The 72,089-nt window shown below is 35.7% G+C and overlaps 1 protein-coding gene across 1 annotated transcript; it reads left to right on the forward strand.

Annotated features, from left to right (window-relative positions):
- The first annotated feature begins 23,349 nt into the window (after positions 1–23,349).
- Positions 23,350–37,607, forward strand: LOC131163029 (DNA-3-methyladenine glycosylase 1-like). Its single transcript, XM_058119728.1, has 2 exons — positions 23,350–24,826; positions 37,281–37,607. The coding sequence occupies exons 1-2, from the start codon at positions 23,751–23,753 to the stop codon at positions 37,300–37,302; spliced, it is 1,098 nt and encodes a 365-aa protein (XP_057975711.1). The 5' UTR covers positions 23,350–23,750; the 3' UTR covers positions 37,303–37,607.
- The last annotated feature ends 34,482 nt before the right edge of the window (positions 37,608–72,089 follow it).

The following is a 72,089-nucleotide window of genomic DNA, read 5'->3' on the forward strand; positions in this document are numbered from 1 at the left end:
GATGCCGTTGGGGAGGTATGCTCAGTAGAGAGATTGTGTGTATGAAGTTCCTACTGATGTCGTTGGGGAGGTATGCTTAGTATGGAAACTATGTTGTGAAGTTCCTACTGATGTCGTTGGAGAGGTATGCTCAGTATGAAAATTGTGTTGTGAAGTTCCTACTGTTGCCGTTAGGGGGGTATGCTTAGTATGGAAATTGTGTTGTGAGATTCATACTGTTACCGTTGGGGAGGTATGCTCAGTATGGAAATCGTGAATGTGTTGAGAATTGGAATTATGTGATCTAATGTATTATGTAAAGTATATAAATGTGAATTTATGTATACATAGATATGTAATGAGTTAAAATGAGAAATGATTATGAAAAATGAAAGAGTGTGTGTTTTATAAAATAAATAATTGAGGCGAAGTGAAACTCTCCGCTTGAGAGCTTACTGAGTAAGGTGAGTACTCTGATAGGTATCAAATGTGGCCATTCTTGGTAGCATAACGTGTTAGGGTAGAGGGAAGCTACCTGTATAGGTGAGCAATCTTTCCTATTCTTAGGAACTTCGCAGGAAATTATGTGTGTGTTGGAAATGCATAAACTTGAGTAATGGTTTTAAAGCTTATAAAAAATTGTGTTGTATATCTATATGATTATGAGAATGTGAATATTAGTGTATTTTCTTAGATGAAATGTTGTTTTGAAAAGTAAAGTATGTTATAACTGAACTCATTTGGTCATACACTGTAAATAATTTGTTCCTTCTTACTGAGATGTGTCTCACCCAAATTATCTAAATTTTTCAAGAAATAGAGACCAACCGGGGGATAGAGCTCCGTGATTGTAAGGAGCTGGAACCCTGATATACAGGGTGAGTTTGGACTAGGGAAGTGTAATTCCTTATAATTGTATTGTTTTTGAGTATGAGATAGTATTGTGTATATATGTATGTTGATACTCTGGGTATTGTATTCTAACTGATATATATATATATATATATATATATATATATATATTGTCTTCCGCTGTTAGATTTTATAAATAAAATGACTTTTTACCTGGTACCCAATACGGGTCGGGTTATACGAATGGTAGTAGGGTTGTTGACGTGGCCGATTTGTGAATGTGGATGACGAGTGATTATTTATTTATTATTGAGAAATTTGTACGAAAAATCGGGGTGTCACAGGAGGAGTGTCAGCGCGCAGGGAGGAGGAGGGAAGAGGAAAGGAAAAAATGGGGTAAATCCCTGCGGGCTAGGGTTTTAACATTTTAGAGTATTAGTTACGATTTTAAAATCGTCACTAATACTCTAAAAAACCGTCACTAATAGTTAAAAAATTATTTTTTTTTATCTTTTTTAATAAAGAAAAAACTATTAGTGACAGTTTAATAAACCGTCACTAATATTCTACCAAAATTTTTCATATTTATATTTGTCCCCTTTTGTGCATCACGAGTTTTTTTTTTCAATAATAAAAAAATGATAACAACAAGGATGAAAACAATTATACCCAACTTTTAAAAATGATAATAAATACATGTATATATCATGAACATTATATTTTTTCATAAATATACAATAAATTTTTATACACTTTTTGGATGTTGAGACTAATATAAACCCCTTCATTAAATTATCGTGAATCGTGTGGAAGCTGAATGTGCGTACATACATATATTAATTTCATAAAGTAATTTTACAAAATATTATTCTGTGATGTTTGTGCTGAGTTGATCTCCTAAATGCTATCAATAATTCCTTGGGAAAAAAAATTGAAGTTCAATTGAGGCAAAGAGGGGAAAGAACAATACTAAACAAACGAATTGAGATAAACTAGCAACATGCCAATAAACATGCAAATGCATTAGTGACGGTTTTGTGGTGTCAGTCAAATTGGCTACATTAGCGGCCACAACATTATTTTTATCCTGTTTTGCTTCTTGGACAATATCAACAATTGTTTTTATCTGTCCACTATTACAAAGCTAGTCTCTGACTGATTGACCCTTTTGAATTGTAATCATCTTCACGAGCAACCCACCCATATATAGATATTTTAACCAAGTTTTTGCTTTCGTACATCCCATTCCTTTTTACCATGATGAACAGCTTCAGAAGATATCTCAAACTCTATTGCATTTAAAAAATCAGTCTAATCATTGCAGAACTTCACCATAGCTCCCCTGGTCAGTACACGGGAATTTGAAAAGGTATGAACTTCAGGAGGTTTAAATTAATTTAGAGAATCTTTTCAACCAATAATATTCACTATCAATGACAGCTCTAATATCCATCTTTTTCGTCCATTATGTTAAGAACAATATCAGTCCATAGCCAAACATATATATCATTCCGCTCTGGAGTTTGAGATATGGTATGGGTATTTCTGGTTCAATAGGGCGACGTGTTTAGTCCGACTCATTATCTAGGTTAGTTTCCCTGCCCATCAACATGCAAATGCATTAATTATTAGTGGCAATTTTGTGTTGTCAGACAGACTGGCTACGTAAGCGACCACAACATTATCTATCCTGTTTTGTTTCCTGGACAATATCATCAATTGTTTTTATCTTTCCACTATTACGAAGCCAGTCTTCAACTTACCGATCCTTCTGAATTGTAATCATCTTCATAAACAGCCCACCCATGCATAGATATTTGAACCAAGTTGTTTCTTTCGTACATCCCATTCCTTTTTACCGTGATAAGCAGCTTCAGAAGATCTCTCAAACTCTATTGCATTTAAAAAACCAATCTAATCATTGCAAAACTTCACCGTAACTCCCCTAGTTTGTACACGATAATTCAAAATGGTATGAACTTCAAGAGGTTTAAATATAGAGAATTTTTTCAACCAATAATATTCACTATCAATGACAACTCTGATCCATCTTTTTTCCCACTATGTTAAGAACAATCTCAGTCTATGACCAAACATACATATCATTCTGCTTTGGAGTTTGAGATATGGCATGGGTATTGCTGGTTCAACAAGGCGACGTGTTTGGTCTGACTCATCAGCTAGGTCAATTTCCCGGCCCGTCAACATGCAAATGCATTAATTATTAATAACGATTTTGTTGTGTCAGTCAGACTGGCTATGTTAGCGGCCACAACATTATTTCTATCTTGTTTTGCTTCTTGGACAATATCAGCAACTATTTTTATCTGTCCATTGTTACAAAGCCAGTATCCAACTGACCGACCCTTTTGAATTGTAATCATCTTCACAAGCAACCCACCCGTGGAACCAAGCTAATTAAGCGCGCTATTTATTTTTTGGGCATCAAATTCCTTTTTACTATGATGAACAACTTTAAAAGATCTCACAAACTCTATTGCATTTAAAAAATTAGTTCAATCATTGCAGAACTTCACCACAGATATAAGACAAATACAACACTATTAGTGATGATTTAAAAAATTCGTCACTACTAATAGACTATTAGTGACGATTCAAGAAAATCATCGCTAATAATAAACTATTAGTGACGATTCAAAAAAATCATTGCTAATAATAAGCTATGAGTGACGATTTTCATAAATCGTCACTAATATTGTTGACTTTTCCCAGTCAAAATATGCATTATTAGTAATGGTTTCCTAAACCTTTCCTAATACAAGACTATTAGTGACGGTTTTTATAAATCGTAGCTAATAATAGGTTATTCGTAACGGTTCTCATAAATCGTCACTACTATTGTTGAATTTTCACCGATCAAGAAATGCATTATTAGTAACGGTTTATGGAATCGTTACTAATATAAGACATATTAGTGGCGGTTCAAAAGAACCATTAATGAACTATTAGTGACGATTTTTACGAACTGTCACTAATATTGTTGATTTTTCCCAATCAACATCCATTATTAGAGACGACTTATAGAACTGTTACTCATACACTACTATTAGTGACGGTTAAATAACCGTTACTAATAAGGTCCTTTTAGTGACACCTTGAAATCGCCACTAATATCCCAAGAAACGTCACTAATATTTTCCCGCGATAGTTTCAGCACGAAAAGTGATTTCCCACGATATTTTGAGCGGGAAAACTGGTTTTAGTGACGAAAGTATTAGTGACGGTTTGAAATTCGTCACTAAAAGTGTCGTATTAGTGATGGTTGTCAAAACTCACGAATACGCGCTTTTAGTGATGAATTTCAAACCATCACTAACTGTAGAGGCCCGAACCTGTAAAGAAGGAAAATAAATAAGAAAAGGGTAAAAAATTTCAGAAGGATTCGTCGACGAAGCTAGTATATTCGTTGACGAAGTCCCTTCAATTCTTCATTGTACAAATTCAGAGCGTCGTCGATGAAGAAATACTGAGTGAACTAAGAAAATATCCGAATGGGGTTCGTCGACGAAGGAAGAGCTTCGTCCACAAATAGTCTAGGTGGTTCGTCAACGAAGCGGCTCAAAGGCTCTATAAATATCATTTTTGGTTGCTTAAGGGGTAAGAAAACCCAAAAGCTCTCTCTCTCCTTCTCTCTCTCTCTCTCTCTCTACGATCATTTGCCGTTCGTCGTCCTTTTCTACGATTGAAGGTTTCTACATGGATTAGGGGGGGAAACTCTACAGTTATAGTGGATTAGATCGTCATTTTGAGGATTTTTGGGATTTTCCCTAAAATCAAGGTGAGGATCTGAATTTGTATTCGATTCGGGAGATCTGTAGTAAATAAGATTATATTGAAGTATTGTTCTTCGATTTTTAGGTTTTAAGGTTTCCGTGTTGTTGTTTTGGATCGATTCATTCGTGTTTTGGTTTTTACGTTAAAAGGTAAGGGGATTTGTTTACATCAGTGTTTTTAGAAAACGAAACCATAGGATATGTAGCTTATGTTTATATGTACTTGTTGATTGCTTATTTGCAAAATTTTACCAGATATAAATGTCGATTCTTACGATTTTATGATTTTACAGTTTTTGGCAAAAATGATGTTTTTGGCATATAATCTCCAAATTCCCTAAAATTACTTTATTTGTGTTAACAATAAAGTAGGAGATGCTTGAAACTCTTCAATTGCAGCAAAAATGATATTTTACGAACCCGTGTATATGAATTGTATATTTGATCAAATAAGTGTGACGTATGATATGAATTGAATCTATACTGATTTGAGATGTATGTATATGAACTAAGGTTCTAGGCGGTTATCAGAAAACGTAAAAAACAGGTGCCAGTTAGATACCATGCCAAGTATAAGAAAAGGGTAAAATCGAGAGGTTACGAGCCGATTTTTACTACAATATGAATGAAAGTACGCATGAGTGAGATTGTGAAAATACTGGAATTGCACAGGTTGTTATGTTTTCATTGTAAATTATATATATGATAAATTGGGACCATAGTTTGTTACTAAAGGAGTTGAAAGACACTCAGATTATATGAAACTTTAAATAGCTTGAGGTGCGGTTTCGTTGCTAACTGAGGTACAGTGCAACCACACATGTGAATCAGTGCGAGTATCGAGATAGTCAGCTTGAAGGAGTGTGGGGCCATTGGTGAAATAATGGACCAGGTGGGGTAGTCAGACTATATACGTGATGCTTGATAGTGCCTGCACGAACAAGGCCCTGTTAGAGTTTATCTGTGGACAACCCGTGCCACGGGGTAATTAGGCATATTTATGAAGTTCCAAAGCTGGTCATTGTCCTAAATTTTCATATACATGATTTAAAAGTTTTAATGGGCAGAGTCACATGTTTGAGTGCCGGGTGGAGAGATTGTACAGTGTATGTGTTTGTCCCCTACCCTAACCTCAGGAACTCTCACTTGTAATGATGTTGAGTTATCTATTATCAGGAATTTATATATATGTACTATATGTATTACAGTATTGAGAATGTGCAATCTATGTAACTGTTTTCAATTATGAGTATAACTGTACAGTCACACACTGATGTAATATCTTCCATTTACTGAGAAGTGTCTCACCCTAATCTTACAACCTTTGTTTCAGGTCCTACATGACATTGGCCCTAGTCTTCTAGAGGGAATTTGGCGTATAGAGTCTTCTTAGTAGATGTAAGTTTTTGTATTAGTACGAGATTGTTAGCCTGGTTGAATGTAAGGGGATGTAAAACAGTTTATGTTTTAAGCATGGATCTTATGTACTGAAGAATACAAATAGAACTCTAGTATATGTTTAATAGAATCCCGTAAGAATGTTTATGTTTTTCGCTGTGCATGAATACAAATATGTGTGAGATACACCCGTTTATCCCTGTTTAGGGCGGGTGGTTTATGTATGTTTATAAGATACAGGTATAACATATGTGTAGTAGCACTTTAGGTTTGTATAAAGGATCGGGGTGTTACACTATTACACCATTTTAACCTAAAAACTTTGATTGAAATCAAGAGGTAAAGGTTCCTCTGGTTTATGATTATTTGTCCATAAATGGTTTGGAAAATTATATTTTTTGTTAGTTATTAATAACATATTAGTTATGATATTATGGGCTTTAGATAGTCTAATTAGTGACAGCTAGATTAAAGTTTAAGAACTTTCATATTGGAGACTTCAAGTCCAAATAATTGGAGGGGTGAGAAGGGATAAGAGATGAATTACCTCTCCTTGTGAAGTTCAAATCCAATAAGTCTCGAATTGATAAAAAAAAAAGTTTAAATAAGCATCATCATTATTATTATTATTATAAAACTTTAATGATATACATTTAGACAAGTGGATGTTGATCTATCTAAATGCATGGTAAACTATTTTGTTTGTCTAAAAGTTTCAAAGTAAATTAAATTGAGAGTTGATTTAATGAGCAACCTGCAAATCCTACGAGAAATAGGGTCTTTTCAACCATATTTTAGAGGATCTAAGATCTAATTATTTGCTTGAAAAATGTTATCTTGACATAGGAATTATTTGGAAACACTAATGTAGAAGTAATTTTTAGAAAAAAGTGTTGAATTTCTCTTCTTATCTTAAATATTAAATTCAAATTGATTGTCCAATTTGTAGAACAACAGCAGTGGCACAAAGCTTTATAATGAAGGAAGCTTTTTGGTGTTGATGTAAGGGTTACTTGTTATAATTTTAAAGATAGGTTATTGAAAATTTTGATATTGCAACTAAGTTAGTAGGAAATTATATTTTTAGACCTTCATTTTATTTTTAGAGATCACATCATTAACAAAAGAAAAAAAATAAATGAAGAGAAATCTTATTAGAATTTATTTCTCCACGCATGATTTGAAACACAAAGAAGATGCTATATTAGTATTTGAGGGGTTCATATTATTGAGACTGACATATAGCAAACCTTTTATTTGTATGGGTTTAAGTGTTATATTGATATATCCAGTATCTTGTATGGAGGAACCGTTTCTTATAAGTCTTTTAATTTCAAAAGTTGATCTCAGCTTTTGAGAGTAAGGAGATGATCTACCTAAATTAAAGTTTGTTTCAATTTGATTTCTTCTTGAATATAAGATGATATTTAAAATTTCTTATTTAAAAAATAAAATACATGTGATCTAAAGATTGAGCGCATTAGTGCATTACCCTTTATACTAGTATTAAAATAGAATTTCGCAAAGAAGAAAGTGTAGAAGAACTGTTTTTAATAAGTGGATCTATAAATTTAAGAAATATTACTATAATTTTGGAAAATTGGAAAGTTATTGCGGTCTAAATAAATGAAACAATTTTTTTAGAAAGTTTTAAAAATTATAATGCCCGCTAGTCTTTTCTCAATTTGCTTTTATCTAATCAACTCGATGTCACCTATTCACAAAAAATAATTAAAATTTTCCTAAAAGTCTTCAACCAATCAGCACTTATCTACTAGATGATATAACATATTCACAAAAATAATTACATTTTTTAAAACAATTCTCCATCTATAAAAATTTAGATGTTATTTGTGGCTCTTATACTTGTGTTTTGATAAGCAAAGAAGGAATGAGGAAAAACATGAAGGGGCAGCATAGCAGGACTTGTCGACAAGAGCCTTATATTCGTCGACGAGGTAATAGCAGAGGTTTGTCGATGAAGGTTCTAAAACTTGTCGATGAATAATTACCGAGAGTAAGAAATTTCAGACTTCTAGCATCGTCGATGAGAGCCCTGTATTCATCGACGAAAGATGTTCTTGAGCTCGTCGATGAAGCCCTGTGTTCGTCGACGAGAGGTGCCTGGGCTGCAATAGTGTTTCTGAATTTTGAATTTTTGAACGTTGAGTGATTGGGCAAACGGGGGGAAACCTTTGAGGAACCTCTATATATGTCATCTGGGCATATTTTGGGAGCGTGGGTGATCATTAGAGAAGTGTATTGTGTACATTTTGATTTCCTTAGTGAAATTTGTGTGTCATTGCTTCCGTGGATATAGGCTTTGCCGAACTACGTAAATCTTTGTGTTGATTTGTTCTGGTTGTGTGTTATTTAAATTTCATTTGTTGTTGTTTATTCTGTTGTGCATCTTCATTATACGATCAATATCACAACAAATTGGTATTAGAGCGATTGTTGTTATGACATTAGGATCGTCTTCTGCAAGATTTGACATTGTCAAATTCGATGGAATCGGAAACTTCGGTTTATGGCAAGGAAGAGTGAAAGATATTCTTGTGTAACAAGGAATGGCTAAGGCTCTGCTTGATACTCAACCAGAAGAAATAGATGATGCAACATGGTTAGATTTGAAAGTAAAGGCAGCATCGACAATACGCTTTTGTTTGGCCGACAAAGTTCTCTATCTGGTGATGGAGGAGGATCTCCAGCGGCTATCTGGCGAAAGTTAGAAAGTCGGTACATGTTTAAATCCCTCAATAACAAACTTTTTCTTAAGCAACGTTTATATTGACTTATGATGGTAGAATGATCTAGTATAGATCAACACATCAACGTGTTCAATCAAATTATAAGTGATCTTATGAGAGTTGATGTGAAGTTTGATAAGGATAATAAGACTTTGATGTTGTTAAACTATTTACCCTCAACTCATACCTATGAAAATCTTGTGACCACTCTTACGTTAAAAAAAAAACACTTGATTTGGAAGAGGTAACAAGTGTTTTGTTAAATTTTCATCAAAGGTTGAAAATATGTGATGAAGGGGAAGGACTTATGGTAAAGGTTTGTAATGAGTAAGGCAAAGGAAAGTTTAAAAATGGGTCTAATCAGAAATCCCGGAATCAATCCAAGAAGAAGAAGGAAATTTGGTGTTATAAATACGGTAAAAAAGGGCATGTGAAATCGAAGTGTCCGAATTGGAAGAAGGGAAATGCTAATAAGCATGAGGGGATTTCTAAATTTGTGAATGTTGTTCAAGAAGAGGATTCAAAGGATAGTGATGTTCTATCAGTTTTAGCGGAGTCAGATAATCTAACAAACTCTTGGATACTTGACTCGGCATGTTCTTATCACATGACACCAAACAAGGAGTGGTTCAGCACTTATAGGTTAGTAAATTCTGGAACAATTCTTATGGGTAATGATGCTTCTTGCAAGATCATTGGCATAGGAAATGTAAAGATAAAAATGTTTGATGGTGCTATAAGAACATTGTGTAATGTAAGACATATACCTGAGTTGAGAAAGAGTTTGATATCTCTTGACACTTTGGATTGTAATGGCTACAATTACAAGTTCAAAGGTGGAATCTTGACGGTATGGAAAGGTAATCTGATTGCGATGAAAGGGTAGAAACTAGATGGGAATATTTACACGTTGCTGGGAACTATCGTTGTAGGTCGAGTTGCAACCATGGATGCTGAATTAGATGAGACCGTCTTGTGGCATATGCATCTTGGGCATATAGGAGAACATGTCATGAAAGAACTACACAAGAAAAAATGGTTGAAAGTTTTAAAAACGTGTCAGTTGGAATTTTGCAAATTTTGTGTTCCTGGGAAATAGAACAGGGCAAAATTCAGTTCAGCTACTCACATGATGAAATGAATTCTTGATTATGTACATTCAGATGTTTGCGGCCCAATTAGAGTTGCATCAAAGGGTAGACATGTGTATTATATGAGTTTCATTGATGATTACTCACGGAAGGTTTAGGTTTACTTCATGCGTCACAAATCTAGTACGTTTGCCAAGTTTAAGATTTGGAAGGCTGAATGGAAAACCTGACAGGGAAGAGAATCAAACACTTAAGGTTGGACAATGGGATTAAGTACACTGATTCTCGATTTATGGAGTTTTGTGCGGAGCAGGGTATCAAGAAATATTTTACAGTTCGCCGGACACCTCAGCAAAATGGTGTGGCAGAATGGAAGAACCAGACTCTTGCTGATAGGGCTCAGTGTCTCAAATTGAATGCAGGGCTACCGAAGAAGTTCTGGGCCGAGGCAGTTAGCATGACTTGTTTTCTGGTTAACCGATCACCAAGGGCATCACTAGCTGATAAAGTGGCAAAAGAGGTTTGGACAGAAAATGCAGTAGACTACTATGAATTAAAGGTATTTAGGTGTCCAGCCTATGTCTATGTGTCTAGTGAGGAGAGGTCTATTTTGACCCAAAGTCTTGTCATTGCATCTTCTTAGGATATCCAGAGGGTGTGAAGGGATATATGTTGTGGGACCCAGTGGCAAACAAGGTGGTGATTAGTAGAAATGTAGTCTTTGATGAGAAGACTATGATGAAGCGTGCTTAAGAGTTTGATGAATAGAAATAGGAACCAGAAAGCTGGGGCAGTGATGAACATATCGTGCAGGTGGAGTTGGAAGCTCAGGGCAACGGAAATGATCATGGTCCTGTGGTTGCAAGGAGCTCTAGTTTGGAAAGCCAGCAAGTCGACGATATTCCATTAAGAAGATCCAGACGCACTATTCGGCCTCCGCCAAGGTATGGGTTTGAAGAGTTAGTGTCTTATGCTTTTCTTACTAGTTGCAACAATCCAAGTGCATTTCAAGAGGCAGTACACAACCAGGAGGAAAATAGATGGATGGGAGCAATGATTAAGGAAATGGAGTCACTATATAAAAATCAAACTTGGGAGTTGGTGGAGCTTTCATATGGAAAGAGACCGATTGGGTGCAAATGGGTGTACAGGAAGAAGGAGGCAATATCAGAAAAGGAAGGTGAGAAGATCAATGCACGGTTGGTGGCAAAAGGATACTCACAGAAAAAGGGGATAGATTATGATGAGATTTTTTCTCTAGTGGTCTGACATACTTCTACCAGAGTTATGTTGAGGTTGGTAGCTTATTATGATCTTCATTTGGAACAAATGGATGTGAAGACGACTTTTCTTCACGGTGACTTGGAGGAACAAATCTACATGGTACATCTAGAGGGATTCATTGAACTAGGAAAAGAAAATTTTGTTAGCCAGTTGAAGAAATCTCTTTATGGGCTAAAACAGTCTCCAAGGCAATGGTATAAACGGTTTGATTCATACATGATGAAGATTGGCTACAAACGGTGTGAGTATAATTGTATGTGAATAAACTTGATGATGACTCACTTATTTTCTTGTTATTGTATGTCGATAATATGTTGATAGCTACAAGGGATTTAACTGAGGTGAATCAATTAAAGGACCTATTACATAAAGAATTTGACATGAAGGATCTTAGTTCAGACAAGAAAATACTTGGGATGGAGATTCGTCGAGATAGGACTGCAGGGAGATTATGGTTATCTCAGGGTGGTTATGTGCAAAAGGTGTTGGAGAGGTTTAGCATGGCTGATGCAAGACCGGTGTGTACACCTCTAGCGAATCATTTCAAGTTGTCTACTACAAATTTCCTAAGTTAATGATGAAATTTGGGACATGTCAAAGGTCCTCTATGCTAGTATTGTGGGGAGTTTAATGTATGTCATGGTATGTACGAGGCCAGATTTGGCTCATGCGGTAAGCGTGGTGAGCAAGTTCCTCTCTAATCTAGGAAGACAGCATTGGGAAGCCGTCAAATGGATAGTTAGATACTTGCGGGGTACATCGAGATATAACATAATGTTCGGCAAGCAATAGGTTTGTCCTTCAGTTATGGAGTTTGTTGATGCAGATTATGCTGGAGATATAGATGACAAAAGGTCTACAACTGGATATGTGTTTACCCTTGTAGGAGGACTGGTATGTTGGAGATCCATGGTACAGTCTCTGGTTGCATTGTTCGTGACTGAGGCGGAGTATATGGCAGTTGCTGAAGCTACAAAGGAGGCCTTATGACTTACTGGTTTAGTCAGAGAGCTGGAGTTACAGCAAGATGGTGTGGTGTTGCATTGTGATAGTCAAAGTGTCATTTACTTGGCAAAGAATCAGGTATACCATGCTAGGACCAAGCACATTGATGTGAGGTTCCACAGAGTACGTGAATTGATTACTTCAAGTGAACTTATGTTGGAGAAAGTTCATACATCTGATAATGTAGCAGATATTCTGACCAAATCAGTTACTTCAGAAAATTTCAATCCCTTCTATCACTTGGAGACATGGAGTAAGTTCAAGCATTTCTTGAACTTACTCCATGTCTCCAAGTGATAGAAGGGAGACATACCCAACCAAGCGTTTTTAAGTTCAAAGTGAAGTTGTTCATGTTTTTGAGGTTCTCCTAAGGGGCATATAATTGCCAAGGTGGAGATTATTATTTATGGATCTTATACTTCTGTTTTGATAAGTAAAGAAGGAAGGAGGAAAAACATTAAGGGGCAGCACAGTAGGACTCGTGGACGAATGCCTTGTATTCGTCGATGAGGTGATAGCAGAGGTTCGTCGACGAAGGCTTTGAAGCTCATTGACGAATAATTACAGAGAACAAGAAATTTCATACTTCTAACATCGTCGATGAGGGCCCTATATTCATCGATGAAAGTTGTTCTTGAGCTCGTTGACGAAGCCCTGTGTTCGTTGACGAGAGGTGCCTGGGTTGCGGCAGTTTTCTGAATTTTGAATTTTTGAACGTTGAGTGGTTGGGCAAACAAGGGGAAACCTCTGAGGAACCTCTATATATGTCATCTAGGCATATTTTGAGAGTTTGAGAGATCATTAGAGAAGTGTATTGTGTACATTTTGATTTGCTTAGTGAAATTTGTGTGCCATTACTTCCGTGGACGTAGGCTTTGCCGAACCACATAAATATTTGTGTTGATCTTATTCTGGTTGTGTGTGTTATTTACATTCACTTGTTGTTGTTTATTCCACTGTGCATCTTCATTATACGATCCATATCACAACATCAGACCACGCCCAAATGAAGCCATACTTCAGGGCCCAGAAGCTGGCAATGTGGACAGGGCCAAATCGATAACACTAGGGTGGGGCACTACTTACAGAGTCCATGATTGAATTTTGGTTTTGGGCTGGGCTTGGATATGCAATGTGCATGTCGGCCCAAGATGGGAGAGTTTTTTCCCGTTTTATCTTTAATTTTAAATAATATATTAAATAATATCCTATTTGGGAAAATATTTCCCAGAATGATGCTCACGTAATCTCGTTGCTTGTTCCAGCGAGATTTGCCTGGGAAATGAAATGGCCGATCGGTGTGTGACGTGTGGCAAATCTCGCTGCTTGGTCCAACGAGATTTTCCTTGACTCCTTTCAACTCCTCCTTTCTTGTTTGCTTCACTCGTGAACGCACGGTGCAGAGTGAGCATAGATTCTGGCATGGAGGAGGACGGCAGCAGTAGGAGGCTAGCAGGTGGTCGTTGGTCATGGCAAGTGACCGTTTTGCAGGTGACCATTCGAGCTCGAGTAAGCTATAAAACTCGAAGAAATGGGGTATGTTTTTTTACCCAAAATATTTTTTATTTTCATTGATTCTTCTTATTAACTTGCAGTACCTATTGAAGAGTTGTTATTATAGATTCACAATTTACTATTTTGCTTTCGATTTGTTGTTTGGAAGCTGCATCTGGAACTCCCATCTAAAGTAAGACTTTTATTTCATTATTTGTATTTTATTAAATTAAAATTGTTATATATTGATTTATTATATATTGTTGATAATAAGCAATATAAAAATTATTTTTAACTTGTGTACAAATTAAAAATTTTTTTTACTTATAATAAGCAATATAAGACTTTTCCAGAGTTTACCTTTTGTAATTTGCCCTTCTTTTTCCCGAAGCAAGCATTCTATGATGATGATTTCTGTAACTTGTGATGATGATTTCTGTAACTTATTCCTGTAGCAAGCATTCTGTGATGATTTTTGTATAACTTCTATGTTTGCTCATGTAAGTTGACTTTTCCCAAATTGATTGGATGTGAAGTTGAGATTGATTAATACTAAATAGTGGTGACATAGTGGAGGAATTATAATTATTAGCATGAAATAAGTAATATAAAAATTAAAAATATTTTGTATAGTTTAGCATAATTATTGCATAATTTGCATTCAATCAAGCAGAGTCATAAGCATAAATCTATAACAAATATATATATATATATATATATATATATATATATATATATATAAAACCTAGCTGCTCTTAATAAATTTAAATAAAAAAATAAATAACTATTTGAAAAACTAATTCTTAAATAAATTGATTAATAAATATCAGTTAATAATTTTAAACAAGTATACTTATAAATGTATACAAATATTATAGAATGTTGGTTCAACAACAAAGGAAAATTATAATTTAAGTTTTGTAACAACAAATGATAAATTTATAATTTAATTTTTTTACATTAATGATAAATTAATTATATTTTAAGAATTAATTAACCAGAACATGACCTTGTAAGTTGTAAGGTGGATATGTATATCAAATTTTGAGTTCCAATACTTACTTGATATTATTCATATTATAGAATAATAGTTTAACAATAAATAAACAACTCAAAGTGCATGGCTGAATATGGGCAATGGGAGTCACTAGTCAACAATATTATTCATACGTTATAAATATACACTAATAACAAGATTATTTTTAATTAAAATTGTTCAATAACCATTATTTCAGTAGCCACAATGGCCCGAATCTACTTACACATATGACAGAGAATGAACAAGATCCTGCAGGTCATCTGTAGAAAAACCAACCTCATCTAACAACACATGGTAATGTGTGGGCATTGTGGTCCCCTGCAAATTAAAGCAAACTGTAAAATAATTTCAATTGGCATATAAGGTTGAAAGACGTAAATAATTCTAATTATCCCACCTTAATAACATGTGAAAATGTAACTGGGATTCTGGATTGTTAAATAGTCAATTTAAAAATTTGTTTATATCTCCCAACCCACAGGACGCCAGAAGACGGAAGAAAAAAGAAATAACGGTGTTTTAGCTAGGCACTACTTCACATTTGAAAACATGGTATCTACAACTACAGCATTCCTTTTGGACTATAGCAGAGTCCTCCCGAGTACATCTCATGTGGAGACGACCTAGTTGATCTCACAGATAAAATATGGAAGGAATTGATTTTAGTATTAATTAGAACCAATCCAACCAGTAGGTTAATATGAGAGGGGAAAATAAATGAAAACTGACGAGATAGAACCAATCCATTCCAGCATGTGTGCTTATTAGGAGGAACATTATCTGGACAACCACCAGCTTGGAAGAACTTAGTGTGATGATTATTCTGAGTTACAATTACCACAAATTTGGGACACCACTTCTTATCAAGGAACTTACATGGCTACACATATGAAACTTTGTTAAAAAAATTTATGATCACAGATCTATTTAAAATTAATCTAAGAAAATAGTAGTGGTAACAAGTGTTAAAAATGACTTTGATAAGCACAAACACCTTTATAATTTGATCCAACTCAATGTTCAAAACCTGGTTGAATTAGGATTTGCTAATCCCATCCCTTAATCAAACAATTAATTAACTAATGAGTGAAGATTAATCTAAGATAAATGAAGAAAATTGTAAAGATTAGGAAAATTAAAATGATTAAAATAATTAGGAAAAATAATAAATAAAATAATTAAATAAACAAATAAAAGGAATAGTAAAAAAAATTTTAAATTAAATTAATTTAAAATTATTTATTAGTAATTAATTAATTCAACATTAATAAATTGAATTAATTAAGTTAAGTAAAATGGTGGTTATATATATATATATATATATATATATATATATATATATATATAAGTATATAATATAATATGATGTTATGTTAATGAATAAAGTAAATAAATAAATAAATAATTATTATGAATTAATTAATTAATTAAGTATTAATAAATCTGATTTATTAAATAAATAATATGATATATATATAATGTTTAAAGTATATATGTATGTATGTATATATATATATATATATAAGATTTAATAATAATATATTTTATTTATATAGGAAGTGGATCTTCAGGAAATTAGACTCCGCGTGCTCTCTTTCTCTCCATGTACTCTTCGTCTCTCCTCCGTCTTTCTCCTCTCTCTCCTTAATTTCTCAGCGGATATTCGGCCGATCGGGAAACAGAAGGTACCGTTGGGTTCCTAACTCCGCCGCCGACATTTCTATTGGAGCGGATTTGTCGTGGGAGCAACGTAGGCACCATTCCTAGGGTAAGATAAATTTTCCCTATTTCTTCAATTTCTCTTTAAATTATCTGTTAAATCGATGATCAGACACCACTACGTAATCCTAGTTGCGATTGTCGCCATTTTGGCGTGAGTAAATTTTCAATTAGGATTTTCTAGGCTCCACTCCAAAGCGCAAGTGGGATTTGAGAAATTAGATAAATTGGTTATATTTGAGGGTATAATTATTTGTTTGAAATTTATAAGCTTAGAAAATATTAAAATAATATTTTATTTAGGGTTGATTTAATAGAAATAAGATTTTTGATTTAGAATTCGGGTGAGTGCCGCAGGTATTTTTCAGGGTTCCATTGGCGTAGTTTAAGAAACCACGTAAGGGGAAAAATATATATTAAATCAGAATTTTTACGAATTTAATGGAAAATGAATTGTGTTATATATACGTGTATATGTTTTGGTATAAGTTTAAAATGCCAACCATTTAAATTATGTTTTCTGAGCTTAGGGCTATTTATTAGATACGTATATGCGAAAATGAACTGATGAAAGTGAAAAATATTTTCAGAATAATTATGTAAGAAATGAAAGGTATTTTCAGTATATAAACGTTAAATGTTGGTTAGCTTATTTTACAGGCAATGTATGAATTTTATTACTAAATTGTGTGGCATGAGTAAATGTAAGTTCTGTGCAAATATATGTTAAATGTATGAGATCAGGCTAGGTAAGTAATGCATTAAGAATGAAATATGATATGAACTATGCTGCCTGTGTATGTTAATGCAACCATGTAATGTCAGACAGCTGAAAAGAGCCGTGTTAGTATATTCTAGCGCATTTCTATGTGGACTAACTTATGACAACTAAAAGGAACTGTGTTAGCAGATTCTAGCGCATTTTATGTGGACTAACTGATAACGGCTAAAGAACAGCTATAGTACAAGTGAATGAAATGAAAATGGAATGAAATGACAATGGAATGAAATGTGAAATGTGAACGATGTAAATGAGAAAGAATCACTTAAAGTGACATGAAATGAAATGTTAAAACTATGAACATGAATGGATGTGAATGGTTGAATAATGACAGAAAGAATAATGTATTATGATATTATCAGTATTTATGTTAGTAGAACATGTTACGATTAGGCGGGGTAAACTCTTCACCCAAGGGCTTGCTGAGAAATACGAGTGCTCTAGTTGTATCAAATGTAGCAGTAGCTGCATAATGCGTTAGAGCAGAGGGAACCTATTTGTATAGGCTGATAGATTTCCCTATCTTTGGGGGCCTTCGCTAGTAAACCATTGTTTGAGCTGTGTGAGTACAAGATTAATCTATCACTTGAGGGCTTACTGAGTGAGGTGAGTGTCCTGATATGCTTCAGTTGTAACCTTTGGGTTGCCTAAAGTATCATAACAGAGGGGTACTACTTGTATGAGCGGGTAATCACCCATATCCTTAAATAATCTCATTGGTAAAATATCTTGCGTGTGATTGCTTAGGTTCAAGGAAATGACTTCGGAATAAATGTTAATGATTTGAAAATGTTATTAATATGTTATTTATAAATCTCATGTTGGACACATACCGTTTTAATATATTGTTTCTTCCCTTACTAAGATGTGTCTCACTCGAATATAAATTTATATTTTTTAGGACCTCTACGGGATCGAGCTTAGAGAGCTCGATCGCTTTTGTAGCATTTTTGGGATTAAGAAAAGGGTATATATTTTAATGATATTTTGGGATGTATAAGCTTATGTTTTTTAATGTTTTATGTATTGAAGTCTTCAGATGGATGAATAGTTGTGAATACTAGTGTTTGTGGATTATGTTTTGGAGACATGTATATATGTGAGTACAGGTGGTGAATAATGAATTTGGATTATGGATAGGAATAGTAAACTCTAGTATTATATAATTGAAGATCATAGTTATGTTTTTCGCTGTGTATTTGTTATGGTTTATCAGGTTTATATCAAGTTTAACGCACCGGACCGGGTTTAAGGGATCATGGCATTACAGATGGTATTAGAGTAATGTCGAACCGAAAGTGTGATTAATTTCACATCGCTTGGATATGGAAATATTAGAGTATTAGGTTAGGAATGATTTATACGAGAGTATAAGATTGAGTTGCGATAAGGATAGGGATGTGTAGATTAAGATACCGTTAGGAATTTTGAGCCGTGTTTCGTAAGCTTGGAGGCAGAAATCCCTTGATGATCTTCTGTGTTTTTTTGAAGAAGTAGTTAGTTTCAGAAAATCATGGTAAATCCATCAATGGTGATGTTTTTGAGTAGAGAAATTAGAACTTGGGATTTGAACTCGAAAGTTAGGTTGGTTGATTTAGGGGAAAATTTTTGTTTGAAAGAGAATAATTTAGGTGATGTGATTTAAGGTTCGTGGTCAATTTGGGTGTTTGATATTTAAATTGGAGTATATGAAAATGTGTGGTATGAGGTTATGGTATCGGGGAAACTAGCAAGTACCTCTAGGTAGAGGTGGACCAGCACGAGTATACTTGTTGATCCCGACTGAGGCAGATGTTGTCAAGGCCGAATGTATGAGTTTATTATTAAAGAAATAATGATTTAATTTGTCTATGGATGATTGAGAAGTTTATATGATGATTTCATTTCATTGTGGATAATGTAGCTATTCATTGGATAGATATTGAAATATGTGAGATGTGTTGAATTATGAATGAGGAAATGATTGATTAGTAAAGTGATTTTGAGGACGAAATTTTGTAAAGGAGGGGAGAATGTAAAGACTCAGAAATTTAAAATGATTAAAATAATTAGGAAAAATAATAAATAAACAAGTAAAAGGAATAGTAAAAAAAATAAAAATTAAATTAAATTAAAATTATTTATTAGTAATTAATTAATCAATTAAAAATTATTAAAATGAATTAATTAAGTTAAGTAAAATGGTGGTTATATATATATATATATAAGTATATAATATAATATGATGTTATGTTAATGAATAAAGTAAAAAATAAAAAAATAAAAAAAAAATTATTATGAATTAATTAATTAATTAAGTATTAATAAATCTAATTTATTAAATAAATAATATGATATATATATATATATATAAAAGATTTAATTTTAATATAATAATATATTTTATTTATGTAGGAAGTGGATCTTCTTGAGAAGATTTCTTCCTTAGGAAATCAGACATTCGTCTTTCTCCTCTCCCTCCTCAATTTCTCGGCGGATATTCGGCTGATCAGGAAATGGAAGGTTCCGTTGGGTTCCTAACTCCGCCACCGACATTTCTACTAGAGCAAATTTGTCATGGGAGCGACATAAGTACCATTCCTGGGGTAAGATAAATTTTTCTTCTTTCTTAAATTTCTCTTTAAATATGCCGTAAAATCGACGATCAGGCACCACTACGTGGTCCTAGTTGTGATTGTCGTCATTTTGATGTGAGTAAATTTTCAATTTGGGTTTTTTAAATCCCACTCCAAAGCGAGAGTGAGATTTGAGAAATTAGGTAAATTGGTTATATTTGAGAGTATAATTATTTGTTTGAAATTTATGGGCCTAGAAAATATTAAAATAATATTTTATTTAGGGTTGATTTAATGAAATTAGGATTTTTGATTCAGGGTCCAAGTGAGCGCCGTAGGTATTTTTCGAGGTCCTTGTTGGCATAATTTAAGAAATCAGGTAAGGGAAAAAATATATATTAAACCAGAATTTTTATGAATTTAATGAAAAATGAATTGTGTTATATATATGTGTATATGTTTCGGTATAGATTTAAAATGTCAACTGTTTAAATTATGTTTTTTGAGCTTAGGGTTGTTTATTAGATACGTATATGCGAAAATGAACTGATGAAAGTGAAATATATTTCAAGATAATTATGTAAGAAATGGAAGGTACTTTTAGTATATAAACGTTAAATGTTGGTTAGCTTATTTTACAGGTAATATATGAATTTTATTATTAAATTGTGTGGCATGAGTGAATGTAAGTTTTGTGCAAATATATGTTAAAAGTATAAGATGCAGGCTAGGTAAGTAATGCATTGAAAATGAAATATGATATGAACTATGCTGCTTGTGAATGTTAATGCAATCATGTAAATGTAAGATAGTTGAAAAGAGCCGTGTTAGCAGATTCTAGGGCATTTCTGTGTAGACTAACTGATGATAGTTAAAAGGAACAGTGTTAGCAGATTCTAGCGCATTTCTATATGGACTAACTGATGACGGATAAAGAGTAGCTGTAGTACGAGTGAATGAAATGAAAATAAAATGAAATGACAATGAAATGAAAATGAAATGAAATGTGAAATGTGAACGATGTAAATGGGAAAAAGTCACTTAAAGTGAAATAAAATGAAATGTTAAAGTTATGAACATGAACAGATATGAATGGTTGAATAATGACAAAAAAGAATAATATATTATGATATTATCAGTATTTATGTTAGTAGAACATGTTACGATTGGGCGGGGCAAACTGTTCGCCCAAGGCCTTACTGAGAAAGGCAAGTGCGCTAGTTGTATCAGATGTAGTAGTAACTGCATAACGCACTAGGGTACAGGGAACCTACTTGTATGAGCTGATGGATTTTCCTATCCTTGGGGCCTTCGCTAATAAACCTTTGTTTGAACTGTGTGAGTATGAGATTAATCTATCACTTGAGGGCTTACTGAGTAAGGTGAGTGCCCTGATATGCTTCTCTTGTGACCTTTGGGTTGCCTAAAGTATCAGAGCAGAGGGGTACTACTTGTATAAACGGGTAATCACCCCTATCCTTAGGTAATCTCATTGGTAAAATATCTTACGTGTGATTGCTTAGGTTCAAGGAAATGATTTCAGAATAAATGTTAATGATTTGCCAATGTTATTAATATGTTATTTATAAACCTCATGTTGGTCACACGTTGTTTTAATGTATTGTTTCTTTCCTTACTGAGATGTGTCTCATCTAAATATGAATTTATATTTTTCAGGACCTCCATGGGATCGAGCTTAGAGAGCTCGGTAGCTTTTGTAGCATTTTTTGGGATTAAGAAAAATGGTATATATTTTAATGATATTTTGGGATGTATAAGCTTATGTTTTATATTTTACGTTTTATATATTGAAGTTTTCAGATAGATAAATAGTTGTGAATATTGGTATTTGTGGATTATGTTTTGGAGACATGTATATATGTGATTACAGGTGGTGAATAGTTAATTTGAATTATGGATAAGAATAGTAAACTCTGATATTATATAATTGAGGATCATAGTTATGTTTTCCGCTGCGTATTTGTTATGGTTTATCAAGTTTTTATCAAGTTTAACGCACCAGACCGGATTTAAGGGTTTGGGGCGTTACAAAAATAATTGATAAGCAAATCATCCTTTTAATGCTTGATAACATTAATACTTTGGATCCAAATGATATGAATCTTGATATTATCAAGTATTAAAAGCCATATTTTTGTTTTTATTTAGGTGAATGATTCAAGCAACAAAAGAATCCATCCATTTATTGATCAAAGCTGATGATCTCCAATAGTACACTTTAATTATTAACTAATTATATCTTCAAAAGAAAGAAGAAGAAGAAGAAGAAGAAGGGAAATGATAGTTAGAAAAGAAGCATGTAATGACTGCTACGTGACTCATTCATATTGAAGGTTGGTCATTATACTTGAATAAGGATCAACCAATGCAAAATATATTAAAGCAAAAGAATCCATCCATCTATTGCCTCCTACTGTTACAAGCTCACATTTTAAAATTTTCATTAAGACATTATTTGACAAATAAATAATGCTTGCATGAAAGCAAATGTTGTTGATAACGAATATGAAACTACTAAATTTGTTATTTCCTTTACTAGTGATGCATACTTTAAAAATCATTAGGCGATGATTAGTATTCTCGTTTCATATGTTTCCTAATAGAGATTGATTTTCTCATATGAATCAAGCTTTAGTGGGATTGCATTGATAGACAATAATATAGTTTGTAAAATTGTTGGAATTGAAATAGTACGAATAAAAATGCATCATGATGTTGTGACAACTCTCATCGCAGTATGAAATATTCCATATTTGAAGTAGAATCTTGTTTTATCTTTGGAGTCTCTGAATCCAAAAGTACAAGTACTCTACTAAAAGTGGAGTTATGAAGGTCAACAAAGGTGCCCTTGTTACTCTAAAAGCAAAAAAATCACCTCCTATTTTATAAGTGACATTTGATTGTATTTAAATAAGTGTTATTATTAGTTTTAAATATAATTTAAATTAGAATTATTAAGATTTTTAATTAATAAATTCAATAATAATTATTTTTAATTAAAAATAATATTGTTATTAGTATACATTTATAATGTATGACTGTTATATTAATTTATGATAAAAATAATATTTTTAATTAAATTAAAAATTTTAATTTATTATATGTGAAAATTTAAATTAATAAATGATTCTTCACTCAAAAAATTTAATTTGTTATTATTATTATTATAAATATATAAAAAAGAAGAATGCAAAGAATTGAAACAATTCATGTTACAAATTGTAGTTAAAAAGATTTTTGAAAATGACATACTTTAAATTATTAATAAAATAAATAAATGCACAGTAAATCTCGCTGTTTCGTCTAGCGAGATTTAAATGATTCTTCGCTTCAAAAATTTAATTTATTATTATTATAATAAATAAATAAAAAAGGAAAATATAAAAAATTGAAACAATTAATGTTACAAATTATAGTTAAAAAGGATTTTTAAAAATGACATATTCTAAATTATTAATAAAAAAATAAATACATAATAAATTTCGCTATTTGGTTTAGTGAAAAAAATTTGTTAGAGCATCATTATGAAAAATATTTTTTTAAATAGGTATTATTCAATATATTGTTTAAAATTAAAGATAAAACGGAAAAAAGAGCAGCTATGTTCGCGGGAGTATAAAGGCGTGCGCACGCGCGATGGGAGGAGCGTGAGAAGAGCGGTTGTCATGGCTGGTGGGAGAAAAGCAGCGGACACCACTTGATGGAAGTGTGAAGAGCGAGTGAAGCGAGAAGAAGAACTAATTTAATAAAATAATAATAATAAAAATTAAACAGTCAATCCAAGCCTGCTTCAGAGTTTCCACAGAAGGGAAGAAAGTAGAAGATAACGACACGGATTGGAGTTCCAATTGCAGAGTGGAGTGTGCAGATCTCGTCTCCATATGGTTTCGATCCAATCCTTGTTATGATCATCCATCGCCGGTGCCGCCACCACAACCGCAACCGCAGCCGCCAGCACCGACGACATTAGCCCTGTCCGCCGCCGCACATGGGCGAGCAAACGCAAACTCAAACTCAAACTCAAACTCAAACGCAGGCTCAGCTCCACCATGACGCCACCGCCACTGCCACGGCCTCCGCCGCAGTAGCCTCGCAGCCCCTTACGACAGCCGCTGGATTAGGCAATGCTCCTCCTCAAAACCCCTCTCCCTCCGCCAAACTCCCCTTCCGTCCGCGGAAGATTCGGAAGGTCTCTCCCGACGCCTCCGACGGCAAATCCACGCAGAACGGCGCCGCTGGAAGCCATAGAACCGCCACCAAAAACAAAATCGTTCCGCATCGAGCTCCCCCGCCGACGAGAATCGTGGCGAGATCGTTGTCTTGCGAAGGCGAAATCGACATCGCCCTCCGCCATCTCCGGAACTCCGATCCACAACTTGCTCGCCTGATCAGCCTCCACCAGCCTCCTTCTTTCGACGCTTTCCACACCCCGTTCCTTGCCCTAACCAAAAGCATTCTCTACCAACAGCTTGCGTACAAGGCTGGCACGTCTATCTACACGCGCTTTGTCGCGCTCTGCGGCGGTGAGGCCGGTGTTCTTCCGGAGACAGTTCTTGCCCTAACTCCTCACCAGCTCCGTCAAATTGGCGTTTCCGGCCGTAAGGCCAGTTACCTCCACGACCTCGCAAGAAAGTACCAAAGTGGGATCCTATCAGATTCTTCGATTGTAGAAATGGATGATAAATCGCTTTTCACAATGCTCACAATGGTTAATGGCATTGGTTCTTGGTCTGTTCATATGTTCATGATTTTCTCATTGCACAGACCGGATGTCCTTCCTGTTGGCGATCTTGGCGTCCGCAAGGGTGTGCAGTTCCTTAATGGTCTGGAGGAGTTGCCTCGGCCTTCACAGATGGAGCAATTGTGTGAGAAATGGAGACCATACCGGTCTGTTGCGTCGTGGTACTTGTGGAGGTTTGTTGAAGCAAAGGGTGCGCCTTCAAGTGCCACAGCAGTAGCAGCTGTTGCAAGTTTGCAGCAGCAACACCAGGAGGAGCAGCATCAGCAACAGCAGCAGCAGCAGCCACAGCTTATTGATCCAATCAATAGTATTCTTAACCTTGGGTATTTTCCCTTATGCCTTAATTGCTGATCACATAATCAAATGGCTTTAACCTGTTATTGTTCTGTAAATTGTTTCATTTTCTTTTTTATCACCTTCGTGTTAATAGCTTTTGCAATTGTAAATTAAAAGATATGCAAACTAGAACGGAGGGGTTGATTATGGAATGTTTTAATTAATTTTAGATGCTGAAGCTCACATTTGATTTTTTTAATAGCTTTACAATCAATAGGTTTATGGAAATGTCCGAGTATTTGAGCCATTTATCAGGGTATTGCTATCTAGAATTTTATTTTCTATGCCTACTGCATAGCTTGTCTTTTAACATGCTGTAGTTCAATTGATGACATGATATTAATACATGGCTAGTACCTGGATTTTTTATTTTCTATTGCCACCTGCATAGCATGTCTTTTTAAATGTGAGAGCAATTGTAGTATCAATTGGTGAGACACAAATTGGACAAGCGTTGGCATATCTGTGTTTAAACTAGGGGCGGTGTGCCTAAATCTTTGAAAGTATGTTTCAAGAAGAAGGATGATGCGCGTTTAATACCCAGGATGTGTGATTTCATTCTTGTCTTTGACGCATGTGAAAAACGCTTACCAAACAAATGACAAGCATGGTTAAGAATTTCAAGCATTGAATCTGAACCTGTCTAGGCTTGGATTTCAATCACGTGTATTGAGTTTTGCTGAAGTCCAATAACTCCAAATACAGAGTTCCAGATCCTTGTTCCCAAACACGACACAAGTTTCTTAAATGCATACTTGATATGATTTTGAATTGCTGCGTAACCTACTCTAGGCGTGTGGTTCCTTGAAGTGACTTAAACGCCTTCCCTAGCCCATGATATGTTAAGTGTGAGGAAGACTAACTGTAATTGACCCACTTCAATGAGCTAGAAGTCCTTAGCCTAAATAGTTGTAGGTTGAAAATTGGAAAGTCAAATTAGATGGGTCCAAGAAAGTGCATAGAAAGGCTAATTAAAGAGTGCCATTTGTTATTAAAGGATCCCATTAATGAAATTTAATGAAAAATTTGAGGTCGCTATGCATCATAAGGTTAATCCAAATAGATACAAGAAAGGGCAAATAGAAACTCACCAAGCATCCTATACTTCATTAAATGTGATGCATTTAATCCAATAAAATAAGACCATGCATGACTTAAGCTCCACATGCATCAAGATTAGTATTCTATTTTAGTAATCTCTAATAAATAAAATTAGAAAAAAATGGATAGGTAGAGATTAGAATCCAATGAAGAATTCTTCAATGGGAGGTGACCACATGTCCACTCAAGAGGTTAAACTGAAGCACAATTCTTCCCTTCAAATTTTTATTGTTTGAGGTGCATTCAAGGCTTTTTATATACAATATTTTGAGTTTATGAAGCTTTGAGAGATTCAAGCATCAAAGCCCCAGAGAACTTAAACCTTCAAGTCCCCAAGTACTCAAGAAGAACATTAAGAACAATACATCTCAAGTGTTGAATTTTGAGTTTGTTCTTGTCTTCCAATTACGTCAATCCTTTTCTAACCAAAGTGGAGAAAATTTTCTTCTTTGTTTGAGATCAAGTTATTCGTGCATATGCTCCCCAAATAGACAAAGACCTAAAAGATGATATAGTAGATGTTGAAAGAATAGAGCATAGGATTACAAAATCAAGATAGCTCTAGGCGTAGAGATAGTAAATGTCATTAGTGCATATGTTCCCCAAGTAGACTTAGCAGAAAACCTTGAAAGACAATTTTGGGAAGATATAAATAGTATTATACTAGGGATACCAACATTTGAAATGACATTTATAGGAGCTAATTTGAATGGAGACATTGGAAAGGACAATATAGGTTGTGAGAGGATATATGGAGGCCATGGTGTGGTCAATGATACAATTTTAGTTTTTTCCATGTTCCATAATTTGATTATATTGAATACCTACTTCATAAAAAGAAAAGAAAATTTAATGAATTTCAAGAGTGGACAAACAAAAGCCAAATAGATTTCTTCTTAACTAGGAAGGGGAATCGTCTATCATGTAAAGATTATAAAGTTATCCTAGGTGTAAGTTTGACTACATAACTTATAGTCGTATTAATATATATATATATATATATATATTTATTTATTTATATACTAAAAAATGAAAGAGAAAGAGCAACATAAATCAACGCAAGAGGACTAGGTGGTGGAGCTTGAAGGGAGAAAATGCAGTAAAATTTAAAGATAAAATGATTAAAGAGAGTGATTGGACAATGAGGGACATAAAATAAATGTGAACGCTATATAGAATAAAATGGCTAACTCTATCATAAAGATAGCAAAAGAGGTTTTAGGTGAATCTAGGGGAAGATACTTGATTAATAAGGAAAGTTTGTGGTGGGATCAAGATGTTCAAAAAGCCGTAAAGACAAAAAGAAATGGGTATAAAACATGGCAAATTTGTAGAATAAAATATAAAAAGTATGAAGAGTCAAAAAATAAAGATAAAAATAAAAATAAAAAAGGGCTATTAATGAAGTTAAACATAGAACTTATGATACTTTATATACTAAACTAGATACAAAAGAAGGAGAAAAAAACATTTATAAACTTGCTAGAGTTAGAGAAAGAAAATATATAGATTTAGGTAATATAAAATGTATAAAGGCCAAGAAGGATCATGTCTTAATCAAAGAAGAAGACATAAAAAGAGGTGGTGGAGATACTTTAATAAGTTATTCAATGAAAACCAAACTGAAAGCTTGAGCTTGGGAGTGATAGATGAGGAAAAGACTGAAAATAAGATATTTATTGGCAAAATTGGAGTCCTAGAAGTTAAGGTGGCTTTAAAAAAGATGAAAAGTGGAAAATCTATAAGACCAGATAGCATAATAATTGAAGTCTGGAAATGCTTAGGGGATAAAGGGAGTATATGGTCAACTAATGTATTCTACACTATTATAAAAACCAAGAAAAGGCCAGAGGAATGGAGGAAAACCATGTTAATACCTTTATACTAAAACAAAAGGTGATATTCAAAATTGTAATAACCATTGCGGAATTAAGATTATGAGTTATATGATGAAATAATGGGAAAGGGTAGGTAATTGAGCAAAGAATAAGAATAGAAATGAGAGTTTGGTTTTATACTCGGGAGATCAACAACATAAGCTATTTATCTTTTAAGAAGATTAATGGAAAAATTTAGGGAAAAGAAGGGGAACTTGCATGTGATTTTATTGACCCTAGAGAAAGTCTATAAAGTATCTAGTGAAGTTCTTTGATGAATTTTAGAAAAGAAGAGTCTGCAATAGATATATTGAGATCATTAATGATATGTATGATAGGGTAATGACTAATGTTAGGATTGTAAGAGAGGAAACATAGAGAATTTCTAATCACAATAGATAACGTCAAAGTTCTACTTTGAGTCCTTATCTTTTTGCATTAGTGATTGATGAATTCAATAGGAGTATCCCAAACAAGATCCCTTGGTGTGTATTATTTGTACAAGATATTGTCTTGATTGATGAAAACAGGAGTGGTGTGGAATCTAAGTTAAAACTTTGGAGAGCCACTTTAGATTCTAAAGGTTTTAAGTTAAGTAGGAAAAAGATAGAATGTATGACATATAATTTCAGTAACGTAAGGGGGAGTATTGGAGAGAAGATTAGGCTTGATAATCAAGAAATTAATAGCATTAGTAGATATTGATATCTTGGATCTATTATGCAAGCAGAAGGGAAAATTGAAGAGGAGGTAATGCATAGAGTTAAAGCAGGTTGGTTAAAATGGACGAGTGCATCAGCCGTGTTGTATGATTGTAGAATACCCTTAAAATTAAAAGAAAAGCTCTAGGAAATAGCTATAAGGCCAACCATGCTTTACGGGTTAGAATGTTGGGCAACTAAGAAACAACACGTACAAAAAGTGAAAGTTGCCAAAATGCAAATATTAAGGTGGAACATTAAAAGATAAATTAAGGAATGAACATATAGCAATAAACTAGGCATAACATTGGTCAAAGGCAAGATAAGGGGGGGGGGGGGGGGGGGGGAAATAAATGGTTTGGGTATTTGAAACACATGCCTAGTAGCACATCTATGAGGGGGAGTGAGTTAGTTATTGTTTCTAGTACTAAAAGAGGTAGAGGTAGACCTAAAATAACTTGGAATGAGGTAGTGAGGAAGGATTTAATAGCTCTTAAAGTAAGAGAGGAAAATGCTCTCGATCACCTAAGTGGACTTAAGGCTTGCTGTTGTTGTTTGAGATCAAGTTATTTAGACCCTCAATACAAAATACTCAATAAGAAAATAAATTGGATGACGTTTTTTTAGTGAGAAAATTTTTAGAAATTGCAGTCCCATTCTCAGGTTCAATGTTGTAAAGAAATTTTCAGACAAATTTCTTGAAAGGAAAAAACTAGAGGATACTCTTGTCTACTTTTATGGCATGCCTGGTGGGACCATCTATGGTTATTGTCTCTTTTCTTCAACAAGCAATCATCAAGTTCAAGTTGAATGCCCTAAGCAAAAGTTTGGGTACATGGTTGATTAGCTTGTAAACTTTGCAAAGTGTGGCCTAGGCAAAAGTTAACATTGAAGAAGGAAAAAAACAAATGTTTTGACTTGATCCTCTATCTTTGAAGGGATTTAGGCAGCTGAGTCTCTTAAAGCAAGTTTAGTCAATCCTATGGGGAAAAAAAAAAAAAAAAGAACCGTTCCAAGCACAGAGGGCACTTAAAATTTGCATTTTTGAGGTTAGATTTTATGTCTTAGCCTTTATAAGGGTTTATGTACCACCGCAGGGCCTTCAATTCTTGACATAGTTTTTGAAGAATGGGCCGCCTTGATTTCTTATATATCTTCTAGATTTGGGTCACAGTTTCTTCCTTTTGAGAGAATTCAAACTTTTTTGGGTTGCCTCCTCTGTGTGGGAGTGGGAGCACAAATTTGCATGGCTAGCAAGATAAAACTGCTACTAAATTAACTTTGTCTAGGCACAGTAGTCAAAGTTGCAACTAGGGCATGCACTGGGGCAATGAGGTTTGCGCCTCATAGTGGTTGGGGCAGGATAACCTTCAAGAGTTGCACTGGCGCAAGGCACTTTGAGGTGCGCCGCATGTATGTTTACTTTATACTTGCTTTTCCCTCTTACAGTCTCAGCCATCTGATTTGTCAGTATGCTTGTGAATAAAGGTGAAAAGCACTGATAAATATCTTACTCTTTCTTGCATCTAATGTTTCTCAACTCTTTGCCTCCCGCCTTGTGCTCATATACCGTTTGGGCTGCAATTTCCTTGCGTCTTTGACTGCCATGCTTCTATGTTATTGTTAACTCCAAGCTCAATGAAAGGTGGAAGATCTTGCTAATTTTGTTGACTTGGTTAGTTGGTTTCTTGATAAGGTCAAACTGTCAAACTGGGTGAAAAGCTCTTTATGAGGCTTGTACCATTTACTGAAATTTGAACTTTCTGAACAGAGCTCTGAATCATCACAGGATGATTGTTTTAAAGTCCTCAACCTTGTGCCAAAGCTTTTAAAATGCAGCAAAAAGATGTTTCCAACTATTAGGAAGAAAATGTTGGCTCGATTTTAGTTCTCGAAGCAGAAGATATGACTCACTCATAGAACTTGCTACATGTGGGAAGATGGTAGTGCATGCATCTCAAGGTTTTGCAAGGACAAGGAAAGTGCATCAATGAGCTTGTGAAGCCTGTTATGTATGAAACTCATGCTCAATTCTTGATGACATGCATGTTGCAATCATATGCAAATATGGGAGTGAATTTTCCATCTTAAACTTTGATCTTCAAATTGATGCCTTTGCGTGAGCACATCTTTGTCATATCTAGTATGCGCTGACATAAGAAAATTTGCTAGAGATTGGGAAGAACTTGAGTGATGCTATCAATGTCTACATAGATGCTTGGCAAGGGAGAGATGGCTCTTCATTCTTAGTCAAATGGAGTAATGATCATATGACGGCGATTGTTGATGGTCCTTTGGGTATATTGGTTGGTTTACAATGAGTGTGGTAACCTCTTCTAATGGTTTCTTTTGATCCCTTTGTGATGACAAGGTGTGTCAAATTTTGGTGAAGCGTAACTCCTTGAAAATAACCATGATGTAGAAACGGAAATGGATCCAAGAATTTATTACAAGGCATAGAAGTCAAAGATGGAATTAGAACCGAAGATAGTAAAGGTGCCTTCCCCCCCCACCCCACCAAAACCAAACAAAAAGGCACACAGGCCTTTGATTTGTATATGGCTTGCATCCTAGTTTAGTGTGCTAATGCAGATTCAATTTCAAAGTTATATGTTGGTGCTATGTTGATTGCAATATGAATGAATGGAACATGTGCTGATGCAAATTTTTCTGAGAATTGGCAACTTAATTTGTTTATTTTCGATTAGACACTTTTGAGTCCTATACAACTTAACCTTGGCACTCCATCCTTGTGAAAGAATAGGATCTGGTAAGACCAAACTCAGTAAGAATAGCTTGAAGCTATGAAGCCAACAAAAAAAAACCTTCTGCGCCTTCGCGAGGAAGGCTACCATGCATCCAATTGCGTTAATGGTTTAATTTCTTCAAGTAAGAAATTCCTACTTCACAAGAATTTACTGTCAAGAATTTCTTTGTATGATGTTGGCCCTTGGGTACTTATTTCCATGTGTATAAATTTGAATTTTTTACCCTTTGTTTCCATACTTTAACTTTTTGTAACTTAGCCCTTAAATATGTATCCTCTCAAAAGGAATTGGCTGTAAACCATGCATGTTTTGAAGCTCCATTAGTTTAGTGTTGAACAAACCAAGTGGAATCTGGCTTTCCTAGGTAAAGTTATTCAATGTTTAGTACACAGTCTTGCAGTGCAACACAGCACTAACATGTAACTTTAAAATGGAATTTGTATTAGCACATGTAGAACCTGACTATGAGCCACATAACATGTTAAAACTCTGCATGTCTACTTTCTGACCCAAAGAAAAAAAGAATATTGATCTGATTACTATAGAAAAAGTTATTGAATTTTATCATCCATTAAGCACTATGTCCTCACATCTGTCAAAGCATCAACACATGACTTTGAAATCTTTATTTGTATGCATTAAATGAGGATGCAAGCCATTTACCACATTAAAAATTTATATGCCAGTTTCAAGGAGGAAAAGGGGAACACCAACCTGATTTTTAGGGAAGTTATTTAATTTTTCTTTTGAAAGTGAAGCCAAATTTGATACAAATTGGTTCTAGTTCTATCACTAACATCATGTTTAATACAGATTCTTGCACCAGTTTCCTTTTCTACATTATGAATTTTCAAGGATTTTTCTTCGTCACACAAGTTGACATGACATGCCACACCATTCTTTTTGGTGTTTGGAATCACCTCAAAGCTTATTTGATTAGAAGTTCAACATCTTAGATCCATCAACAATTGTTTTGGTAGCAGTAGCAGTGATTGTGGTGTTGGCAGCAGCATCGAAAGGGATAGCAATTGTAGTCATGGTTAGTTTGATTGGTAATTAGGGATGTGGTTGTAGTGATCAAGTTGGTTTAGTTATGGTTCTTGTTTAGGCGTATTTACCCTAATTAATACTGTAGTCTTAGAAGAATTCAATGCTATGCACAAAAATCATTTATAAAAAATATTGTTCATTTTTTTTATTGGTGTAGAAAATTTTGAAAATTATGGCTATTAAATTATAATAATAAAATTATTGTAGTTATGGAATATCAATGAGATATGTTATATATGGATATTAAAACTAAGAATAGCACATTATTATATGGAACTTTCTATTTTTCAATCTATGTGTGGAAGTTATTGTAGTTTGCAAGGTAGAGAAAATAGATGTTGTCAACTTAAGCGCGATGTTTGTAGTATAAGTGAGAGAGAGGGTTTTGCATACCTAAAACGTAATTATTACCTTGTGCCTTAGTGCATCGATATACTAGCTTTGTTTGGATTCTACTTGGTTGATAAATACTTTAACTGGTTAAGAACATTTAACAAGGATGATTCTGTTTTTCTAGAATGAATGGTTAAAAATAGTTAGCAAGACCACATGATCTGTGTGAAGAAGGGCAAGTGGGTGAGAGATGAGGTGTTTCCCAACTCAGAGCAGGGAAGATGCTTGACAAGCAGAGTAGTTCTTGCCTAGTACCTGGATCATGAGAGACGAGGGAAGATTCATGTTCATATGAATCAGAGAGATCTAGTCAAAGCTGCTAATGTGGAGCGAGCATAGCAGCAGAGTCGGAGCTGGGTTTCATCACCGTAGGGAGGAGATGGATTAGCATCGTGGAGGATCCACAGTGATGAGAACTCTATGCTAGCTCACCACCAGCCGTAGTGAAAACTGAAAAGTGATGGAGAGCTTGTGGGCAGCGAAGGGGCAAAGGTCAGCCGCAACTTGGAGAGGCATTGAAATGGGTTTAAAACTGACTTAAGGGATTTGGTAAGTTATAGCTTATGGGGTCTGCTTTGTTGACTATGAAAGGGAGGTTATGGACTTCTCGATGGTTGTTGAGAAAAGACTGAGGGTGAGCAGTGAGGGTAAGTGTAGAAGCAGGTAAAGCAGCTGCCCTAAATGCAAAAAGGAAAGTGATGAAAAAGCTGGAAGTGGTCTATGAACTATGAGGGGAGAAGTGGACCAAAAGTGTGGACTAGCAGTGGCAGGGGAGGAGCAAACAAAAAGGTCTATGAAATGCAGCATATCATGGAAGGTAAGGGGTTTGCAAGACCCTGATAATAAGAAAGTTATTGAAGGCTGTTTCTGAAGGTGGAAGCTGGAGGTGGTTGCTTCCAAGAAACCAAGACGGATGAAATATCAATCCATCTTATTCAGTGTATCTGGGGTGGAAAGAGGATGAAATGAGCTGTTTTCTTGATTGGGGTACTCCACCAGGCATTCTGTTGCTGTGGAATATAAGGATGATTAAGAAGCTGCATATAAAACTGGGTATAGCTCTATTTCCTGTTTGCTGGAGTTTGAGGAGACCAAGGTCCTGATGAGGATGGCATTAGCAGGAGGCTTTGGGAAGAACTAGCTGAGCTCAGACCTGACTGGTGTTTTCCTTGGTGTATCAGATGGGTTTTTAAACAGGTTTAGTTTTGAGAGAAGTGGGAGAAGTAGGACTTCTAGAGCAATTAGGGAGTTCAACAACCTTATTGATGAGATGTTTCTAGAATTGATAGGTTTCTTGTTTCCACTGAGTGGGAGGAGTTGTTCCCAGGCTCATTGCAGACCATTCTACCTATAACAACTTCTGACCATGACCCTTTGCTGCTGAACTCTGTAGGTATGACCAAGAGAAAGAGCTTCTTTAAATTTGAAAATATGTAGTTGAAGGAGGAAGGTTTTGTGGATCAGGTCAGAAGCTGGTGGATTTGATACAAGGTTGAGGACAGCCAAGAATAGGGAGGAGGTGGGAGCTTCCAGAATTGACTGATTTCTTGTTTCCATTGAGTGGGAGGATTTGTTCCCAGGCTCATTGCTTACCATTCTATCTATAACAACTTCTCACCATGACCCTTCGTTGCTGAACTCTGGAGGTCTGGTCAATAGCAAGAGCCTCTTTAAATTTGAAAATATTTAATGGAGGAGGAAGGTTTTGTGGGTCAGGTCAGAAGCTAGTGAATTTGATAAAAGGTTGAGGGTGGTCCTGATTTTTATCTGGTCAGGAAATTAAGAATTTTGAAGGAATGCTTAAAGAAATGGAAGCTGGCTGGTTGGAACAGAAACTTTTTGTCAAAATGGGGTGTAGACTCGTGCTCATTAAGAGCACCTTCTCCGATCTTCTGTTTTTTTAATGTCCCCTTTTCCCATCCCAAGTTCTGTAGCAAAAAGATTGGAAAGTATTCAAAGAAGGTTTGTTTGAGGACTTCAAATATCATCTGGTTAGATGGGGATTTGTCAAACAGCCCATGCATAAAAAGGAGGTTTAGGCCTCAGATCCCTTTTCACCTTTAATAAGGCTCTTCTGGGTAAATGGCTGTGGAGATTCTTGATCGAGAAGTAGCATTTTTGGGGAGAGGTCATTGCTTATAAAATGGCCTCCATCACAATGGCTGGATCTCAAAGGAGGTGAATGTTCCCTATGGCATATGTGTCTGGAGATTCATCATGAAAGGGAGGAGTACCTTCTTCCCTGTTATTCTCTTTCAGGTGGGAAATGGGGAGGACGTGTATTTTTGGCATGATATCTGGTGTGGAGATTCCCAGCTCAGCATTATGTCCCCCTCTTATCTCAGGCTTGCCTGCAACAAAGATGCCCTTATCAGCCAGCACATGGAGTTCTCTGGTCAGGGGTGTTGACTTGGAACATTCCTTTGATTAGGAATGCTTTTGACTGGGAGATGAATGTTCTGTCAGATTTCTTCAACCACCTTTATAAATTTTAGCTCCATGACATCACCAATAAGCCCTTGTGGATCTTGAACAAGGAGGGTGCTTTTACTGTCATTTCTTACTTCAATCACCTCAGCTCTCTAGCAGATCACAGCTCCAAATTCCCTTGGGTTTCCATTTGGAAATCTCCAGTCTCCTCAAAGGTTGCCTTCTTTGCATGTTAGGCAACTCTTGGCGAGATCCTTACCCTCAACAACATTCAGAAAAAGGGCATACTGCTCATGAATAGGTGCTTTCTTTGTCTTGAACAAGCTGAATTGGTTGACCACATACTCTTGCATTGTCCTTGGACCAGAAACCTTTGTAACTTGGTCATCTCCATGATCAAGCAGAAGCAGGTCATTGCAGCTTCGGTGGAGGCTGAGTTATGGGCTTGGGCTGGGATCCGAGCAAATAATGTTAGAAGGAAGTCCCTTTCCCTCATCCACCTTGCTGTTTTATAGACTGTTCCCTTATCAATAAATTGCTTCTTTTCTGATTAAAAAAAAAAAGGATATAGAAGATGAAAACAAGTTAAGAATTGTCCATCTTGAAACATATTTAACCCTCTTTGATTTTGTTAAGGCCTGCCATACATTATTGGCCCACAACCTAACATCTTAACCTTTTAGGTAAAGTGGTTATCTAACATGGTATCAAAAGCCAAATTCAATCTTGGGATCTATGGGTTAGCTCTGACACCATGTTAGATAACCACTTTATCTAAAAGTTTAAGAAGCTAGGTTGTGGGCCAACAATGTATATCAGGCTTTAACACTCTTCCGCATATGTAGCCCAACAGCATACGGAGAGATAAACAAACGATAAACAACACCCATTGTAGGGAGTAAGATAATTCTTAACAAATAAATAATAAATGCGGCCAACAAGACAAGAACCCAAGACTCCTTGGCAACTTGGCTCTGATATCATGCTAGATAACTACTTTACGTAAGAGCTTAAGCTCTTAGGTAAAGTGGTAATCTAACAGATTTAAAAGAACTCAAGAATTGAAGATACTGATGATAGTGTCTGCACACCTATTATTCTTCTTGCTATGATGTAATTTTGGCATTGTTTGAAGGTGTTTTTTTGTTAAAACGCCTTAACACTAAATTATAATGAGCATAATTAGACTATTCTGCATAATTTATTCTGTGCAGGTGTGCTTGTGTCAGTATTCTTTGGATACTGCAGATAGAAAGGACTAAAAAAAAGTATTGGGATGAATTCATTCCTCTCTTGCTTTGAAATTGGGCAGTGCTTCTAGCGTCTTGTCTTGGGCTTGTTATTTTGATGTTTTTTGGGTTTCATCTTCAGGTGTTCTGTAGAATGACTGGAGAGCTGCTCTGGCGTAATTTTTGTTTTTGTTCTTTGGAGGGTTTTCCACCCTCTTTTTGGTTTTGTTTCTTAACACTTGTTCATAACCTCTTGATATTCTTCACAACAAATCTTCTTTTCTATAATATACATGTGCATGTGTTGCATATTGCTTTCTTTGAATTGTAGCTTCTTTTGAAATGTGAAGTCAAAACAACCCAAGGGAGATCCATACAACCTGTGGATGAAAGGATGAGGTTCTTGGAAGTACGCGAATTATTTTGAGAAACTGTAAAACTGGCATTCTAACTTGCTTTTGGAGATTTGAATCCTTGGTTTACATTCAGAAGATTTGATGGGCTAAGTATAACAAGCTCATTTGATGTTAAATGAGTGATTCTTGGTGAGCATTTTACTACCGAGCCAATTAAATAAGGATGGTGATGCTTTTTGGTGATAAATACAACCGTTGTTACTCCACTAATCTCTTAGTAGATTCTAAGCAATGCATTGTGTAAGTCGAGGTTAATGCAGAAACTATAGTTGAATTAATTAGAAGGAAGCTTGACTTTCTGTTTGTCATCAACTGTAATTTTGGAATCAGGTTTTCTTTGGAAAATTTGATACGAACATTTTTCTTTTCTAGTTGTAAACCTTCATTACCATAGTCTGTTCTCACTCTCTCTAGCAATTAGTATCCAATTCTTGTGACGCTTATGTGTACCATTCTTTTGCTTATATGTGATTCAGGGCCTGTGCTTGGGGACAGTGAGTGTGTCATACTGAGAAGTGTGGTGTTTCATTCATTCATGTGTATCTGACATCATCCAGCATGAGTGGCATGATTCAAAGGAGTGCAGGACAGTAATTCATGTAGATGTGGAATCGACGGATGAGGCCTCTACCGATGAGCATTGGTCTGGTCAATCTGTTTTTTGGTTTGAATAAAGTATATTCCTTCCTTTTAAGGTCTAGTGTTGCCAGTTTTAAATTATTGCCCCTCTCTTCTAGGGCCATCCAAAACTGCACCGTTTCATTGTCTTGTCAATCCAATGCAGTATGTATGGTTTGTCTAAATTTAAAATATTTGCACGCTTTTATCTCTCTGTCACTTTCGCTGGGTTCATCTGTAACATTGCTTGTCTGGAAGAAAATCCTACCCTTGCCACCTGCGAAAATCAAGGGGTGAAAAGTGAAAACCATCCAATTTAATTGAAGATTAGGTGGGGACCTAGAGTCCATTCTTTATAACACGGAGCAGCGTTGATGCTATCAATAGAAAATGTAACCTTGGAAAATGACAGCACAGTTCACATCTTTTGATGATGTGGGCATCCTGTGATTATGATGCCTATATGGAGCAAGTGAGTTTTCTTTCTTGTCAGGGTGTGTAAATGTTATGGTGATATGGGATGTCTCCGCAATCAATTTTCTTCTTCTAATTTTGCAGAGCACCAAATGAGGTTTTATAACTTAAATGACGCGAGTCTGCAATATTTTTCGTTTCTTGAATATATGGAAATTTTGAAGCAGTGTGCAATTGGCATAACCTTGACCATAACCTTCATTTTGCATTTTGCATTTTGCATTATAAGCTCAGTAGGATGAGAATGTGTGATTCTTAGTGAGTTCCGATTAAGAAGAATCTCTCACTATTTTCACGAAAGCTCTCACTAATTTCAGATGATGTGCGAATTGAGATTGGGCATGCAGCTGAACTTTCTTTGGTTTAACTAACTTTACTGTTTATTTATTTATTCTTGTACTTTTGTTGATTCATATGCCACTGCGAGAACTATTCAACTTGTAGGAAAAGCAAACCTTGTACTGCAATGTAGTACCTTGGTGGTAGGGGTGGTAAAATGGGTTCATGGGCCGGGTTTGGATGGGATGTAAATGGGTCGTGATTAAACGGGTTCAAGTTGACCTGTTTATTAACGGGTCTGTAAATTTTAACCCGTCCGTTTAATAAACAAGTCACCCGTTTAAAATATATAATTTATTTATTTTAATTTTTTCTTAATATTTTAAAGGCATGCCTTATTTTATTTATTAAATCTTAAAAAAAAATGTAAAAAATAAAATAAAATTGCACATAGACTTTGAGAGTGAGAGCCGAGAGGGAGGCTGAGGGTGAGAGCAATGAGAGGGAGATTGAACTGAGAGTGAGAGGCAGATGAGAGATCGAGACTAGATTTGATACAAACGGCAACGGTGAGAGCAAGTGAGTCTACAAATGCGAGGCTGGGACTGCGAGAGCAAGAGCTCAGAGGCGAGACCGCGAGAGGACTTGCAAAGGAGAGAGTTGCGGTGAGCCGGCAAGAAACGGAGAGGAGGGCGGCGCTGGTGCTACACGGGCATAACTGCTAGGTTAGGTTTAATTTCAATTTTTCAAATGCTTTCAGCAAATAAGAATATAAAGTGTGTGTATATATATATATAGAGATAAATGGGTGACCTGACCTGAACCTGCCTAACCCGTTTAGTAAACGGGTAGGGTTTGGGTTTACCCGTTTATAAATGGGTCAGCTTACATTGACCTAAATCCGATTTAAAAGGGCGGATCATGGGTCATCCGTTGGTTTTTGACCCATTTTGCCACCCCTACTTGGCGGACAATGGTTTTATGCTCCTTTTGGATATGTCAAGAATTTTACTCGAGGAAAGGAAAGAAAGATAAGGAGGAAACTCATTTTTTCTTTTATTTTCCTTTTTTATTAAACACTTTAAAAATAAAAATTTATTTTAATGACTGAAAATTAAGAAAAAGTAAATATAAATGATATGTAAATTAAAAATTTTGTTGATAGGTTTGATATATATTTTATTTTATTTTATTTTTTAATAATCAAAACATGAAAATGTGAATTTATTTTTTTTCTCTAATATTTTTTAAGTTCCAAACAGGAGCCGTTGTGTTCTTTATCTCAATTGCACGTTTGTTGTTAATTAATTTTGGTATTCTGAAAGATCAAAATTAGATTTAATTTCCCAGTTGATCCTTTTAAAAAAATAAACTTGCAACAAATACATATATGTAGCAATTGTTGGCATTGGCAAGAACTGTTTGACGCACTGACTAAATAATTCAACCTGTAAGGAAGGCCAACCACACAAGTGAGGGCAGCCTGCAACACAGAGAATTAAAAAAGAGGTAATCCATTTTCAGGGAATGATTTCATGGAACAAATTGAAGTTGATGCGGAACAATGCCACGATGGCTAGCGATTATTCAGTATTGGTAGGGGAACGTTTTTGTCTATATAATATATGAAAGTATGGATAGCGTAAATTAGATATTGGTGATTTGCGAGAGAAACATTTTTATTTATATGACATATGAAAGTATGAATACCGTGAATTAGTTATGTATAAAAATGTTTTAATTTTCTTAAAGCAAAATAAAACATTTATTAAACCTAAGTGTAAACAATTTATGTAAAATTACCCTTAGAATGTTTAGTTTTTAACTATGTTAATCCTTGAATTTAAAATAAAATTTGTGCATGACATATGTTGCATCATTTAAAACTATTGTAAAATGTTTAAACAATGTAGCCAACCTTAAATAATAGATATTAAAACAAACTTTGTGCATCGCATATTTCATCTTCTAAAACTATTACAAAGCATTTAAGCAATGTAATCGATTTAAAAAAATAAATGTTCAAAAAATAAAATAAAAAATTTAAAAGCATCCTCTAAATTAGAAAGATCCATTCTTATAAGAGATCCACCTTTTTTACCATAAAGAAATCTACCAATTGAGTTTTAATTTAAGCTATTAAATGTGGTTCATAAGTTTCATGTACATTACTTGTAGAGATCCGAATAATAATAATAATAATAATAATAATAATAATAATAATAATAATAATAATAATAATAATAAAGAAGGAAAATTTGGTTTGGTGCAGGACCAAACCGTCGACGGTTTGGTGGAACTCAAGAAAACCGTCGACAGTTTTGTATTACCTAGGGCCATTAATTGTAAAAACGCGGTAAAAAGGGGAGGTTAAAGAGCAAACCGTTGACTGTTTCGTCTGGGGCAGCAGCCTATAAATTGGACTAGTAAGAATTCGAATCGTGATATAGGAAAATTAATTAATTAAGAGAGGTAAATTAATAATTAAGCAAGTTTCGTTGACGAAGTCTTTGTAGTTCTCGACGATGAAGTGCAGAGTCTCATCGACGAGGAGTGGCCGGGTCAAAGGGTTATAAATAGATATTTTCATTATTTCTCAGTTAAGAAAACTCAAATTCAGTTATAAATAGATATTTTTATTACTTTTCAATTAAGAAAACTCAACCTACTCTCTATCTCTCTAGATTTCTTTGTCGTAGGTAGTGGGAATCGTAGATCCGACGTTACCACAAGGATCAAGGAAGAATTCTCTACAAGTTCTACAGATCAGATCGTTGATTCGGGTATCTTCGGGTTTTGGCTTGGAATTGAGATAAGGCTCGGTTTTCCAATCTGATCCTGTAGTTGTGTAGAGAATAGGTTTGAAAATATATTTTGTATTGTGGTATGTAGGTTTTGGAACTCGGTTTGCTGTTTAGGGGCCTTGGAGTTCGGGATTTGTCCTTTGGGGAAAGGTAAGGAGATTCAGTTTATGTCGGTTATTTTTGAAATCGGACTCGGTAGAACTGTGGTTCACGGTCCTATGTGCGTCTTGGTTACTTATTTGGGGGGATCTGACGGGTAAAATTATGAGTTTTTCATGTTACAATTTTGGGAAAAAGGGGGTATTGGGTTGCATCTCTTGTTTTGTTGAAAACTGTATGTATATGGTGATTTATACTGTATAATAGGGATGACCGTGCCTTGACTTTATATTAAACTGTATATGTTTGGAAAACATGATTTTCAGATTCTCAAATGGGTGTGGTTTGTTTGGTTATAAGAGCATGTATGGTTGTGTTTTATTGAAATGTAATAGGAACTGGGTTCCGAGTTATTCCAGGTACTGAAAGAGTGTCTGACTCTATATTCGTGGGCGTATGAAATCGCTATGTCATGTTTGGTAAGAGTGTCCGGCTCTATATCCAAGAGTGTGAGCCTTACCGGTTGATCACTGAAGGGTGTAGATCCACCAATTTTTACCGGTACAATGCCATGGGAGCCTGGGGTTCGCCATGTGCAGGGGACACCGTGTATCGCGGGACGACTATGGGTCGACACCGGGTATCGCGAGCTGGCTTCGGGTCGAAGGGTGTGACGACACTAGGTTACTTGATCATGTGTGCGCAAGTGTTTGCACTGTTTTGTGAAAGTACTGGAACTGTATTTAACTGTGTATGTTTCGCTGTCATGATAACACTCAAATGCCACACACCGATATAACCTGTATCTGTCTTATTGAGAGGTGTCTCACCCCTACTGTACGTACATATTTTTCAGGTCTTTCGAGTAACTAGAACTAGCATCCTAGTGTTGGGAGCATAATGGTCAATGTACTACGAGAGGTACTTGGGTAAGTACTAGGACTGTATCGGGTTGACTTTTGTGGTTATGGTTGTCACCTGGGTTGTGTTGTATTTTTGTGAAGTTTGACTCCTTTGTATAGACTCTGGTATGGTACAGATTGTGTATAAAAAGACTTATCTTCCGTTCTGTTTCTATTATGTACGTGAATGTGTATAGGGTGCCTAGGAATCCCACGAGATCAGATCCTCATTCATTGTACTGTATCTTGATTTTGGTAATACAGGGACAAATTAGGTTACTTTTTCACCCTCGGGTCCAATTATTGGGTTCGAGGTGTAACAGGACTTATCTCTTTTTTTAAGGAAAATTTTACTCTCTCTCTCTCTCTCTCTCTCTCTCTTTTCAATTTCTCTCCAAAACTCAGCCATATTGAAGGATAATCACCATTTTGGGGTCCTAGTTTTGATCCTCAGCGTTTTAACCGGGATAGATTCGTTGTTTGGGCATCGTAGGCACCACTCTAGGAATAAGGTAAGGAAAATATATTATGTTAGTTATTTTTGGAGTTAACCGATTAAAATAAAGCATGTGATTACATGAATATTATATATGATTTTCTGAATAATTGGGCATATGAAAATGATGTGGGGAAAAACTAAAGTGAGTAAGGGTAATCATCTCTTTTTTCCTATAAAACCTATATTATAAGTCAAATAAAATTATGGAGATCGATGATCATACCCTTGTTTTCAGCAAAGTATATTTTTCCCGGGTAGTTATTATATTATGAATTATCACTCAAATTGTGTGGCATGAGAAATGATTATGCTACTGCATAAATAAACCTGTTAGAATATTTTATGATGATATACAATAGAGTATGGTTTTATGCTGATCTCAGAAAATGTTGTGAATATTGTGGAATTATGAAATGACAGTTTTATATTGAATTTTGATATGACAGTTTTATATTGATTTATGAATATGATAGGAATGATACGGATTTGTGAATATGACAGTTTTATATTGAATTGTGAAAAATGAGATCATGTTACTGTATTATTTTACAAATGGCATTACATGGTATAAGAACCCCGATGGACCAGATATGTAAGAAGCTCGATATCGTAACTAGTGAAAATTGTTACTGCAACCACACTGTTGTGAAAATGTAGGTGGTTGATAGTCGATTTGGCTAGAGAAGAGTAGAGTACTCTCTTGGAGTCCGGACTAGCTTGGGTAGGCAAATCGTACTTACAGATATATATTACGTTGACTTAGCTTGGCGGTAGGCCAGTTATGGTTAAGTCTAGTTTTCGAACCGCACAACCCGATCATGTGAGGTTATTATATGATGTTATATGATTGTCCATTCAGGGAGGTTCTTTTATGTATATATGTGAATTTACGTACATAGGGAAATTTATTAAGTCATAACATGTTTTTGAGAAGAAAGTAAGTATTTTCAAATATATAGGTATGAGTACAGTTTTACGTGATTTCTCAGTTAAAGTTAATTTAATTAATGGATGTGTTTTTGCTATACTAAAACTCATGTGGCACACACAGATAATAATTTATTTCGTCTTACTGAGAAGTGTCTTACTACAATAATTTTAACATTTCAGGGAATACAAGGAACTAAGCCTAGAGAGCTCCGGGGCGGAACTAGTGAGTTTTGCTTGAAGTAAGTGCTTGTGAGACACTAATATGTATATAGATATATTTTTTGGTTTATTTGGGATGTAATATGAATGCTTGGAGATACATGTGTAATTATGATGGTATTAAAACTCTAGTATAGCATTTGGGGTTTTATGTATATGTTTCCGCTGCTTGGTTTAAAATGAGTTATGGACAGATAAACCCGGTACCCCACTTTGGGTTCGATTGTTATAGTTATGGTATCAGAGATATATATATGGAAAATAACACTTGGGCTTACTACTCAAAATATAAGTAATTAACAAGCAAAAGCACATTACACACTTATATGAAAAATAATTATGTTATTCATCATAAGAAGCTTCATGGGCCAGTTGGCCCACCCACACCCACATGTCACATTCCCATTAACGAAATAAATTCTTTTTTCTACTTTTGGGCATAGGAAGATGTAAATCCTTCCTTCCTTAATTGTCCCCTGCAACTCACTAATGTCATTTTTGTGCTAAGGTACGATCATAGATTCATGTGGCAGTACCAAAAAAAAAAAAACCAATTAACAAGAAGCCTTATAGTCTGTTTATGGGTAATCAACCAATTTCTATGTCATTACTACTGATTGATTTTTCCTTTTTCTTGCAAATAATATGTATAACCTTGCAATTGAATAAATAAAGAAGCAAAACAATTTAAAATGTCTAACATTGAAACATGATTGTAGTGTGAAATATCTATCATAATTACTATAAAACAAGCTTAAATATTAAGTTAATAATATTGAAATATATATATATATATATATATATTTATTTATCAAAAGTTGTAAGAATTATTTTATTAGTTGTAAATGTTTTTATTTGTAAGGATGTCTTTTATGTTGATGCAGAATTAATTAGTTCTTTTTGTAACATTAAGTTTTTTCATCGATCAATATACTCAAATATCACAAAATAAGTCTTAGTGACTTCTCTCTCATTGGATCAAAAGACATTTGGTAGCATAGATTTTAAGTTTTACACATTTGTGTAGATTTGGATAAAACATAATATAAAATTGTTTGTGTTAATTCTTAAAAATCAATACAAATCCAAATTCAAAAGTCGAAACTCATGCTTGCAGACAGTACTTAGTGACTTTTGTAAATAAAAAAAATTGTTACCAAAAATTGCTTAATTTAATTTCTCCTGAAAGATATGTCAATCCTGTGTAAATTAATCTCATCAGAGCTTGTTGCTACATTAAAAGTATTATTAATAATAGTTAACTAAGGTCGTGACATCTTGATTTTCAATAATGGAAGATAGATTAGATTCAAATTAATTGGTCAAATAAATTTCCAAAAAATCTACTAAAACATTATCTAAATATCCCAAAACACCTCCACAACAGTACTTTTCCTTACCCTTGGAACACTAAATTACGTGTAATGCATTACACAAGAAAAAAAAAAAACAAACAAACTAAATAATTGTACCTTTTATGAATCACTTGGAACTTAGAAAATCTTAAGCAAAGAAAAGGAAAATATGAAAGAATCTATTTTTTTTTTTTTTAGTTATCAAGGAAAGGAAGAAAAAAGCTAAAACATATTTAAAATTAATGAACAAAAATATTATTTTAGACACCATTTACATTTAATTTTTCTTAATTTGAAACTATATTAAAATAAATTTCCATTTTTAATTTTCTTTTCCTTCCTTTCCCTAATTAAAATCCTTTACCTAAACGAACCCTCAAAGATCTTAACGTATCATCATCATTGTTATCACTATTATCATTAAAAAAGCATATTAAATTAGTTACCTTGGCATGCATGCACAATAACTTAGTCATATATCATTGATTGAAGTTATAATTTACCTAACATTTTAAAAGGATTGCCATAAAATTTCTTAGAAGTTCAGGCATCTAATTACTCAATATAAGAATATTAATATGATCATTTCATTAGACCTTTTCATATAACGAAAATATTTCAAATAGTAAGTTTCTTATATTCATTACTTAGAATGTTAACATATTATTTGGGAAAATCAACATGTTCCTTACAGGACTTCAAACAGTAAGTTTCACCCAATTATATGCGAATAGTATATTCATTACTTAAGAGTGTTTTTATTAAATGATAGGCGGATGAATTTTCTTCCATATGGGGTGGGTGCACCTATTCAACAGGAGCAATCATGCGAAAAAGCATCATGTCACATCATACATGCATGTGCGTAGCAATCAATATATATATTTATATATATAACAATGTATAAATGCAATATTGGGGTTAGATAATATGGGAATGATGATGAAGAAGAAGGGGAAGAGGACGAGTGCCTGAGAGTGGGTACTGTATCTATAAACGAGTACAGACTGGAATTGCAAATGCATTCATGCAACAAGTTCCGAAGCACCATTGAGTCTTGAGTCTGTATATGTTCTGGGCTGCAGGGGTTGGGGTGACGTATCTTTGCAGATTTGCAGGAGATAGCTTACCTTAGCTTTGGTGGCAGCTGCAGCCTGCAGGTAGCTGGCCATGCCCTATTGCCTGATGCCACAACCACACTGCACCTATTATTATTACTATTGTGTTTTGAGGGTTGCAGACTGCAGAGGTGTGGACCAACCCCCAGCTAGTCTTCAGTTTTGTTTTTATTGCTTCGGTTGTTAGCTATCAGCTTGTATGCCCAATTGCCCATGTCCTTGATCCTTGATCTCTCCCCTTTTGTACGCATACATGATTCATATTCATTTAAGAGTTCAGGTTTGTGTGACCATGGTTAAAAAGCTTGATTCTAATTCAGCGATTCAAAAGGAATATGCAATAAGAGATTATCTACTGTTATATAGTATGAATTCGATGAGTTTTTAATGTATTTGAGAAAAAAAACAAAATTCAGATGTGAGGTACTAAGGTGCACCTGAAATCTTTTTTTTTTTTTTTTGATTAATTTTTTGAAAAAATGAATTCTAATTTCATTAAAATCAACATTGATGTCAGCTCTTAAATTTTGATTTATGTTGATATACATATAACTTAATATAATTTTGCAATTGCACTTTGTTCACAATCATACAAATACTAATTCAAAGTATTGTTAACAAGTGTTATGGATTTAATTGAGGAAAGTCTTGAAAAGAATTTTAATAATAGATAAATAAAAATAAAGTTAAAGGAAATAAAATCACCCGTAAAGAGTACACTAAAACCAATTTTCAAATATCATCGTCGATATATGGTGAAATTTTTTATCGGAGAAGATGAAGTGGAGCATACAAAACTATGGAGTAAAGAAGAAATCAAATTAGATTTTCTATGTGTTTCTAGATTTTTCAATAAATCATTGGTATAGAGAAGGGAATAAAGTGACAGATGGTTTGACTTGACAATGTGTCATGGAGAGGAATAGTGTGATGCCCCAATTTTTCATACCATTTTTTTTTTCCATATAAACAACACATAAAACCACATATCGGCCATGTCAACCACTTATACCATACTACATAACCCAACTCGAAAGTGGGTACCGGGTATACAATCATACTTATATATGTAACCCTAACAACGGAAGTCATTTTATATATATATATATATATATATATACATACCACAACGAATACACATACGAGAGTATCAATCATCCATAAATACAAGTCTACCACAAAACCTCTAGGGGAATCAAACCTCCTTAACTCAAAGTACTCACCCTGACTACTCAGGGTATCGGCTCCCCTCTATTTTGGAGCTCTATCACCAAGTCTATCTCGGTTTCCTGAAATATTTAAATGATTGGGTGAGACACATCTCAGTAAAGCGGAATAAATTATCTATAGTGTCACGACCTGCTTAATTTCCACATTTTTTTTTATAATAATATCATCATAAAATCAATACCACACATCTCACATTCCAACTCAGCAGGTCACAATCCTCCTGGACCCGTGGGTACCAGGGATACATTAGAACATACAACAGAAGCCTATGCAACAGAAAATGTACAATTATATTCATACTATCATAGCATACATCACAATGTACCAGAGTTACTACAATCACTGTACTTCCATATATACATCCCAAAAAATGAAATCCAGGGACAATTCCCACAAAACCATACTATTCCTACCAAAAACTTACCCTTCAAAAAGGGCAGAAAAACCACTCTAGATCAGCGGGGCTTTTCCCACTCTCCTATCAGGAGCTCCTGAAAAGTTTATAAGATTTAGGGGTGAGACACCTCTCAGTAAGGGAAATAAACTAATACTAGTGTGTGGCAACATGAGTATTCTGTATTCAACATATATCATACATAACATGTTCAGTACTGTTTATCAAATCTGGGAAAACATACATATACCGTCAAAACATAGCAGAACATACTGCATTTTTCATAATCATATTTCATCTCATATAATAATAATAACATAAAACATTCCTGGTAGGTTAGCTGGCTGTTGTCATGTATTACCCCCACATAATTGGGTTGTGTGGTCCAAAGGTTGGACTAGACAATGGTTGGCAGACCACTGCCAAGTCAAACAGTAGTCTGTAGATTCGATAGGTCTACCCAGACTGGTCCGTACACCAGGAGCGATAACAGCACACTTCTTGAAAATAACCACATCGACCATCCAATCTCATATCACTCCGTACAGCGGCGTTAACAAAGATATGATGATCACGAGGATCATGGACACATAGCAACTGTACCGTGCAAGTGCTAGCCTAAACCAAGCCAACCAGGTTCTGATATCATATACATATACTAAAATCGTGATACATGGATATCTCATATCAATAATTATCAAATCAATCATATCGTTTTTCACATATACATATTTCATGAAAATCATCGGCCCGTACGCTAGAATTACACATTTTATCATAGCTCGGCCCGTACGCCGGCAAATCACATAGCACAGCCCGTACGCTGGCAAATCACATAGCTCGGCCTGTATGCCGACAAATCACATAGCACAACATGTATGCTGGCAAATCTCATCCACATAGAACGGCCTGTAGGCCAGCAAATCACATATACATATAAAAATATCTCAACCCGTACGCCGATTTTCCCATCATAAAAAACCATGCCATAATTACATTCCTAGAAAATAATTTTTCATACATTTTATACTCATGCCACACAAACGGATTTTCACATATTCAATCATACGATCATTTTCACAGTATTTTGCAAATATAAAACATATATATATATATATATATATATATACATTTTTCGCAAATCAGATACTAAATATATACATATACATACATTTTCTCAAAACAAAACTAGTTTAGTTTATCACCTTACCTGATTCCTAAAATGCCTCTAAGAAAATTTCCCCTGCACCTGCAGGGTTCTCAACTCAACACCTTGAAAATGAAAACTCACAGAATTAAAGTTCAGTATTTTCGTACGTACAACATTTTCTATAACTACCACTAAGTCAAATTCGACTTAAAAAGTCTTACCTCAACTTAGGGATGATTTCCAACGTTCCCAATCAACATCCCTAGAAATGAAAACTCCTAATATTAAACTTTAATATTTCAACGCATATATCACTTTCTTTTACTGTCAAAAATCTAAATATTGAGTATAAAGTCTCACCCTGGATTTGGGATGAAATCCAACTTCGTTTTCCTGACGATCCGCTCTTGCAGATTTGCAAAGAACTTTGCCAGGAGCATCGCGGTGGCTTCGGTTTGTCGATTCGGCATAAAACTGACCCGGAATCGAAGAGAGAGAGAGAGAGAGAGAGAATTGTTCAAAATTAAAGCAAGCTTCCTGGAGAAGCTTGTGCAATCATATATATATATATATATATATATATATATTAATATAATAATAATTACTAATTAAAGCAAAGCTTCTTGGAGAAGCTTGTACCACTTTGTATATATATATACACCTTTAACTTATATATATTACATATATATCATAATAACTTATATATATATACACACACACACACACACACACACACACACACACACACACACACACATATATACACATATTAAGTTGTCTGGATGCATAAGTAATAACTCTCCCCTACCAGTCCTAGAAAACTCCTGATTTTTTGAACATTTCTTGGCCTCACCCAATTTACCACTGCTTCTCTCTTGCCTAGGTCAACTGCTATACCTTTCCAGATATCACATGCCCTAGAACAACGACTTGCCTAAGCTAGAATTCACATTTCTTGAATTTCGCGTACAACTTTCTTTCCCTTAATACCTGCAACACCAGGCTCAGATGATGTTCATGTTCCTCAAAACTTTTCGAATAGACTAGTATATCATCTATAAATACCACAACAAACCAGTTCAGATACTGATGGAGCACCTGATTCATCATGTAACGACCTGCTTAATTTTCATACATTTTTTTTCATAATATAATAAAACCAATATCACAAAACTCAGCAGATCATAATCCACCTAGACCCGTGGGTACCAGGGATATAGTAGTAACACAATGTGGAAACTTAAGCAGTAGGAAACATACAATCATAATATCATAAACACAGAACCATCCATCACAATACTAGAGTTACTATATCCACCGTATTTAAGTATATACATCCCAAAAAGAAAGACTTAGGGACATTGCCCACAAAATCCAACCGTCCCCACCAAAACTTACCCTTCAAAGAGGGTAGATCAATAGTGCTATATCAGCAGAGCTTTACCCACTCTCCTATCAGGGGCTCCTAAAATGTTTATGAAATTCGGGGTGAGACACCTCTCGGTAAGGGAAATAAACTAACACTAGTGTGTGGCAACATGAGTATTTCTATGATATATATGTAATCATGAACATAATCAATAAAACTATATATATATATATATATATATATATATATTTCTGGGAAAAACATGTATAATCACAACATGACAAAACATACTGTATTCTCATAGCATAACTCATCTCATATAATAATAATACAAAAACATTCCTGGTAGGTTTGCTGGCTGTTGTCATGTATTACCCCCATATGACTGGGTTGTGTGGCCCGAAGGCGGAACCTGACAATGGTTGGCCGACCACTGCTAAGTCAAAAGTACAGTCTGTAAGTCTGATGGGTCTGTCAGACCTGGTCTGTACACCAGGGGCGCTCACACTTCTTAAAACCAGATCGACCATCCAACCTCATGCCACTCCGTACAACAACGTTAACACAAACATCATGATGAATCATGAACACATAGCAGCGGTACCGTGCAAGTGCTAGCCGAGACCAAGTCAACCAAGTTCTGATAACATATAGCATATACTGAAACTATGATACATGGATATTTCATACCATTAATTATCAAATCAATCATATAATTTGCATACATACGTATATCATGAAAATCATCAGCCCGTACGCCGGTATTTCACATTTTATCGTAGCTAGGCTTGTACGTCGGTAAATCATATCCATAGCACGGCACGTTCGCCAACAAACATATCCATAGCTCGGCCCATACACCGAGAAACATATCCATAGCTCGGCCCGTACGCCATAAAATCATATAAAAATCTCAGCTCGTACGCCGATTTTTCATTATAAAAATCCATATCTTTATCATATTCCTAAAAAACAGTATTCATTATAATTTCTACTCATGCCACATGAAATAGGTTTTTCGTATATTTAACATACCATCATTTTCAACAGTATTTTCCAAATATAAAACATATATAAATATATTTATTTTCCTGAAATCAGATGTTGTAATAACATACATACATTTTCATAAAATAACTAGCTTAATTTATCCCCTTACCTGATTCCTGAAAAGCCCCTAAGAGAAATACTCCTGCACTCATAGAGTTCCTCATTCAACACCTTGAAAATGATATTCCCCAGAACTAAACTTCAGTATTTTCCTGCATACAACATTTCCTATAACTGCAGGGATACAATAGCTCCTCTGACACCCTCGTCGACAAATCCCCTGTGTTCTTCGATAAGATGTTGAAAAATTTCTCGGGTTATTACACATCAGGTCCATAAACGTTGTCGGTGCATTCATCAGATCAAACAGCATAACGAGAAACTCGTAGTGCCCATATCGGGTCCTGAAAGCCATCTTTGGAACATCCTCCGCTTTAGCTCTCACCTAGTGATAACCTGACCGGATATCAATCTTGGAGTAGACTTGAGTCCCCTAGAACTGATCAAATAAATCATCAATTCTGGGAAGAGGATATTTATTCCTTATCGTAACTTTGTTTATCTCTTTGTAATCAATGCACATCCTCATGATCACATCTTTCTTCTTCACGAATAAAACCAGTGCTACCCAAGGCGAAACGCTAGGCCTAATAAAACTTTTTTTTAACAACTCCTTCAACTGATCTTTTAACTCTTTTAATTCTGCTGGAGCCATTCTGTAAGGCGCTTTGATATTGGTGTCATCCCTAGAAGCAGATCAATTACAAATTCTATCTCTTGATCAGGTGGTAAGTCAGGTAACTCCTCCGGAAAAATATCTGAAAATTCTCTAATCACTGAAATATTAGTAAGCTTAAATTCTCCCTCTAGCCTCTCCTTTACATAAGCTACGAATCCCTGACAACCGCCCTGAAGCAGCCTCCTCAATTATAAAGCTGACACTAATTACGGTGGGGAGCGCACACACGATCCCACGAATCTGACTTCCTACCCACCCGAGGGACTGAAGATCATTTTTTTCTAATGACAGTCAATGCTAGCATGATTAGCTGTCAACCAGTCAAACCCCTGCAAGCCTAGTACCACAAGATTAGCTGGTAGTACTTTCCCCTGAATGGCCATTGGAAAATTCCTAAGTACCTTTCTACACCTCACTGTAGATCCAGTCAACGTGGCAACAGATAACTCTAAATCTAACAGTCGTGCCTCAATCCTAGATAATTTAGCATAACTTGATAATACAAATGAATGGGTGGCACCTGTGTCAAAGAAAACAACAACTTTATATGGTAAAGTGGTAAGAATACCTGTCACGACATCTGCGGCAATGAAATGCTCCGGACCCGCCACGTGGGGGCCGGAGTGTTTAGAGACCAAACACGTGTCTCTGATACCATTCGCGCAGCAGAATTAATTAAATAACCTCAAACAAAATACCAGAATTCTATATTTACATATGCAAACCCATAAAGTACAATCACATTCTTCTTATTACATAACCAAGACAAAATATATATAAAACATAAAACTAAAAACATATTCGTTCTGGTATCCACTCACAAAAACTATCCCTGCCCTGGAGCTATCTAAGCTCGATCCCCTGGAAGACCTGAAAAAATTAAATATTTGTCAAGATGACACACCCCCCAGTAAGGAAGAAATAAGTTACAACAGTGTGTGGCTGAAGTGTTTAATATAATTTCAAAATATACATACAATTGCATTTCACTATCAATAGCGGCCAAGAAAAAGCACTCATAATCACAACATTGTTTACTTCTCTGTCACCCAATCACATACACACATACATAATTATTTTTAATGATAATTCCCAAGAATAGGGAAGTCTACCCACCCATACAAGTAGATTCTCTCTGCTTTAGTGCTAACACCAGGACACTCACCTTTCTCAGTCAGCCCTCGAGTTATGTATCTAGGTAAAGTCTTCGAGAATAAGGAAGGTCACCCGTGTAATAACCTCAAAAAAGGGCTATAAAAGATTAGTGGAGTGATTCTAAAAAAATAATAATTAATTAATCGAATTTATAAAAAAAGAAAAAAAATAATTAAAATTTATTTTTACTTTTTATTAACAAAATATATTATTATTAATATTAATTAAATATAATAATAATAATAATAATAATAATAATATTATTATTATTATTATTATTATTATTATTATTATTATTTTTACTCTCCCGAAGCTTCTTGGAGCTTTGGAGGTTTTATTTTCTTTTTCTTTCTTCTTCTTCTTTTCTTCTTCTGTTCGTGCAGATACACTCTCTCTCTCCTCTCATTCTCTCTCCCGCTCTCCTCAGTTTCATGACGAATTTTTGCACGATCGAAAATCAAAAGATACCATTGAGTTTCATTCTCCGCTGCAGTCATTTCTACCGGAGCGGATCGGTGGTAGGAGCGGCGTAGACATATCTCATGGGGTAAGCCAATTTCCCATTTTTATTTAATCTTTTGCAAATTATAAGCTTGATTGACGAATGGACACCACCACGAGAATCTAGGGATGATTCTCTACAACTCTAGCGAGACAGAATTCTCTCATGGGGTCGTTGTGGGCATAACCCCAAATTTGGGGTACGGGGGTTATTAAAGAGCTTATTTTTAATTAATTAGGATTAATTTAGAAATGCTAAAATGTCGAGCATCTGGAGTTGAAGTAGAATTTTCAGAATTTAGGGTCCAGGTGAACGCCGCGGGTGTAATTTTGGGACCTGCATGCAAAATTCAGAAAATTAAGTGGGGGTGTCAAATATTGGTTTAAATGTTAATTTGGAGTACATGGAGCCTAGGGAAGGCTATATGAGTATTATTTTGGGGAAATGAGTTAATTAATTTAGGGAAAATGTGAAGTGCAGGAGTTGAGTTTTCGGTGCCAAAGGCGTGGGATCTAGGTGTTAACCAGACTCTCAGTAAGTCAAGTAAGGGGAATAAATTATAATAGTATTTTTAAAATTACTGTGTGAATTAATATGTAAAAATGAGCATATGGTATTTTGCCTGAAAGTTATTATGATATAAATATCAGATAAATTGTGTGGCATTTGAGTAATATTAAATTATGATGCTTTGTAGTGTGAAATTAACATATTATGAATATTGGATGAAAATTGTATGGCACATGACATGTGTTGAAAAATGTGAAATATAACAATGTGTATTTTTTGAGAAAATATTGAAACGAGAATGATTGATGTGGTTAGTGGAAAATAATGAAATGTGATATTTATACATGAGTAGAAATTAATTGCATGAAAAATGAGATTGTACAAATGACTAATATGAGTATTTTGGGAAATGTGGAAATACGTGAAATATGATTGATGATATACCAATACCACACAATAATTGCGGGTGGGTGGTATTCCTTTCCTACTGATGTCGTTGGAGAGGTATGCTCAGTATGGAGATTGTGTGTATGTGAAGTTTCTATTGATATCGTTGGGGAGGTATGCTCAATAGGGAGATTGTGTGTTTGAAGTTCCTACTGATGCCGTTGGGGAGGTATGCTCAGTAGGGAGATTGTGTGTATGAAGTTCCTACTGATGCCGTTGGGGAGGTATGCTCAGTATGGAAATTGTGTTGTGAATTTCCTACTGATGTCGTTGGGGAGGTATGCTCGGTATGAAAATTGTGTTGTGAGATTCCTACTGATGCCGTTGGAGAGGTATGCTCAATATGAAAATCGTGAATGTGTTGAGAATTGGAATCATGTGATCTATTGTATTATGTAAAGTATATAAATGTGAATTTATGTATATATAGATATGTAATGAATTAGAATGGGAAATGATTATGAGAAATGAAAGAGTGTGTGTTTTATAATATAAATAATTGAGGTGAAGTGAAACTCTCCACCTGAGGGCGTACTGAATAAGGTGAGTGCCCTAATAGGTATCAAATGTGGCCATATCTCGCTGCATAACGTGTTAGGGCAGAGGAAAGTTACCTGTATGGGCGGGTAATATTCTCTATTCTCAGGAATTTCGCGGGTAAGTATGTGTTGGAAATAATTGAACTTGAGAAATGATTTTAAAGCTTATAAAAGCTTGTGTTGTATACCTATATGATTATGAGAATATATTTATCAGTGTATTTTTCTCAGATGAAATGTTGTTTTGAAAAGTATAACATGTTATAACTGAACTTATATGGCTACACACTGTAAATAATTTATTCCTTCTTACTGAGATGTGTCTCACGCAAATTATCTAAATTTTTCAAGAAACAAGGATAGACCGGGTGATAGAACTCTGTGATCATAGGGAGTTGGGACCCTGACACCCAGGGTGAGTTTTTGGACTAGGGGAAGTGTAATGCCCCTAGAGTTAAGTTGTTTTTGAGATTGTGATGGTAGTGTATATATTTGTATGTATGTTGAGACTCTGGGTATTGTATTCTGTTTTTTAAGTATGTAGTAACTTCCGCTGTTAGGTTATATTAATAATGACTTTTTACCAGGTACCCAATATAGGTCGGGTCGTATGAATGGAAGTAAAATTGTTGATATGACCGATTTATGGATGTTGTTGATGATGAGTGAATATTTATTTATTATTAAAAAAATTGTACAAAAATCAGGGTGTCACAGTTTGGTATCAGAGTCTAGGTTGCTAGGTTCTGTAGACTTTTGTAGACAGTAGAATACAATACCAAAGTATATAAGTGGATTTTGAGGGAAATAGTAGATGGGTAGATTGAAACTTGAGTTAGTGGTTGTTTGAGGATGAGGTGAGAATTTAAGGTTCTATCTTGCGGCCTAGAGACAGGAGTACCGAAGTTGTTCTGTGTTTTTCCTAGGGTGATGATTTCAGGAAAACCATGGATACTATCGCTGGGTCTTGTTTCTGAGTGGTATGACTGAATCTTAAATGGGAATTAGGGATGTGGAGATAAATGGTCATAGAAGGGTAACTTATGAATTATTGCAGTGTATGGGTTGTGTGATAGTAATTGTATGCTGAGATTAGTTGCTCCCTTTGCAGGATGAATCTAGGGAACAGTAACACAAATGCGGGAGGTGATGGAATAGGACCTTCCAGTATGGATGGTGTAGATCATGATGTGGTGTTGTGTAGCGTCACTCAACAAGTGATGGCTGAGACAGCTAGGAGCTCGGGGGAGCAGAGCTGCACGATCGAGCAGTTCACACATATGCGACCCCCGTCCTTTGCTGGAGGAGCGGACCCACTGGTAGCAAAGAATTGGGTTCAGGACATAGAGGATATACTGGTAGTCCTCTCATGTACAGATGAGCAAAGGGTGTTATTTGCCACATTTAATTTGACTGGGGAAACAAAGCGCTGGTGGAAGTCAGTGAGATTACTGGAGGAGCAGAGGCCAGACCCTATAGCGTTGACGTGGAGTTGCTTTAGGGAGATTTTCTTCGAGCGGTACTTTCCCACTAAGGTTAAGAGCACAAAGGCATTAGAGTTTCTGTATTTGATACATGGGTCTATGACGGTGCAGCAGTACGCAACGAGATTTGTTGAGCAATCCCAATTTGCCCCGTATATGGTTCCAGACGAGGCGAGGAAGGCGAGAAAGTTTAAGGAGGGCCTGAGGCAGAACTTGTATGAGCAGGTGGTAGGTTTCCGAGCTCAGAACTTCTTAGAGATAGTGGATAGGGCTGCGGTGATTGAGAGCAGCATCCAGAGAGGCGTAGTAGCACAGAGCCAGAGGAAGAGGCCCGTGCCTTTTGATTTTCAGACAGGGTCCAGTCGAGGGCCGTGGAGAAGATTTGATAGCAGAGGGGGACAACAAGAGAGAGAAGAAGATCGAGCATACGGGGCAGACAAATGCTCCCTTCTTGTCCCAGATGTTTGAGGAGGCACCTAGGAGAGTGTCGAGCGAGGGAGGTTGTCTTCCATCAGTGCCACCAGTTTGGGCATTTTGCGAGGAACTGTTAGGCACCGCCAATGGTAGCGGCTGCTCCTCGACCAAATAGAGGAGGCTTTTAGGCACCTCGAGGTGGGCAGCAGAGGAATACTGTCCCGACACGAGTTTATGCACTGACGCCGGGAGATGCTGAGCGGCGAGAGATGTGGTGACAGGTACTGTTTCAATATTGTCATTTAAAGCTACTATCTTGTTTGATTCCAGGGTGACTCATTCTTTTATCCCCCGAGAATATGTGAAGTTGTGTGGATTTGAACCTCAGCTATCACAACCTGCTCATTTTACACATTTTTTTTTTAATGTATCAATAACACAAATTCCACATCCAACTCAGCAGGTCACCATTCACTTGGACCCATGGGTACCAGGGATAAAACACAACATACAGCAGAAGCCTACGCAGCAGAAAATATACAATCATATTCATTTCATCATAACATATATCACAATGTACCAAAGTTACTACAGTCACTGTACTCCTATATATACATCTCAAAAATGAAATCTAGGAACAATTCCCACAAAACCATACTATCCCTACCAAAACTTACCCTTCTAAAGAGGGCAAACAACTGATCTAGTTCAGTGGGGCCTTTCCCGCTCTCCTATCAGGGGCTCCTAAAAAATGTATGAAATTTAGGGGTGAGACACCTCTCAGTAAGGGAAATAAACTAATACTAGTGTGTGGCAACATGAGTAATCTGTGTTCTACATATAACATACATATCATATCCAATACTGTTTAACAAATCTGGGAAAACATACGTATATCAAAATCATGGTAGAACATACTACATTTCATAACATAACTCACCTCATATAATAATAATAACATAAAAACATCCTGGTAGGTTAGCTGGCTATTGTCATGTATTGCCCCCACATGACTGGGTTGTGTGGCTCGAAGGTGGGACCAGACGATGGTTGGTCGACCACTGTCAAGTCGATAGTCTAGTCTGTAGGTCCGATGGGTCTACCCAGACTGGTCCGTACACCAGGGGCGATAACAGCACACTTCTTGAAAATAACCACATCAACCATCCAATCTCACACCACTCCATACAGCGGCGTTAACACAGATATCATGATCACGAAGACCATGGACACAAAGCAACGGTACCGTGCAAGTGCTAGCCTAAACCAAGCCAACTAGGTTCTGATAACATATACATATACTGAAATTGTGATACAGAGATATATCATATCTTTCATTTTCACATTAATCATATCATTTTACATATATATAAGTGTATCAGGAAAATCATCAGCCCGTACGCCGGTATTACACATTATATCGTAGCTTAGTCCGTACACCAGCTACACATAGCACAGCCCGTACGCTGGCAAATCACATCACATCGCATGGCCCTAGCAAATCTCATCACATAGCACGACTCGTACGCCGGCAACTCACATCATATGGCATGACCCCTACATCAGCAAATCACACAAAATCTCATCATAAAAATCTCGACCCATAAGCCGGTTTTCCCATTATAATAACCATATAACCACATTCCTAGAACAACAGTATGTCACAATCATTACTACTCATGCCACACTAAACCAGTTTTCCACGTATACAACATATCATTATTTTCAACAGGGTTTTCTCAAGTATAAAACATATACATAACATATGTATTTTTCATAAAAACGAGTGTCACAAATATATACATACATATTACAAAAAGAACTAACTTAATTTATCCCCTTACCTGATTCCTGGAAAACCCCTAATAAAATTGCCCCACACCCGCAGGGTTCCTAACTCAACACCCTGAAAATGAAAAATCCCAGAATTAAAGTTCAATATTTCGAAGCATACAATATTTTCTTCAACTGTTAAAAACTCAAATATTGGGTAGAAAGGTTTCACCCAAAAGCATTCAAGTTTAACACCTGAAGGGTTTCTTGACCAATATTCCGAAATTGAAAACCCTCAGTATTAAATTTCAGTATTTTCATGTGTATGACACTTCTTCTAACTAGCGTAAGACCAAATATGGCTTAAAAAGTCTTACCTCAACTTTGGGATGATTTCCAACTAGCTTTCTCCCACGATCCGCTCCAGGAGATTTGGAGAGAACTCCGCCAAGAGCGTCGTGGTGACTTCGGATCATCGATTTGAAGACTGGTGGGGCCGGAAACATAAAGAGAAAGGAAAGAGAACGTAGAGAGAGAGAGAGGAGAGAGAGTTTTCTTAAAAATATGATATTTCGCCCGAATTTTTCACTCTTATAAAATAGGATTTCGTCGATGAGCCCAACCTTCGTCGATGAATCCTTCACAAATTTCATCGATGAGGCCCTATGTTTGTCGACGAAATTCAGGTTGCCTCTGAACCTCTCTCGGTATTTTCTTGTCGACGAAGCCTTGTGTTCATCGATGAATTCTCTTAAGCCTTCATCGACGAATACGGGGGATTCGTCGACGAAGTCTACGGCTTCCTTCTAGTTCCTGTTTCCATTTCCCTTTCCCTATTATTTAAATTTCATTTTTAAATTCGGGTTGTTATATCAGCTGTTAGATATTAGTCTGTCTGTTGCTACGCCAACTGGGGCTGTAGGGATATGTAGAAAGGTACTCAAGGACTGTCTAGTGGGTATTCAGGGGAGGTCTTTGTTAGCTAATCTGGTGGTTTTAGACATATATGGGTTTGAGGTAATCTTGGGTATGGATTAGCTAGCTGCCCACTATGCCAACATTGATTGCCATTAGAGAGTGGTAGTATTCAGACCTCTAGAGGGATAGGAGTACAGATTCGTGGGATCACGTGTGCGCACCCTATCTTAGTTACTATCTGCTGTTCAGGTACGTAGATTGTTATTAGAAGGCTGCCAGGGATATTTAGCCTGTGTGAAGGCAGTATCAGAAGGGGAGCTGAGGGTGGAGGAGATCCCAGTGGTGAGGGATTTTTCTGATGTATTCCTTGAGAATTTGCCGGGACTGCCTCTTGATCGTGAGGTAGAGTTCGTTATTGATCTAGTTCTGAGGACAGCACTGATTTCAAAGGCGCCGTATAGAATGGCACTGACAGAGTTGAAAGAATTGAAAGAACAGTTACAGGAATTATTAGATAAAGGGTTCATTCGACCCAGTGTGTCGCCTTGGGGAGCACCGATTTTATTTGTGAGGAAGAAGGATGGGTCGATGAGGTTGTGTATCGACTACAGGGAAATAAACAAAGTAACTTTCAAGAATAAATACTCGCTCCTGCGTATTGATGATTTGTTTGATCAATTATAAGGGACACATATCTTTTCGAAGATAGACTTACACTCTGGCTACCATCAAGTGAAAGTCAAGGCGGAAGATGTTTCGAAGATGGCATTCAGAACACGGTATGGACACTATGAATTTCTAGTTATGTCGTTTGGTTTAATGAATGCTCCTGCGGTGTTTATGGATTTGATGGACAGGGTCTTTCACCAATACTTGGACTAGTTTGTGGTAGTATTTATTGATGATATATAGGTATATTCGAAGAGTCTCGAGGAGTATGAGGAACATCTAAGTATAGTGCTGCAGGTGTTGCAAAAGAAGAAGCTATATGCGAAGTTCAAGAAATTTGAGTTCTGGCTGGAACAGGTTACCTTCCTTGGACATGTTATATCCAGGGGTGGTATTTCTGTTGATCCGAGTAAGATTGAGGCGGTAGTAGACTGGGTACGACCAAAGAACGTGCACGAGATCAGGAATTTCTTGGGATTGGCTGGGTACTACCGCAGAATTGTTGAGGGCTTCTCGAGACTATCAGGCTCGCTGACTAGATTGACCAGGAAGGGAGTGAAGTTTGAGTGGTTTGATGAATGTGAACAGAGTTTCTAGGAATTGAAGCAGCGACTCATCACTGCACCTGTGTTGATGATTCCTTCAAGAGAAGAGGGGTTTGTAATTTATAGTGATGCGTTCCATAAAGGGCTCGAATTCGTATTGATGCAGTAGGGGAGAGTAATAGCCTATGCCTCACGACAATTGAAAGAATATGAAAAGAACTACCCTACCCACGATCTAGAATTGGCGGCGGCAGTGGTTTACGCACTGAAGATTTGGAGGCACTATCTATATGGGGGTAGGTGTGAGATATTTACTAACCATAAGAGTTTAAAGTATTTCTTCACGCAGAAGGAATTGAATATGAGGTAGAGGAGATGGCTGGAGCTAATAAAGGATTACGACTGCACTATCAGCTACCGCCCAGGAAAGGCTAATGTGGTCGTTAATGCTTTGAGTCGGAAATCAGTGAATTCATCTATGTCTGTAGTGGAGATTCAGCATCCAATTCATATGGATTTGGAGAGGCTCGATGTGGAGTTGGTAAAGGGTGATCATGAGGCATTTATTTTTGACTTGGTTTTGTAGCCGACTCTATAGGAGAGGATTAAAGCAGCCCAAAGAAATTATGCAGAACTCTAGCTTTTGGGGAAGGTATAGGATGGTCAGGAAACAGAGTTCGGCATCTCAGATGATGGAACCTTGAGGTTCCGTACCAAGTTATGCATTCCTGCCGACCCTGAGATCAAGAAAGTTATTCTAGAGGAAGCACATCGGCCTCTATATACTGTACATCCGGGTAGCACTAAAATGTACAGGGATCTTCGAGAGTCCTTCTGGTGAAGCAACATGAAAAGGGAGATACTCAAGTATGTGGATCAGTGTTTGACGTGCTAGCAAGTGAAGATTAAGCATCAAAGACTGGCGGGATCATTGCAACCACTCCACATTCTTGAGTGGAAGTGGGAGCATATAGCGATGGATTTCGTCATGGGATTGCACCAACATTGCATGGAAAGGACGTTATTTGGGTAGTGGTGGATCAACTGACAAAGACTGCCCACTTTTTTCCAATCAAAGTTAGCTACTCCATGGACAAATTGGCTGAGTTATATATCCAGGAGATAGTTAGGCTCCACGCGTCCCAGTGTCCATAGTTACAAACAGAGACCCACAGTTCACATCTCGTTTTTGGAAGAGTCTGCAAGAGGGCCAATGGTTCTCAATTTTTGTTCAACACAACTTTTCATCCTCAGATAGACGGGCAAATGGAGAGAACGATATAGATTCTGGAGGATATGCTGTGAGCATGTGTGCTGGACTTTGGAGGTCATTGGGTGCAGTATTTGCCACTAGTCGAGTTTGCGTATAACAACAGCTACCAGGCTAGCATTGGAATGGCACCGTACGAGGCGTTGTATGGCAGGAGGTTTCAATCTCCGTTGTACTGGGATGAGATTGGGAAGAGACAGATATCGGGGCCAGAGCTGATACAGCAGACTCAAGACAAAGTCAGACTCATCAAAGATCAAATTAGAACAGCGCAGAGCCGGCAGAAGAGTCATGCGGATACTCGCTGGCGAGAATTAGAGTTTAATGCAGGAGATCACGTATTCCTGAATGTGGCACCGATGAAAGGTGTTATGAGGTTTGGGAGGAAGTTTAAGCTGATTCCTAGGTATATTGGACCATTCGAGATTCTTGATAAAGTGGGTCCAGTTGCCTATCGACTAGCATTACCACCAATCCTATCTAGGCTCCATGACATATTTCACGTTTCTATGCTGAGGAAATACGTCCCAAACCCCTCTCATGTGATTAGTTATAAAGCACTGGAGTTTGGAGATACTTTAGCTTATGAGGAAGTGTCAGTGCAGATTCTTGACTGGAAGGAACAGAAGTTACGCACAAAGAAAATTCCACTAGTAAAAGTTTTGTAGTGCAATCATGCCATTGAGGAGGCTTCTTGGGAACTAGAGGATTGGATGCGCCAGAGATATCCACACTTATTCAGTAGAATTTAGTATTAAGCCAGTAAGAATAAGTGAATAATACTGTGTTTTTTTATTTGTATAGTGTAACGTAGGATAGATAGAGTTTTTAGTTTTGAAATATAAATGGCTTTGGGAGAATTTTGGAATAGTTGTAATCTCTCAGAACCCTCGTTGTAACCACGGTATTCCTCCGCGATAAGTGAGGGTAGTTAATAAAATTGGAAGTGTTTTCTCTAAGGATGAGAAGTAAACGAATAGCATATTTCGGGGACAAAATTTTTATAAGGAGGGGAGAATGTAATAACCTCAAAAAGAGCTATAAAAGATTAGTAGAGTGATTCTAAAAAAATAAAAATAATAAAATAATTAATTAATTAATCGAATTTATTTAAAAAAAAAAGAAAAAAATAAAAATAAATAATTAAAATTTATTTTTATTTTTATTAATAAAATATATTATTATTAATATTAATTAAATATAATAATAATAATAATATTACTATTATTATTATTACTCTCCTAAAGCTTCTTGGAGCTTAAGGAGGTTTTATTTTCTTTTTCTTTCTTCTTCTTCTTCTTTTCTTTTGTTTGCGCAGATACACTTTCTCTCTCCTTAGTTTCGTGATGGATTTTTGCCAGATCAAAAATCTAAATATACCGTTGAGCTCCATTCTCCGCTGCCGTCATTTCTACCAGAACGGATCAGTGGTAGGAGCGGCGTAGACGTATCTCATGGGATAAGCCAATTTTCTCTTTTTTTTTAATTTCTTACAAATTATAAGCCTAATTGACAAATGGACACTACCACGAGAATCTAGGAATGATTTTCTACAAATCTAAAGGGACAGAATTCTAGAGGGGTTGTCGTGGGCATAACCCCAAATTTGGGGTACGGGTATTATTAAAGGGCTTATTTTTAATTAATCAGAATTAATTTAGAAATGCTAAAATGTTGAGCATCTGGAGTTGAAGTAGAATTTTCAAAATTTAAGGTTCGGGTGAGCGCCACAGGTGTAATTTTGGGACCCGCGGGTAAAATTCAAAAAATTAAGTGGGAGTGTCAAATATTGGTTTAAATGTTAATTTGGAGTACATGGAGCCTAGGGAAGGTTAGATGAGTATTATTTTTAAAAAATGAGTTAATTAATCTAGGAAAAATGTGAATTACAGAAGTTAAGTTTCGGGTGCCAAGGGTGTGGGATCTGGGTGTTAACGAGACTCTCGGCAAGTTAGGTAAGGGGAATAAATTATAACAGTATTTTTAGAATTACTGTGTGAATTAATATGTGAAAATGAGCATATGTTATTTTTCTTGAAAGTGATTATGATATAAATATTAGATAAATTGTGTAGTATTTGTGTAATATTAAATTGTGATGCTTTGCAGTGTGAATATTAACATATTATGAATATTGGATGAAAATTGTGTGGCACATGACATGTGTTGAAAAATGTAAAATATAATGATGTGTATTTTTTGAGAAAATATTGAAACGAGAATGATTGATGTGGTTAGTGGAAAATAATGAAATGTGATATTTATACGTGAGTAGAAATTAATTGCATGAAAAATGAGATTGTACAAATTACTGATATAAGTATTTTGGGAAATGTGGAAATACGTGAAATATGATTGATGATATACCAATACCACACAATAATTACGGGTGGGTGGTATTCCTTTCATACTGATGTCATTGGGGAGGTATGTTCAGTATGGAGATTGTGTGTGTGCGAAGTTCCTACTGATGTCATTGGGGATGTATGCTCAATAGGAAGATTGTGTGTATAAAGTTCCTACTGATGCCGTTGGGGAGGTATGTTAAGTAGGGAGATTGTGTGTATGAGGTTTCTACTAATGTCGTTGGGGAGGTATGCTCAGTATGGAAATTGTGTTGTGAGGTTCCTACTGATGCCGTTGGGGAGGTATACTCAGTATGGAAATTGTGTTGTGAGATTCCTACTGATGTCGTTGGGGAGATATGCTCAGTATGGAAATCGTGAATGTGTTGAGAATTGGAATCATGTGATTTATTGTATTATGTAAAGTACATAAATGTGAATTTATGTATACATAGATATGTAATGAGTTAGAATAGAAAATAATTATGAGATATGAAAGAGTGTATGTTTTATAATATAAATAATTGAGGCAAAATGAAACTCTCCACCTGAGAGCTTACTGAGTAAGGTGAGTGCCCTAATAAGTATTAGATGTGGTCATATATGGCTGTATAACATGTTAGGGCAAAGGGAAGTTACCCGTATGGGCGAGTAATCTTCCCTATTCTCAGGAACTTCGCAGGTAAGTATGTGTTGGAAATAATTGAACTTGAGAAATGATTTTAAAGATTATAAAAGCTTGTGTTGTATACCTATATGATTATGAGAATATATTTATCAGTGTATCTTTCTTAGATGAAATGTTGTTTTGAAAAGTATAGCATGTTATAACTAAACTCATATGGCCACACACTGTAAATAATTTATTCCTTCTTACGGAGATGTGTCTCACCCAAATTATCTAAATTTTTTGGGGAATAGGGATACATCGGGTGATAGAGCTCTGTGATCATAGGGAGCTAGGACCCTGACACCCAGGGTGAGTTTTTAGACTAGGGGAAATGTAATGCCCCTAGAGTTGAGTTGTTTTTGAGATTGTGATGGTAGTGTATATATTTGTATGTATGTTGATACTCTGGGTATTGTATTTTGATTGTTAAGTATGTAGTAACTTCCGCTTTTAGGTTATATAAATAAAATGACTTTTTACCCGGTACCCACTACGGGTCGGGTCGTATGAATGGAAGTAGGATTGTTGACGTGGCCGATTTATGGATGTTGTTGATGATGAGCGAATATTTATTTATTATTTAAAAAATTGTACGAAAATCCGGGCATCACAACCCGCCCATACAAGTGACTTCCCTCTGCTCTGGTATCCACAGATAATTACTAGAGCACTCGCCTTCCTCAGCAAGCCCTCGGGTGGAGTAATCTACTTTACCATAAATACTTATGCAATTAAAGTTAAACATAAACAACGCTAATCATTTCACCAGTTCCACATGTACACATACCACACCCAATCCACACAGGATACACACATAGTCTTCTTAATTACACAGGTTACAACACAAGCTTCTCAATCACACCCACAAAGGGTCCATAACCACGCAAGTTTCACAGACCACACAGAATTACTCACACAATCTTCATTCACTCCCACACACGCACAACCCCATTTAGGGTAAATAGGTAAAACAAACTCCTCATACCACTGCCAATGTTTTACCCCCCCATATAAATGCCCATATAACGACCTCCTCATGCCACTACCAACATTATATGGCTATTTATATTAGGTATGATATAATGACCTCCTTATACCACTGCCAACGTTATATTGCAATTTATATTAGGTACGATATAACGACCTCCTCATACCACTGCTAAAGTTATATTGCAATTTTACACAAACCACAGCATAATATACATCCAGTACAGGTAAACACATCAACACATTTCCATTCAAATAATTAAATCATCCAAACAGCATCATAACCAAACATCAATCAAAATCAAGCAGCACCCGCAACCATTTAATTATCAAAGTTGTTTTCATGCCACACGATTTTTCCCACTATGTTATATAATCAAAAACAATATTTTCAATGCCTACACTGTTCAAAAAATTATACATAAATATATAGAATTTTATACCCAAAATTTAGCCGGTTTAAAAATTTAATAAATAGTTATTATAAAGTATTTCCCCTTACCTGCTCCTCGGGATTCTACCTAAAATCGAACAAACACAAGACCCTGTATTCCAAAAATCCCAACTTACTAAAATCTCATAATAACACTCATTTAATGCTTCCTAAGTTCCACATATTTCAAAAGAACAATAAAACCCTAAAATATCTCACTTACCCTGATTTTGGGATGTTTCCCAAATTTCTCAAATCGAAATTCTGCTCCGCCTATGTTGCAAAGAATCTTCCCAAGAGTCTTATGATAGCTTCCGATCGTTGAATAGCGCTAAAATCTGGTCGGATTCAAAGAGAGAAGGTAGAGAGGTCGTTTTTATAGAGAGAGAGAGAGAGAGAGAGAAACAAAAGAGGAAATGAATTCTTCCATTGAAATTCTGATTTTTGCCTATTTATAGGCAACTTGCCACGTGACCTCGTCGACGAGACATCTGGACTCGTCGACGAGCCCAAGAACACAGTTCATGGACGAAACTGGGAGCTCGTTGACAAAATTTAGAAATATAAGAACCTTTCTCGGTAAACCCTCGTCGACGAGACATGCATACTCGGCAATGAGGCTAAAAAGATAGCTCGTCGATGAGAAAATAAAGTTCGTCGACGAGTGCCTGCTTGTTTCATTTTTAAAATTTCTTTCGGTGTGTACTATTCATATACATAAATCCATATACTTCCCCCTGGATGACTATATGTCATGACTTACCCCCTCATGATTGGGTTATGCTCCCTAGCCTAAATGTATGCATATCTGGATGCCTATAGCACGAAAGGCACGCTCCACCTGGTCTAGATGCTAGGGAGCTCACAACTCTACTTGAGGGCATAATCGGTTCTACCATACTCTATCTAAGACGTATGGTTGCACTGTCTATACTGTATAGTAATGGTACCATGTTTTGTAAACTGTTGTGTTCCATTAGGTTCTGATACTATATAACAATATTTCTATATAAATCTATCTGTTTTACCATGATTCTGTATTTTTGTAATAACCATAATTATGTATCAACTGTATAGCCATGACGTTGTAATAACTATATATCTGTATATTCTGTAATTATGTAATTCTCTATGTCATGGCTCTATGCTCTATATAATATGTATTTCTGTACATCACAGTTCTATGTTATGTATATCATGGTCCTATAGAATTCTGTATAATCATGGTTCTTTATATTTTTGTATAATCATAGTAATAAAAATACCGTATAATCAACTCTGTAAAACACTGCACAATCTTGTTCTGAAATATACTACGTAATCATAATTCTGTAATCCACTATATAAATATGATTTTGTAAAATACTGTATATCATATAAACTATATTTTTGTATATTTCTGTATAGTCATAGCTCTATATATAAAACTGTATAAGTTATGTTTCATAACTTTGTAGGCTATATAATCATGTTTCTGTAAAACTGTATAACATATTTCTGTAGAAACTATATATAAGCATAATTTTGTACTCTGCTTGAATAATGTATAATATTTCAATAATTCTCATGCCACCTAACTAAATAAAATTCCATATAAATATATTGTGTGAAGCTATATAATTTTCATGCTCTGATCAAATGCTATGTTATACTGGTAAAATGTCTAATAACGCTGGCATAACATGTATTCCCCTTACCTCACTATCTAGCTCTAGATATTATTTAATAATCTCACGCATGTGGTGTTCATAATATTTAACACACTGAAATAACACCCATATAATTCCCAGTCACACAGCTGAATTTACCATAATAATTATCACATTTATATTTTCCCCAACTCCACATATCCAGCATTTTTAAACTATAATTTATCTGAACTCTTGGAAAGATACCTGCTGGGGTCCTTAACCCATACCTGCAGGGTCCCAAAAATACCCTAATTCTAAAAATACAACACCCCAATGTTACTTCACAAAACTCTAGTATATCCTCATACCATACAAAATCTAGGCTCAAATTGTAACGATCCAAAGAATAATGGTATTTAAAATGATAATGATGGAGAGAAATGGAAGCAGAAACAGAAGGATGCAGTAGGCTTCGTCGATGAATGTCTTCAAAATCTTGTCGACAAGGTCCCATTTCGTCGACAAGAAAATACCAAGCAAAGGTTTTGGGGTTACTCTGAATTTCGTCGACGAAGGGTAAGGTTCGTCAATGAATTTATTGAAGGACTTGTCAATGAGGGAGGAAGTTTGTCGACGAAATTATTGAAAGATTCGTTGACGAAGTGACATATCTTGTCGACGAATCTAGCCTTATAAATAGTGAAAAACCCAGATTTTTATCATTTTCAGCGCTCCTCTCTCTCTCTACGTCCGTCTCTTACTTCTCTTTTCGTTTCCGGTCCTATTTCTCGCTGGATCGAAGATTTGAGACTACCATGACGCTCCTGGCAAAGTTCTTTACAAGTCTACCGGAGCTGATCGTTGGAAAAGTTAGGTTGGATTTCGTCCCAATCTCAGCGTAAGGCATGTTATTCAGTATTTGCCTTTCCCTCAGTTATAAGAAATGTTGTAGGTAAGAAAATACTGATATTTTGTTCTAGAGAATTTTATTTTCAGGACGTTGAGTTAGGAACCCTGCGGGTATAGAGCCAGAATTTTATAGGGACTTTTCGGAGTTAAGGTAAGGAAAATATGCTATGTTAGGATTTTAAGAATATTAACAGAGTTTTCATAGATACATATATATACCAGTTATTATGCAGATTTTACAGAACGAATGTTTTAATGTTGTGTGGCCTGAGTAGATATTTACTTGATGTAAAATTTATATAGTACTTCAGCATGATATGTTATATAGCATGTATATATAGTTATTCATATATGATTAACGGACAAATTTATATAGGTTTTATTTAGTTCAATATATCATAGTTTATAAAGAATGCTATGTTTTCTTAAATACCATAACACACGGTTTATAAAGACAGATTATACATTAATAGCATCGAGATGCTACAGTTATTCAAATTTTTCAGTATTTACAGTACAAAATTATAGCGTTATGGTTATTTTGGAAACGTAATGAAAATAGCAGATATATATATACAGATGTGCTTATATAGTATCACATTCCTATGAAAATATTACAGACAAATACAGTTTACAGAGCACGGTACCGTTGCTATATATAGATAGAGTGCAACCACATATCTCAGATAGTGTGTGGGTACCATCTAACCGTACTCAGAGAGGATGCAGCTCCTCAGTACACTGGGTAGAGGGGGCTGTTCAGACGAGGTAGTAGCCAGTCCCGCGCTTAGGAGTGGATGCAGTTTGGCCGGGTTGAGGTAGTGTAGAGTATGATGACTTACCTAGAGGGCCAACCAGGTTAAGTGATGTAGGACAATTCTAGGAACCCTAGTCCTACCAAAGACCCTCTCACAAATGTGCACACACCAGATACACTTTAAGATGAGAATTTAATTAACCACAATGAACAATATAAATTATATGCGAAAACTACAGATTGTGGAAAATTCAAAAAGTTATAAGATTCATGTAGACTTGTCCTTAAGGACCTAATCAAGTTGGATAAGATAATTACTTGAAAGATGGTAGATTCAAGCCTTAGAATTAAGCCTAAACATTCAAATTATATATCCTTAGAATAAGACACAATCAAGCATTCAAGTATGAGAATCTTTTGAACTTTAAAGAGTTTGTCTACAAAGATTATTCAAAGACATGCAAAAGATATTTTGAAAAGGCTAATGGAAGATAAATATCATATTGTCTATCTAGGGTTTATTTTGGAAGTGATTGGAATGAGCTTATTGAAATTATTCGGAATGATGAACACAACACACTTGAACCTTGCTCGATATCCCGAATGGTGATTCTCGGCGCTTCGTGGGGTTGTGATTAATCTGCTTGATTGTTGAAGTAATAATCTCACACAACAGCTACTGGAATGGTAAGATGAAAAATGGAGAATGATAATCTCGTGGCCTCTCACCACTCAATCTCCAAAGGAGAAGGGATGTGGTCTCTTACCACTCACTCACAAATAGGGAACAAGCTTAAAGCTTAAGCACAAGGCAATAAATTTTGATTCAATTCAAAATACTTGATCTCTAATAACTTACATGCCCAGCTATATATAGAGGGTTTGGAACAACCCTCTAACCATAAGTAAATAAAATATAACAAGTTTTGAATGGAAAATGATAAAGTGAAACCAAAAAGTCAAAAATGTAAAATTTTCAAAACAAATAGTCTCATTCTTCGGCCTTCTAGACGTTCCATACTTTGAATTAACTCACCTACCATATACCAAATTAAAGATATGGAAGTATTCTTTGCAACACACTTTGAACCACTCCATTTGGACTTTTCTTGAGAAAGTTATGGCATATTTGGTGAAAGTGTGCAGCTGTCCATATGATGCAGAATTTCTGGACGAATGCCTACTGTTATTGAGCTGCCAAGTCGTGTAGAATTTGAACTTCATGGTTTTCCTTATACCCAAAGAAAGGTATGGGAGTCTTCTTTCCAGCCTAATTGGAATCGGGTTATTTGGGCCTCTGTAGATGAAGTTATGCATTTTCTTGTACAGGTGCGCAGTTGCCTTCATCCCAGCGAATGCATCCACGTGACACCATCTCAGCGAATGTTATGTTTGGGGAATGTTGATCCCCATCATTAAGTCCTGCCTACGGTCCGCACAACCCTATCATGAGAGGTCAAATCATGACATACAGAATCCTAGGGAAAGAACACAGTTATATATATACATATACAGATTTATAATTTTCATTGTATATAGTATGTTATAGTAGTATGAATAATAGAAAGCTCAGATGATACAGATGTTTTAAGTTTTTATACATGTGTTGATAGATTTTCCAAATCATACAGTTTTAAATATTATTATTATAATTTTATGACTCGGTTGTCACACACTAGTAATAGCATATTTCCACTTACTGAGCGTCGACTCACCCCTTTACATTACCATTTTTCAGGTGAGATAGCTGAGCGAGCAGATCAGGCTCGCGGATAGAGAGTATATCGATTACCCTGGTTTAGAGGGTAAGTTTTGCGTAGGGTTTGTATTTTTGTGAAGTGGGAACTGGGAAGAGAGATGTATTATAAAGCTATGGTTGAAAATACTAAATTCTAATATTGTATATACATGTATGTGTGGTTATGAAATTTATGTTTTTCCGCTACATAGGGATGCCCATTCATGCAGGTGTTTGAGTAATTTATTACAAAAAAAAATGGTGAAAATTTTGAGGATGTTACACAAATAAACTTGGTAATGCTAAAAATACCCAAATAATCTACTTACCCTGGTTTTAGGATGGTATTCAAGTTGGCCT

This window comes from Malania oleifera, chromosome 8, assembly GCF_029873635.1.
Source record: "Malania oleifera isolate guangnan ecotype guangnan chromosome 8, ASM2987363v1, whole genome shotgun sequence".
Lineage (NCBI taxonomy): Eukaryota > Viridiplantae > Streptophyta > Magnoliopsida > Santalales > Ximeniaceae > Malania > Malania oleifera.

Bases quoted from the DNA above. Each gene is read 5' to 3' on its own strand.
- LOC131163029 (XM_058119728.1), top strand. From the start codon at position 23,751: ATGGGCGAGCAAACGCAAACTCAAACTCAAACTCAAACTCAAACGCAG. The intron at 24,827-37,280 runs GTATTTTCCCTT...TATGTGATTCAG, and splicing joins AATAGTATTCTTAACCTTGG to GGCCTGTGCTTGGGGACAGT.